Source organism: Chlorocebus sabaeus, unplaced genomic scaffold (assembly GCF_047675955.1).
Source record: "Chlorocebus sabaeus isolate Y175 unplaced genomic scaffold, mChlSab1.0.hap1 unalloc_scaffold_527, whole genome shotgun sequence".
NCBI lineage: Eukaryota > Metazoa > Chordata > Mammalia > Primates > Cercopithecidae > Chlorocebus > Chlorocebus sabaeus.
Window position 1 is genome coordinate 9,725 of NW_027327845.1, and position 71,719 is coordinate 81,443.

Sequence of the window (71,719 nt, forward strand, 5' to 3'; positions counted from 1 at the left end):
GTAGGCAGCATATAGTCGGTTTTTCTTCTTTTAAATTCATTCAACCCGTCTGTATCTTTTAATTGGGAATCTTGGGATTATTTTGCTATTGATATCACAGTCCAGACATTAAGATTTTCTCACTTAAGTTGCTTGTACACAAATTAATATGAAGAGGAAGTAGAGTTTTTCTGTTGTCCTTTTGAAGAGAGTGATGGATTATTATTTTGACTTCATGCAAGTGAGGGACTCACCATGCCTGTTGGGATTTTAGAATTTCTTTCCTGTTATTAGGAAGAGCAATGATCTGTAATGGGTTCCTGGAATCATCCAGTGATGGTCTGAATATCTTAAAAGTTTCCTTTCATGTCTCATTTTCTATTTCTCCCCTAGTAACCATGCACCCGGGGCAGGACATGGCCTTACATTTCCTTGGTTTCTTGATGATTTCTTAGGTTTAGTGTTTGACACTGTTAGGATTCTGGATAAAATCAGCCCTTCTGGGAAGTGTGTAAGTCAAACAAGGACTTTCTGGTGGCGTTATACAGGTTTCCCATGCCCCATGAGTACAGGAATAGCTCCCTGGGGAAGGAGAATGGGCACATGATGGCAGGGAGCCATTCTTGGATGGTCCCATCGTTCTGTAGAAATTGTCGTGCAGGAAGAAGAAGCACGTGGCGAATGAGCTGGTAGTGATTCTGCTGATAGTTTTGATCGTTATGATTTGCTCCTGAAAGGTGATGTGGGATGAACTGCAATATTTAGAATGCTGACATTCCTTGAAACAAAGATATAGAAAAAGGCTTATAATTGCATGATGCCTTGTAGTTTTCAGCTGCTCTCATGTGGATCCTTTTTCGTCCTTCTGAAATGCTTTCCCAGGAGAGAGCGTTGTTTTTCGTGTATAGATGAGGAGCCTGGGTTTCAAATGGTTAGGAATTCAGCACACACATTGGAATCTTTAGTTTCCTGGAACATTTTCTATTCAAGTATAGACCACATGGCCTCTAAAGGCTGGCTCATTCTTAACACCGTGATTGGGGATCCAGCCTCATACCTGGGGTGGGTGGCAGGAACTCCACAGCCATCCTGGGTGCTCTGGGGTGGGGTGGCTGAGCTGTGGCAGCCCCTCCCAGCTGAGCAGCAAGGCTGGGGAAAGCTCATTCCATTCCCCTTGGTTCTAACCAGGTAGAGGCTTACACTGCACATTTCCTTAGCTGGGAACTTTAGAACTTTACATTTAAATCTAATCTGTGATCCAGGGGGTAGACACATGGGTATTCACTGTACAATTCCTACATTTTTTGTATATTTAAAATTTTTTTTATATGTGTCATGGACGACAAAAGAAATGAGACCCCTTTGAGTTAGCTTTTCTGTATAGCATCTTCTAGAATCAGGAGGCTGGACAGGATTTAGTTCCATCAGAAATCTGAAACTTTCTGGTCAAGAGACGGCACATTAAGTTCTTGGTTGTGTGGTTTCTGGGAAAGAAATATTCTAAATGAGTTCCAGGAATCACCTCTGTGGGATTTCTACAGGAAAAATGACCACTCTTGAAGCTTCGCTGTCACTAACAAGAATAATGGTGACGGTTTCTAAGCTGTCTCCAGCCAATCTTTAGTTCTTTTATGCAGAGTGTTTTTATTCCAAGTGAAGTGCCCTTCTGTTTAATAGTGACCTCCAGTTATTACAGGGATTGCAGCTGCATTTGATGGACGTGAACCTGCTCATCTCTTGCTCCCCAGCTTCGCCTCTGGGGTGCATGGCAGGAGCTCCACAGCCATCCTGAGTGCTCTGGGGGTGGGAAGTCTCTAGGGGGAGTGGACAGTGCATGGCCGGGACGTTCCTGTCCGACGTTCCACACTGGTGTGTGGGCGTCTCTGCCCTGTTTCCTCCGTCCATGCATCTGTGGCCTGTTTTCTCCGTGTGTGCCTCTGTGGCACGTTTCCTCCGTCCATGCGTCTGTGATGTTTCTTCTGTCCGTGCGTCAGTGGCGTTTCTTTCGTCCCTGCGTCTGTGGCACTTTTCCTCCCTCCGTGTGTCTGTGGCTTTTCTTCCCTCCGTGCGTCTGTGGTGTTTCCTCCGTCCGTGCGTCTGTGGTGTTTTCTCCGTCTGTGGATCTGTGGCGTTTCCTCTGTGAGTCTGTGGCCTGTTTTCTCCATCCACGCTGAAGGCCGTCGCTTCTCTCTAGTCACCACTTACTGATCGCTCCCTGTGTGCTGAGCCTGTGTCAGGCATGTGGCGTGTGTCACCTGTGTGGCAGGGTTTTGCGTGACACACAGGGACACACGCTTGGGGAGCTGCAGTGATGGGGTCATAGCCACGCAGCTCAGCCCTCGGTCTGAGGGTCTTGGTGCCCACCCAGCTCTTCCCGAAGCAGCCTCGGGGCAGATCCCAGCTCTGCTTTCTCTCCTCGAGGTACCTCATGAAGTAAACTAAGCAAATCGAAAGTAGGAAACGGTTGTGAAATGAGGTCTGGTTTCAGGTGTGTGTGGTCATTTCTCTTTACATGTTTACTTCACATACCCCAAATGATATACTTTCCAGCTGGTATAACAATTAATTACCAGCCATTACTAGTACAAAATTCCATGAAGGATATTTGAGGAGGGCATAGTCTCAAAAACATGCTTGATTTTCACAGTTGTGATTTGCATGATAAAGCTGTCAGGACTGTGACTTTCTTTTGTTATATTATTTTTATTTTTAGACCCTTGGGAGGAAGTTATTTAGTGATTACTTATAATTGTGAAAATAATGTAATGATTACAGAATCTCATTAGAATAAATATTATATTTTCTGTTCCTTATGTCAATGAAATCATCTTAATCCAGGCCGATGTTGGCAGGAATTGTCACGTTTAAAATGGGTAAGATATTTATGTGATGTGACGACCTCCCGTATTGTCTCTGGAACATATCAGAACTTTCATCTCAATTCTCACTTGTTGACACCCCACCCTGTTTTGTAATTATTCTTGTTTGCATCAGAATTTTGAATCCATGTACCTGAGATGATACTTACGTATGCATGTATGCATGCAGGTGTGTGCATGTGTGTATGCGTGTGTATGTGCGTGTCCACGTGTCCATGTGCACGTGCATATGCATGTATGTGTGTGCATGTGTACGTGTGTATATGAGTGTACGTGTCTGTGCATATGCGTATGTATGCATGTATGTGCGTATGTGTGCATGCATGTGCGCTCATGCACACACGTGTACATGTGCATGCACGTGTGCACGTGCATACACGTGTATGTGTGTATGTGTATGCACATATGTAAACGTGTGTGTACATGTATAGGTACGTGTATGCATGTGTATGCATCTGTGTGCGCACAGATATACCTTCCCCTTTCATACAGGCTGTTTTGAGTATTGCTGTTAGGCAGTGACAACTTTCTGTTTCCTCAGTCAGAAAATGGGTAGCTCATCATTAATAAAGATGAGCATTCAACATCAAGAATAACTAAATACAAATGAAATTGTCATATTAAATAAATAAATTGCAAAACAAAGGCAATGTTCTGTACTATGTGTTCACATTGAACTTTCTTATAAAAATTGGTGTGAATGTTTCCCACTTATTGGAAATCACATGACTAGTTTAAGCTGAAACGTGGAATATTAATTCATTCTGTCTTCAGATCACTTTTGCATATTTATGATTGATCTGTTCTGCTGTTCTGGAAGCTCTGAAAACCACTCTGTCTTACTCTAGCTGGTGCCACGGTTGTGAGAATTCAGGGAAACAAGGTGTTTGCCAGTTTAAGTATTTTAGATCTCAAACTGCCTCTTTTCTGCATCATAAACCAGTCTTAAAGAAAGACATAGTGTGACTTGTAGTGGATTATATCAATTTTATTTTCTGTGGCTGAATCATCACTCTACATTGTGAATTAATGTTATTTTTCAGATCGTCTTCATAATACAGGGAGGTTCTCCAGTGTTGAGTGCAGGTTCAGGGAAAGTACTAACACTGTTACTACGGACTTCAACAGACTTGTTTTCTGAAGTGATAACCTTGGAGTCAGGCATTCAGTGTCCGCCCATCTCTTGGTTCCGAGTTCTCGGTCCCCTCCCGCTCTCCTCCCCCTGTACCCTTACTACTGTCTTACCTTCTTTTTGACTCATAGGCCCTCGGAAGATGGTGTGTTGGGTGCAGGTGCCTGCTCTGAATCTTTGATAACTTTGGGAGAGAACTTTTTCTTTGGAGCAAGACCTCTCTCAATAAACTTTCAGTAGCCTGAGTATCATCTGTTGTGTGAACTATTTGTGGAAAATGTTCAGCATTTTTCCTTGGATTTTGACTGATCTTTCTCCACCTGCCAGTTTCTTCTCAGTTTGCCATGTCTGTACCCTCACCAACCCGTTCCAGCCCTGGTTACATGTAAAGTATTTGAAGCAGAGCTCTGCAGATGAGAGAGTGTATGTCACCCCCCGAGTTCCCTTTCTGGCCTCTGAGTGTCGGTTGTGTTTTGTTCCGAGGGACGACTCTGAGGCTCCTGGCCCCTGTTTTGGAGCACCCCACACCAAAGTGGGTGTAAAATGAAAAATGGGTTTATGCTGTATTATTGTAATTCATAGAGTAGATGATAAAAATGCTTGAATCTGAACAGCAACTGAAAATGAGGACATGGTACCAGTTTGGATGTTGGACGACTTTCTTGAAAAAACTTTTCATCAAATTTAGAAACTGTGTGTGTGCTGTTTTCTATTTCATACTTAGAATATGTATAGTGTGTGTTGTATGAATGTGTTGTATGAGTGTGTTGTGTTGTATGTGAGTTGCATGGGTTGTATGTGTTGTATGTGCATATTGTGTTGAGTTGCACTTATTGTATGTTTGAGTGTTGTGTGTTGTATGAGTGTGTTGTGCATGTATTTGTGAGTTGCATGCTTTGTACGTTGTATGAGTGTTGTGTGTTGTATGTGTGTATGTGTATGTCGTATATGAGTTGCATGTATTGTGTGTGATGTATGAGTGTTGTGTGTTGTATGAGTGTGTTGTACATGTGTTTATGGGTTGCATGTGTTGTGTGTTGCATGAGTGTTGTGTGTTGTGAGTGAATTGTACATGTATTTGTGTTGAGTTGCGTGTGTTGTGTGTATGTTGTATGTGTTATATGTTGTATGAGTGTGTTGTACGTGCATGCTGTGTTGTGCGTGAGTTGCATGTGTTGTATGAGTGTATTGTATGTATATGTTGTGTTGTGAGTTGCATGTATTGTGTGTACGTTGTATGAGTGTTGTGTTGTATGAATGTGTTGTACGTGAATGTTGTGTTGAGTTGCGTGTGTTGTGTGTGTTGTACGTGCATGTTGTGTTGAACGTGAGTTGCATGTGTTGTACGTGAGCTGTTTGAGTGTGTTGTATGTGTATGTTGTGAGTTGCGTGTATTGTATGTATGTTGTATGAGTGTTGTGTGTGCATGTTGTGTTGTGAGTTATGTGTGTTGTGTGTTGTATGAGTGTTGTGTGTTGTATGAGTGTTGGAGTCCGCGTGTTTCCTAAACAAAAGAATGTACACACAAGACAACACAGGACAAGAATACATGGCTTCCACGCTCAGAGCCTCCGCCTCACTTTATTTATACTCCATAAACCCCACGTCAGCAGAAAGAACACAATGCAAAACAAACTTTCTTTACCCAGATGTAACCTTCTGCTTAGTTCCTTGTCTCTATGCTCTTCCTTATTTGTCCACCTTCTTGGCGCCTATGGGAGTTCATTAAAAGTTCAATTGGAGATACTGTCCTTGAGCCCTATCTATTCTTAGCATACTGTTTTCAAGGGCCCCTGCATATGAGTGTGTTGCATGTGCATGTTGTATGTGAGTTGTGTGTTGTGTGTGCTGTATGAGTGCATTGTACGTGTGTGTTGTGTTGTATGTAGGTTACGTGTGCTGTATGTGTGTATGAGTGTGTTGTACGCACATGTTGTGTTGTGAGTTGCATGTATTGGTTATGTGTCGTATGAGTGTGTTATAAATGCATATTGTGTTGTGAGTCGCAGATATTGGGTATGTGTTGTATAGGTTGTGTGTGTTTGTGTGCAGTGTGTGTTGTCAGTGTTGTATAACCGCATTATACATGCGTGTTGTGTTGTGTTGCATGTGAGTTGCATGTTGTCAGTGTGTGCCATGTGAGAGGCGGGGCATCCACATGACTGCTCCTCAGTGAGTCCTGCCTTGCAGCCCCTTCGAGCTTGTATCTTCCCGAGCAGCCTAGAAGCAGCAGGCTGTTTGCCTCTGCCCCTCCCCAGGAGGCCTCAGCCAGGTCCTGTGCTCAACCCCCAGCTGGGCAGTTTGCCTCTCTTGTCTCTCTCTCTTCTCTCTCATCGTCCTCCTGCGCCTCCTCCTTCTCGGGACCTGCATCCTTCCTCTGTGCTTCCTGGCAGGCCACACCTGGGACGTTGGAGTTCAGGCTGTCCTCGAAACCGTTTGCTCCTCTCTGAAGAGCGCCCCCCTTGACTGGCCGTGAGCAGCTGGAGTGGATTGCAGGGAAGGGAGGTGGGTGTTCCTGTAGAGACGCCAGGGTCTTACCTGGGGAGAAGGGAGCCTGCACTGGGCAGGCCGCCCTCCTGAGGAAGGGGATAGGGTGGGAGGAGGCTCTCGTGGACAAGGGGCTCACCTCCTGCCCTCCTTCCCTCTATCCCAGTCTGTTGTGAGGGAGGGCGGGACCCTAGGTGATTTCTATGCAGATCTTCAATTATCCACACTGTGAAACAAATACTTCTGTTCTTTTTTTTTTTTTTTTTTTTTTTTTTTGAGACGGAGTCTGGCTCTGTCACCCAGGCTGGAGTGCAGTGGCCAGATCTCTGCTCACCGCAAGCTCCTCCTCCCGGGTTTACGCCATTCTCCTGCCTCAGCCTCCGGAGTAGCTGGGACTACAGGCGCCCGCCACCTCGCCCGGCTAGTTTTTTGTACTTTTTAGTAGAGACGGGGTTTCACCGTGTTAGCCAGGATGGTCTCGATCTCCTGACCTCGTGATCCGCCCGTCTCGGCCTCCCAAAGTGCTGGGATTACAGGCTTGAGCCACCGTGCCCGGCCTAAATACTTCTGTTTTTAAGATCAGAGGAAATCTCCTTTGTTTGTCTGCCTTTTATTTTATTTTATTTTATTTTATTTTATTTTATTTTATTTTTTTTGAGAAGGAGTTGCCCAGGCTAGAGTGCGGTGGCGTGATCTCGGCTCACTGCAACCTCCACCTCCCAGGTTCAAGCAATTCTCCTGCTTCAGCCTCCTAAGTAGCTGGGATTACAGGTGCCCGCCACCACATCCGGGTAATTTTTGCATTTTTAGTAGAGATGGGGTTTCACCATGTTGACCAGGCTGGTCTCAAACTCGTGACCTCAAGTGATCCACCCGCCTTGGCCTTCCAAGGGGTTGGGATTACAGGCGTGAGCCACCGTGCCCGGTCTGTCTGCCTCTTAGTTAGAACCTGTGTATTTTATGTTTTAAATTTCACTTTTCTGGGTCAGAACAGTAGTGTTTCTTTTTCGTGGTGTTGCTATGAATGTCCTTTATGATTAGGAGACTGGGTTGGCTGCCCACTGGAGAGTGGTATCACTGGGTCACGGTCACCATCTGCCCCAGCAGCGTCCAGAGTGTTTAGAGTCTTTCCTGGACGTAGAAACCCTTTTGTCTGACGTTCAGATAAAACCAATCACCGCATTCAGTTAATCAAAGAGGTCAGAGCTGGGAACCGTTAGTGCACATCCACCTCTCCCGAGAGTGTTCACGCCTCTTCCACACGGGGCTAGGCTGCTGCTGAGCATGGTTCTGCTGGCTGTGGCTGTGGCCCCTTTCCTCAACCACAGCCATCGCAGGCCTGCCACAGTTTTTGTTCTTCTAGAAGAGAATAGGCAACACAAGAGAAGCAAGGTATGTTAGATATGAAACCATTAAAAATTATTTCCTCAAACATTGTATATATTTTTTGCCCATACCTAATTTGATAGCAATTTTAAAAAGATTAAAATGAAAAAAAAATCCCCTATATTAAGTCTTTGAAAGGCATCCAACTTAGTTTTCATACAATTATTCTCTCTTTGGAGTCATACTTTATTGGTTTCAGTAATGTGTAACAAATGCACCAGCATAAACAGATTTAGGAGCAAACAGCTGCTTCGTAATTATAGTTCAGCTCGCGGGGCCCAGCTGTAGGGGTGCAGCCTGTGCCTGCCTGTGCGCCAATAGGGCTGGTCACCTTGAGCATCTGGGAGTGTCTGGGTAAGTGAGGTCTGGGCAAGGCAGCATCCACACACCTGCATAGTTCTCACTTTGTCCACGTTATCCGACAAGGCCACAACATTATCAAGTAAGTGTTCTCCAAGCGCATATTCAGTTAGTGTTTGGAAAGTGCATAGGCACCTCATACAGCACCTTTAAGAGGAGCTAGGAGCCCAGGAATGATAGCAGGTGTGAGGCCTGTACTCTCTTTGCATAGATAAAATATGCATGTGCATATCTGAGGCCAGAAAGTTTGATTGGGGCCAGAATGTGGAAGTCCTTACCTGTGGGATACTAGGGAACCACTGTGGATTTCGGAGAGAATCGTGTCTCTGATGTGCAGCATGCCGTGGAGCCGGGGGGTGACAGGGCAGGCTCATGCAGGGCACTCGCCGTGGCCGGAGGAGGAGAGAAGGCAGCCAGTGAGCTGAGCAATTCGGTGCCTGGGTCAGGAGGGGAAGAGGGAGTACAGGAAGGCGGATGAAGCTGCGAGTCTGCACCTCGAGGTCGCCGTTGCGCTTTGCCGGAAATCAGGAGAAGCAAGTGTGGACCTGACTCAGAGATACTTAGAGACACCACTGCAAGCTGCAAGTTTGGAAATACAGGAGGAGGCTTGGGGAAAATCTGGAGCAGGGAGCATTTGGGAGCCTCTTAGGTAGAAGTGCAGGTCAAGTAGCCAGAGTGTGAGGCATGCACGTCTGGAGAGAGGAGGCCAAAGGAAAGCCCACATTTGGAAATGGAGGAAGGGTTGGAAGACCCAGAAAAGGCCCTGCTTAGAGTCCAGAGAAGAGCTGGATGGTGCAGTTCACGAAAGCCCAGAGCCGAGAGTTTCCAGGAGAGTCCCAAGTGTTGCTGAAAACCAGGGGGCAGGACTCCAGTTGGAGCCTGTGAGGGGAGCCTGGCGGCCCTGATCCCTGAGAGCAGCCAGAGCCTGGGCGTCATGGTGGAAGTGGGTGGGAAGTGCAGGAAGCAGGTGGAGATGGCCTTTCAAGGCCTGGTGCTTCACACAGGTAGCCAGCTGTGGACCGAGACACAACTGGAGAGGGGCCTGAACCCAGAGCATCTCCAGGTGGATGAGGGAGCCAGGAAGGGCAAAGGTATCCGGAAGAAAGGGGGCAGGCATGGAGCCAGGTCCCCAGGGAGGCTGCAGTCTTCTTTTTCTGTTCATGGACTGGTTGTTGGTTATTTTGAGTTCTCAAAGTCGTCCACTCGGTGTGGTCCAGAGAAAGTTCCCAGGGGTCTCAAGTCGGAGCAGGCCTTGTGCTTTTCTGAACACTGTGCGTGTTGACTCAGGGTTACCGTCAATGGCTAATTCTAGCGTGTCTTTTGTTGAAGTCTGCAGAAGAGCCTCAACCAGCACCAGCTCTTGAAGAAATTATAAAACTTGTGTTCTTCTGATTCTGGGATTTTTGCCTGAAATGCCTCGTATATTTTTGGGTAGGTGTTGTTAGCACTTGTGTTACAGCATTTGGAGCTCTGCATTTTTGTGATGTGCTAGCTGTGAGGATGTTTAAAATTAGATTCCTAGAAATCAGGTTATAGGAGCTCTCGGCCATGCTTCATGGGTTGTGTTTTGACTCCTCATAGTGGACCCCATTGCAGTGGCTATTCTTAGTATTTGTGGAACACCTGACTGGTGATGCTAGGAGAATGTGATTTGTTTTCTTTGTAAGTCTAAAGTCTAATGACCTTGTAGAGTCTTTATACCCATCTCTTATATATCAGCTTTAATATACTTGAAAATGTCCTCATTGTGCCCTTGAAAAGCAGGCTCACATTTTAAAAGTCATCCTTTTAAAATCCTTTTCTGCAGCCTGTGCCCTTTGTCTGTTTTGTTACCTTCACTGCAACATCATGAAACAGGGACAAGGGCTAGAATCTGTTTCAAACACAGAGCTTGAAACAGGAACAAGGACTAGAATCTCTGTTTCATACACAGAGCTGAACTGTGCTGAGCGACCTGCTATGCTAACGTCTGTTTCTGTCATGAGAGGGAACCCAGACCTCTTGACTTTTCCTTTTGTACATTTTCAAAAAGAATATTTTTTCCTCTCTGGGGTCCATTCCATTGTGGGATTCTCTCCTAAGGCTGTTTCTTTGCATTCCATTTTGACAAGTATGATTTAGTTTCCGAGATGATGAAAGGGCAGTGAAAAGGCCTGGGAAAGAGAAAGCAGGAAGAGAAGGAATTGTCTCATGATTTTAGTCAGAAGGAAATCACTCAGACAGAAACGCTATTCCAAGTGGGTCAGATCCCAGGAAGTGGGATTGAATAAGTGACATGGTATCGCACAACTCTGTTTTACATTCTTGCTGTTGCCAGGGGTAACGAAAAGAACGAGTATATTCATTCCGAGGTCAAATATATATCTTTGCTGACTCTGACTATAATTAGCAGAATTCGTTCAGTTCAAGTTTGAGAATACCTTTACAGAAGAGGGTCTTCGTGCCCGTGTGCCTATTTCTATTTATATGTTCACACGTATTGGAGTATAAATGTGTGTGTGCTGTGTGTGAGACCTCATTATTTGAAACAAGAAATGTGCAGTAGAGCTTATTAATTACGAGAAGGTACATTTGGGGGATAAACTACTTTGTTTAGAATTGAATAATGGGGTCTTTGAGGGATGTATATATGTATGTGTGTTTGCATTTATGTGTATGAAAGTGTGTATTGCATGTATATGTGTTGTGCATGTATGTGTGCCTTTGTGTGTAATGTACATGTGCATGCATGTGTATATGTGTGCATGTGTATTTGTGTTGCATGTATGTGTGTGCATCTGTTACATGTTTAGGCACGACTGCACATATGTGCAAGTAGACATGCATGGATGCTCGTGTGTATATAGTTATACATGTATATTTGTGCATGTTATGTCTACGCATTTACATATGTATGTGTGTCAGAATGTGTATGTATATGCATGTGTGTTTGAGTGTTGTGTGTATGCTTGTGCATGTGTGTTTGAGTGTTGTATGTGCGTGTGTGTTTGAGTGTTGTATGTGTATGCATGTGTTATGTGGTGGTATTACGTGATTATGTGAATGTGTGTGCATGTGTGAATGTATGCATTGCATGTAGGTGTGCTTGTCCATGTGTTGTGTGTGTGTGATATGTGTCTGTGCATGCATGCATGTGCACATTTGATTTGTGAATCCTCTCTGGGAGGGGCATGTTCCTGGAGACAGTGCATGGGATCCTCCGCTGTCCTCTCAGGGAGAGAGACATTGTGAAAGTTCGAGCCATTAGGTAAACATGCCTGATGTTCTATAAAATATATATTTAAATATACCACTGGGGTTAAATATATGTTAAATGGGTGCAAAGCTGTTATATTGCATTAAAAGTCATGTTAGTACTTCCTGGTTAAAGGCTTTGTGAATGATTTCCTGTACATGGGACATAATACACCACAGAGAATTACAGTGGGTCAATGGTATTTGCCAGGAGGTCTGGCTTGTGATTGGTATTTCTAGTTGCAGACATGCAGGTTGAGATTTGCTGGACTTAGAGGAGGGTCATTGACTCTGCCCACTGAATGATACCAGCGTCTCTGCTGCTTCCTTTTTCTGCCGGCTTCATCCAGAGCTGGGACAGCTGCTCTCAGACGCATTGTACTTTTCTCTCCATAAAAATCTGCAGCATTTGTTAGCAGTCCAGTAGCAGACCGAGTGGCAGGTCCAGGGGCAGGTCCAGCGTCAGGTCCAGCATCAGGTCCAGCGGTAGGTCCAGCATCAGGTCCAGGAACAGGTCCAGCGGCAGGTCCAGCGGCAGGTCCATCCAACTTTCCACATGGCCCATGTGAAAATGTACCCTCTCCCTTCCATTTTTTAAAGCAGTATCATTAGTAGAGCCTACTGCCATTTCTCCTTGAGCTCCTCACAGTGGATGGTAAGCATTTGCTTTATTAAAGCAAAGTTCTGTGCTCTTTGTGCTAAGTCTCCTCTGCCTTTCTGTGAGAGGCTAGAATTGGGATCGACCCTCAGCTGTGCCAGAGCCTTGGTACACGTCTCAGTTCTGGAATCTACTCTGTGCTTGTTGCCTTCCATCCACCGACAGCCATCTGTCTTCCTGTCACTCCTTCAACACGGAGTCCAGCAGTGTGCACACAGGTGAGCCTGTGTGAATGCTGGTTTTGTAGGATCTTATCGGGACCTTAGTCATCTTTTCACTAGGAAACCAGACACTGCAAGGGACTTAAAGAAAAGCCCAAAGAAGCCGTATCAGTAGAATCATAGAGACAGAATTCTACAACCATAGGAAATGGCATTGATTATCATGAAATGTGCATTTATGTGAGGCATAGTAAAACATCACATTTCTTACTGGGTAAGAGCTTGGAAAAGAGATTATGAAAGTATAACTGACTCTACTCTTGTATCGTGGAACATGGTAAAATGATGCAAGGTATTGTATAGAATGGAACAAACAGAATAGAATTATATAGAGTAGCGCAGAATAGAACAAATAGCATAATGTTATATAGGGTAGCATAGAATAGAAGAAACAGTGTAACATTATGTAGTGTAGTATACAATAGGACAAATAGTATTACATGGTCTAGAATAGAACAAGTAGGATAGTATTGTAGAGTATACAGTTGAACTAATGACGTAGTATTGCATAGCATAATACAATCTAGATTAGAACACACAGCATAGTATTAATATTACGTAGTGTGGTGTGGAATAGTAGAGTCGCATGGCACAGAACAGAGAGGATAGTGTTCTGTAGCACTGATGCAGGAGTTTTGCTCTTTAGCTCAGCTGGGTCCAGGTTCTTGTCTCATGACCAGGAAGAAACAGGCACGGGGACATCGAAGAGTGAGTGCAGTGGAACTTGTTAAGCTAAAAGTTAAGCTCTCAGCGAAAAGAGGGGTCCTGAGAGCAGGTTGCTGGTCGCTCCCTTCCCAGTTGACTACAAGGGCTTTTATGTAGAAGCTGATGGGGCTGGGCTCGCTGTCTAAGGGGCAAATATCTGGTGGTTCCACCCCATTCCCTCGTGTGCATGGGGACCTTTAGTCTGCTGTGAGCATGTTTAGGCGAGCCCCCCCGTGCAAGTCCCCCTATCTGCACAAAACATGGGCTGGAGGCTCTCTGGGACCCTTCCCTTACTGTCTGCCTAAAGCAAGCTGGCTAACTCCTTTCTGTATAGAAGAAAATAGAATAGAATAGAACAGATAGTACAGTATTTTATCGTATGGAATGAAGCTGTAGTATTCTATCATAGAGAATGGAATAGTATAGAATAGAACAAACAGATCGTACTAGTGTAGTATAGAATAGTAGCCTCATGCAGCACGGAGCAGTGTTGTGCTCCCTATGTACAGAGTGTAACCACCATGAGACCGTTCTTCAGTGGGGCGTCACTGGCCCTTCATATTTCTTTGGTTCTGCGGAAATGAGGAGAGGGAGTTAAGAGAGGGGGAGGAGGTTGGCTTTCTTACTTTTAAGGCGCTCATTACTTCTTGGGGATCATTTGATGGTCCCCTTTGGTAGTATTCTGTGAAGCAGTCTCTGTACTCTGTGTAGGGTGAAATGTGGGGCAGTCTGTGGACTCTGTGTAGGGTGAAATGTGAAGCAGTCTGTGGACTCTGTAGGGTGAAATGTGGAGAAGTCTGTGGACTCTGTAGGGTGAAATGTGGAGAAGTCTGTGGACTCTGTAGGGTGAAATGTAGAGCAGTCTGTGGACTCTGTGTAGGGTGACACATGAAGCAGTTGAGAAAGGATGAAGTCAGAAGTAGCTCAGCAGAGATGCACTAACTCTTACCTGGGAGACTGTGGAGCAGTCTGTGGACTCTGTGTAGGGTGAAATGAGGTGTTTTGTGTAAATTTTTGTCTCATGCCTGGCACATGGCAGAGCCTCCGTGGATCTTGCCGTCATGAACCCTCTGATAACTTCTCTACAGTGCCCTCCACACTATAAATACCACACATTGTGGGAAGTCCGGGCCTTTTCAAAGGCTGGGTTTCTTTTTAACAAAATTGGAATGCCCTGCATATTTGGAATGGCCAGATCATCCTGCACTTTTGACTTCACTTGTCCAGCTGGGTACACCTCCCTGCGTGCTGCCAAGGTTTACAGCGGAATTCCCTGACACCACTACCCTCACTGCCTGCACCTGAATCTGCTGTGGGGTCATTTCCTTATTGGACTTGTCTGGGGACCTCCTGAGGGGTGGATGGGTCAGGACTGGGTTATCTGGGGAAGGTGTTCATGGCATTCCTGTTTGCAGTCTGTGTCTCTGTTGGAAGAGATGCTTTTAGCACATCCGTTAATCCAGACGTGATTAGCAAGGGGTGTCTCTCTCAGGTAAGAGTTGGTGCATCTCTGCTGAGCTACTTCTGACTTCATCCTTTTTCAAGTCTGTTACAAAGAGAACTTTGGTTTCTCAAGATTTAAGAATTAATGTCAAAGAGCAATTTAGTGTTCTTTTTGAGTCCCCAGCCTTGCTGTGGATGATTCATGAGTCCTTGGTGGTTAGGGCCACAGCACAAGCGGTGGGCCGTCTGTTCCCCACCCTGGTGGATACTTTATCACCCAAAGAAATGTATTCTGTTAACATGTCTCAATTAGAATATTTTAGTAGGAGACAGAGTTATGGCTCTTGTTTTAATTTGTAATAGATAATTACTGTAGCAGGGGCAAGGTTGAGACTTGCAGTGTGGCTCATGGAAAACATTGATTAGAAGCACCCAAAATATATCACCAGCTTTGTTGCTGCAGCTCCAAGGGACTAGGAATGCATATGTATTTTTTCTTTTGTTATTATTTATTATTTTTATTTTTGAGACAGAGTCTTGCTCTGTCACTTAGGCTGGATTGCAGTGGCATAATCTCAACTCACTGTAACCTCTGCTTCCAGGGTTCAACAGAATCTTGTGTCTCAGCCTCCCACGTAGCTGGGATTACAGGTGCCTGCTACCGTGCCCAGCTAATTTTTGTATTTTTAGTAGAGACAGGGGTCTCACCGTGTTGGCCGCCACCCCCGGCCCGCCCCTCTGGCTTCTGGGAGCCCCATTGCCGGGGGTGCAGGCACCCCCCGCGATCGGGCTCCCAGCCGCCACCCCCGGCCCGCCCCCCTGGCTTCTGGGAGCCCCATCGCCGGGGGTGCAGGCACCCCCCGCGGTCGGGCTCCCGGCCGCCACCCCCCGGCCCGCCCTCCTGGCTTCTGGGAGCCCCATCGCCGGGGGTGCCGGCACCCCCCGCGTTCGGGCTCCTGGCCACCACACCCAGCAAGTGGAGGCAGGATGAGATCACAGGATGGTGTTAAAATTAAAATTAAAAATGAAATTTTGGGCACTCATTGTCATTGATAACATCTTATCAGGAAACAGGGTTTGAGAACAGACAACCTGTCTGACCAAAATTTATTAGGTGGGAATTTCTTCATCCTAATAAGCCTGGGAGCGCTACAGGAGGCCGGGGCTTATTTCATCCCTTCGGCTTCAACCGTAAAAGGCAGAACGCTTCCAAGGGGGTTGTTTATAGGCCTACCCTCAGAGCGCATTCTCTTTCTCAGGGATGTTCCTTGCTGAGAAAAAGAATTCAGCGATATTTCTCCTATTTGCATAAGAAAAGAGAAGAAATATGGCTCTGTTCCGTCCAGCTCACCGGTGGCCAGTTCAAGGTTATCTCCCTTGTTCCCTGAACATCGCTGTTATCCTGTTCTTTTTTCAAGATGCCCAGATTTCATATTGTTCAAACACACATGCTCCACAAACAATTTGTGCAGTTAAGGCAATCATCACAGGGTTCTGAGGTGACATATATCCTCCTCAGCTTACAAAGAAGATGATGGAATTAAGAGATTAAAGTAAAGACAGACATAAGAAATTATAAAAGTATTAACTTGGGAGAACTAATAAATGTCCATGAAATCTTCATATTTTATGTTTTTCTGCCGTGGCTTCAGCCATTCCCTGCATTCAAGGTCCCTGACTTCCCGCAACATTCTCTCTCCCTTTTCCTCTATATAAATGTGCCATGGCGATGAAGGATTGTTCATTGTCTCGATTTGACGCAGGATTCTTCGACTGGTCCAGCACACTAAAAACAAGCCGATTAAACAGAGACACATAATTCCAAAATTTACTGCAGTAGAGTTCCCAATAGACTTAATCCAAGTCGTTGGGTTTAATCCATAAAGATTTTTTGCCACTTGATCTAACGCCTCAGCTCCAGGCACAATATTTAAGTGACTTTGAGAGGCTTCAAAAATTTGTTCTTTTAATTTAGAAATGTCTAAAGTGAGATTATCTTCTCTTCTTACCATGTGATAAGTAATCTGCTGGTGGGACTGACAGTAGGTACTTCTACCAACCAATTTTGAATAGCAGGCATTAAACATCCTGGTGCTCTCCCTAGGCAAATAGGAGGATAACGTTACCCAGTGGAAATATTTATCATCATTCCTTCTTCCTCCAGTTTGGCAGGGCAACGATCATCTGTGGGACCAGGTACCCACACACTATTATTAACGTATGCTTCAATAGGATTATCCATCCATGTGACTGCCCCAATTAAGGGTGGGAAAGGCACATAGGCCCAGTAGGTATAATTAGCTGCAGCTGCTCCTGCAGGCATGGGGAGACTTACCACCGTTGATACAATCATTAGAGCTGCAAGCAGCATTTTTTTCTGGGGTTTGTGTCACCTTTGTGCTAGCTAGGCTTTTTCCAGCTAACGGTGTCAGCTTCTTTAACTGTGCCCAGGTCGGCAGCTCCGCCTTCTTGGTGCGTGGTGACTTCATCTGTTCTTCTGATATCACCACTTGGTTCATCATGCGAGTCAATGGCGCTCGATTGGGTGTTTCCGTCTCCGTGGAGGTGCTTTTCTTTGCATCTCCGATGGGTTCATTGTAGAACTTTAAATGTCTAGTGGGTATCCAAACAGGAAACTGATTTTCTCCTGGTGAAACACAAGCAAAACCTCTTCCCCAGTTATCACCTTCCCTATTTCCCATGTCTTATTTTTGTTGTCTTTCCACCAAATCAGTTTTCCTTCATGTGGATTGTTCTTTTTACCAGTAAGATGTTGTTCTGCGGAAGTAGTAGTCTGATTTCTACAAATGTTTAAAAAACTTAAAATATAGAGTGCTAGATTAAGCTGCATCTGAGGAGTGGTACACTCCTTACTGTCTCCCCCTTCTTTTTGTTTAACTGAGTTTTGAGTGTTCTATTAGGTCTTTCAACTATGGCCTGTCCTTGGGAATTACAAGGAATTCCTGTTGTATGTGTAATATTCCACTGATTTAAGAATTTTTGGAAAGCTTTAATATAATAACCTGGTCCATTGTCAGTTTTAATTATTTTTGGAACTCCCATTACAGCAAAACAAGATAATAAATATTTTTTAACATGGGAAGTACTTTCTCCTGTCTGGCAGGTTGCCCATATGAAATGTGAATAAGTATCAACTGTTACATGAACATATGATAATTTTCCGAATGAAGGTATATGTGTAACATCCATTTGCCATAATGCATTAGGACACAGACCTCTGGGATTAACTCCTGCCTCTTGAGTGGGCAGGTGTAGTACTTGACACTGGGTGGAATGTTGTACAATATCTTTTGCCTGTTTCCATGTGACATCAAATTTGTTTTTTAATCCTGCTGAAATTACATGAGTCAAAACATGAAGTTCTTGTGCTTTTATGAATGCAGAGGATACCAGTAAGTCAGCTTGTTCATTTGCTTTAGTTAAAGGTCCTGGTAAATTAGTGTGTGCTCGAATATGAATAATATAAAATGGGAAATTCCTTTTTCTTAGTTTGTTATAACAAATTGAACAACTGGTTTAACTGATCATCCATGCTATATTTAATTAGAGCTGTCTCAATATCCCTTGTAGCCTGTACTACATATGCAGAATCTGATATAATATTAACAGGTTGATTAAAATCTTGTAACACTGTAGTGACTGCAACCGACTCTGCCCTTTGAGCTGATTGATATTGAGTTTTGATTACTCGCTCTTTTGACCCTGTGTAAGCTGCTTTTCCATTGCTGGAACCATCAGTAAATACTGTCAGAGCATTTTCTAAAGGTTCATGTCTGGTAATTTTAGGTAAAATCCAAGTAGTCAATTTTAAAAACTGGAATATTTTTGTTTTTGGGTAATGATTATCAATGATTCCCACAAAATTGGCAAGGCCAATCTGCCATGCACCAGAATTGATAAAGGCTTGTCTAACTTGTTCCTTGGTTAAAGGAACAACTATTTTGTCTGGGTCATTACCACACAATTTTATTATTTGTAATCTTGCCTGACCAATTAATGTAGCTATTTGATCCAAGTACAATGTAAAAGTCTCAATTGTACTGTGAGGAAGGAATGACCACTCTACAAGATCAGTATTTTGAATGATGATGCCTGTTAGAGAATGTGTACTAGCAAAAATTAAAAGTTGAGTGGGGCTAAGGGATCTATTCTACTTATTTGCGCTGACTGAATTTTTTCTTCCACTAATTTAATTTCTTTTGTTGCCTCTGGGGTTAATATTCTTTTACTATTTAAGTCTGGCTCTCCTCTTAGGATAGAGAACAAATTTGACATGGCATAAGTAGGAATGCCTAGGCTTGGCCGAATCCAATTAATATCACCTAACAATTTTTGAAAGTCATTTAATGTTTTTAGTGTATCTTTTCTTATTTCTATTTTTTGTGGCTTCATTTTTCTATTTTCTCTCTGCATCCCTAAATAATGAAAAGGAGTAGAGGTTTGGATCTTATCAGAAGCTATTGTTAGTCCTTCACTGGAAACCTCTGCTTGCAGAAATGTGTAACAGTCAATTAATTTGTCTCTTGTTTCTGCAGCACATAAAATATCATCAATATAGTGAATAATATAACAATCTGAAAATTTACCTCTAACTGGTTGAAGGACTTGACCTACAAAAGTTTGACAAATAGTTGGAATATTAAGCAATCCCTGAGGTAATACTTTCCACTGAAACCTGGTGGCTGATCCTTTATTATTTATGGCTGGTATAGTAAAGGCAAATTTTTCACAATCTTGCTCTGCCAGAGGAATGGTAAAAAAACAATCCTTAAGATCAATTATAATTAAAGGCCAGTCTTTCGGGATCATGGCTGGAGAGGGCAATCCGGGTTGAAGAGGCTCCATGGGTTTAATTACAGCATTTACTGCTCTTAAGTCCATTAACATATGCCATTTGCCTGATTTTTTCTGAATTACAAATACAGGAGAATTCCAGGGTGAGAATGAAGGCTCAATGTGTCCCTTTTCTAATTGTTCCTTTGCTAATAAATGTAAAGCCTCCAGTTTTTGCTTAGCTGGCGGCCACTGATTTACTCATACCGGTTTTTCTGTTTTCCAAGTTAATGGAATGGGTTCAGGAGGCTCTACAGTGGCCGCCCTTAAAAATGATACCCTATTCCTTTTCTTTCTTAATTTTTCTCAGTCTCAATTGGGACTTTAATGCCATTTTCATTTTTTCCTAATCCCTTTCCTGGTATATATCCCATCTTAATCATGAGTTTTTGACTCGTGGAGCTGTATAATGGAGCGGGCATAATGATTTCTGCATCCCATTGTTGTAATAAATCTCGACCCCATAGATGAATAGGAATTGAAGTAATCATTGGCTGAACAGTACTTTCTTGATTATCTGGTCCTAAACAATGTAAAATCATGTACTTTCATACACTTCTGAAGCTGTGCCTACGCCGACAAGTCTTCTAACAGCCTTTTGTTTAGGCCAATTTTTGGCCACTAATTTAAAGCAATGCCAGAGATATCTGCTCCAGTGTCTACCAACCCTTCAAACTGTTTTCCTTGAATAATGGCCTTACACACGGGTATGCTCTCAGAGACCAGACTTACCCAATATGCAGCCTTTCCTGCCGGATCAGTGCTTCCGAACCCTCCTGTTCTTTTTATCTCACTCTTTCCAACTTTAATATAAGGTAGGAGTAATAATTGAGCAATCTTGTCTCCTGGCCTGGCACTCCAAGGAATTGAGGAACAAATAACCAATTGAATTTCGCCTTTATAGTCTGAATCAACCACACCAGTATGAATTTGAACTCCCTTTAGATTTAAACTTGATCTTCCTAAGATTAGTCCTACAGCCCCCTCAGGCAATGGGCCATATACCCCTGTGGGGATTTTTTGTGGAGGCTCCCCTGGAAGCAAAGACTGCTTGTATGGTGCATACATCTACTGCTGCACTGCCTCTTGTGGCGGGGGATAATTGCTGTATTGTGATAACTGGCTTATTCCCTGAGACACTTGTGACAGTGGGGGTTGTTGTTCCTGAAAACCCTGAGGAACAAAGGGCTGAATTTGGAATGCCCCAGTTTGTTGCGGGGCCTGAGGCTGGCCCCTCCTCTCATTTCCTGACACTGGTTGCCCATTTTTATCAAATTTAGAACGACATTGATTACCCCAATGTTTTCCCTTTTTACATCTTGGACATAGGCCAGGTGGCTCTTTATCTGTTGTTGTAGTAGCTTCAGTAGTTACATTTTGCTTACTTGAGACTAGGCAATTCTTTTTTAGATGACCAATTTGACCACAATTATAACATTTTTCCCCAAATGTTCTAACTTGTCCTCCTAAAGCAACTCCTGTGATTGCTTGAGCCATAAGCATAGCTTTATGCATAGCTCCTCCAATTCCATTGCAGGCTTTAACGTACTCTGAGATTACATCTGATCCTGCGGGAACCCTTCCTTTTAATGGCTTAATGGCTGATTGACAATCAAGATTGGTGTTTTCATATGCCATCAACTCCACTATGACCTTACGGACATTTTCATTGGTAATTGACTTTTGAGTAGCATCTTGAAGTCTTGCTACAAAATCAGGGTAGGGCTCTTTAGAGCCTTGTCTTATTGTATTAAAGGAGGGGCAGGTGGTTCCTGTGTCTTGGATTTTCTCCCAGGCCCTAAGGCAGATAGCCCTGATTTGCTCAATGGCCTCATTTGGCATTATTACTTGTTGGTCAACAGTGCTCCAATTTTGACCTATTCCTAATAGTTGATCTGCATCTATGTTAATTGGAGGATTGGCAGTCCTATTTCTTTGGACCTGTACTTGTGCCTCATCAATCCACCAAGTCTTAAATTGTAAAAACTGAAAGGGTGAGAGTGATGATTTTGCCAGAATCTCCCAATCATAAGGAATGAGTCTATGTCCATGAGCAATGGAATCAAATAATGTTCTCATGTAAGGAGAGTTGGGTCCATACTGTTGTACTCCTTCTTTCATTTCTTTTAGCATTTTTATAGAAAAAGACTGATATCTGGCTTCAGCTATGGGAGGCTCTCCCTCTTGGACCCCTTCTCCAGGTGGTCTTGCTTCTAATATTACTGGGAATTGCCATGCCTCAATATCTCCTTGTTTTCTTGCCTCATCAATAATTTTATGTACTGCACTACCCTGTGTACTAGGCGGTGCTGTAGGATTAAGTCTCATGGTGGGCGGCTGAGGATATGGCACCCTGCCCTGTGGCAGTGGAAATGTTCCTGGTTGTCCATACGGATTTTCTGGGGGCTGCCGATACTGCAGCTCGGCTGGCAACCAGTATTGATAGACTACTGGCGGCTGGGATTTATTTTCTACCGGCTGATATTGTGGACACTGTATTTGGATTGGCATTGCCATGCCAGAGACTCTTTTTCTATTTGATCTTCTTTTGGAGTTTGTACTTGTTTAACCTGCATTTGAGGTTGTAAAGTTACAGGCATCTGAGGTGCTGTAAGAGGAGTTGGCCATCGTGGTTTAGATTCTGATGGCTCTGCTAATTCTGGACTCTTTTCTTCTAATTTTAACGTTTCAGGATATACTACCTCCTGTAATTGATTATCATAAACATTTTGCATTGACTGAGCCATTACCAGCTCTGCTACACATTTACAGTGTGAACTTTCCTTTCCTTTCCAGGATTCTATCCCTGCCTCTTTTTCACAATCTACTGCACAGCTTTTAGGGACATCAGAAATTGGAACGCTATCTTCTTCTGTTTGCAATGGTTCTAAAGCTACTTTAATAATGACTCAATCATTCCATACTGTAAGTAGGATGATTTTACCTTCCCTACTTGCTTGTTTTAATTCTTTGCCAATTTTTTCCCAGTCTTTTAGATCTAAAGTTCCCTGTTCTGGAAACCATGGACAAAACTGTTCTATTGTTTGAAATAGCATAATTAGATTTTTGGTAGAGACTTTAACTCCCCCTCTTTTTAAGAGAATTTTAATAAAGCTGTGATAAGAGGCATATTTACTTTCAGTTTGCCCCATTGTTACCCTAGGTTCTTCCGAGTGCACAAGCTTATCGCAAGGCTGACTGTAGACGTACTCGGGAGTCTCTCATCGACTTGTCCTCAATGACCACGCTCTGGTGTACCTTCACCTTAGAGAAAAGCTTCCACGTTGGTCACCAGATGAAGGGGTGGCCTGCCCCTCCACACCTGTGGGTGTTTCTCGTTAGGTGGAACAAGAGACTTGAGAAAAGAAATGAGACACAGAGACAAAGTATAGAGAAAGAAAAAGTGGGCCCAGGGGACTGGCGCTCAGCTTAGAGAGGACCCACACTGGCACCGGTCTCTGAGTTCCCTTAGTATTTATTGATAATTATCTTTACCATCTTAAAGATAAGGGAGTGGCAGGACAATAGGATCATTGTAGGGAGGAAATCAGCAGTAAGACATATGAACAAAAATCTCTGTGACATGAATAAGTTTAAAGGAAAATGCTGTGCCTTGAGATGCATATGCAAACATCTCCATAAACCTTTTAGCAGCATTGTTTCAGCCTATCACATGGGGAGAAACCTTGGACAATACCTAGCTTTTCTAGGCAGAGGTCTCTGCGACTTTGGCCATGTACGTGTCCCTGGGCAGTTGAAATTAAGAGAATAGTGATGACTTTTAACCAGCAAGCTGTCTTCAGGCACTTATTTAACAAAGACACATCCTGCACAGCCCAAAATCCATTAAACCTTGAGTCGCCGCAGCACGTGTCTCTTGCACGGACAAAGTTGGGGGTAGGGTCACAGATTAACAGCATCTCAAATACAGAACAAAATGGAGTCTCTTATGTCTACTTCTTTCTATATAGACACAGTAACAAGCTGATCTCTCTTTCTTTTCCCCACAGAAGTGTTAGTTTTTTATTTGTTCAATCATTTGGAAATGTAAAATCCATTCTTGATTCGCAGGCCACGAGAGCAGGCAGGGACAGGCTGCCCCTTGCCGACCTCTGGAATGAGCTTAGAGAAGGAAATGACAGGCTGGGCCAGCGCAGCCTCCTCACAGCGAATTCGCTGCAGGAGGGTCCTTCTTAGCAACCACTTCTCATCCTTCATCTTGGCTTCACATGCAGTTCAGGTGGAGAAAGAGAGAACAGAACTGGCCTCAGCAACAAGAAGGAAGGAGACGCAGGGTCAAGCAGCCCTGTGGACTGATCACACTCAACATTCACACCAAGCGGAGCACAGGCAGGACCAGCCCAGGGGGGCCGAAGTGGAGGCTCTCTGGGGTGGGGGAACTCTGGGTGGGCAAGATTCACAACCTAAAACTCATATAGAAGTTCTACACAGCAGTAGTTACAGAAAACACACACTAAGAAAAGGCCAAAATAAAAATAGGACAGCCACCTTTGACCGCACCTTATCCCTCAGGAACCCACCTTCAAGCCCTGGCAGATGAAGACTCACTTCCTGATGCACTTCCCGGTGAATTATGTGGGCGAATGCATCCGAACTGTCCCCTACACGGACCCAGATCTTGCCAGGTAGGAGGGTGGAGGTCGGGATCTCTCAGGCCTGAGCCTTACAGAAGCAGCTTGTCAAGCCTGTTCGAGTTCACAGGGCATGTTTTAGCACAGGAAGAGTCTGCACTGACTCTGAGTGTTGGACCTGGGGCTTTGTGAGTCTACGAGCAGCCCTCTTTAAACAGCAGAGTCTTTATGAACAAAGGCCCTAACCACAAACTCCTTTCAAAATGCCCCATGTACTCCCCTCATCTCTAGGTGGAAATTGAATGAATTTAGGTTGAGACCTCTGATAAACATGGTAGATTAATCCTTCGTGAGGACAGATGCATGGAACGACAGCAAAGGTAGATCAAGACACAAAGCCACAAGGGAGAGTGGGAGGTGACCCAGGCAGCCATGGGGGCTGCAGGAGAACCTCATGAGCCAGACTGTGGGTGGGTGGGTGGGGGGTGTCTGACCCGGGGCCACAGAGGGACAGGGCAGTGGGGAGAAACCAGGTGGTCCTGCAGAGCCCTGCAGATGGCAGGGCTGGAGGCTGCCTCACAGTCCCTCTGAGGAGTTTGCCTCCCCTGTCTCCCCACCAAGTCAGAAGCTCAGGGAAGGAGGCCCGGGGTTGAGCGGCTGAAGCCACGGCCGAGAGTGAGGGTCAGGCCTGTTCCCAAAGTGGCGTGGGGCGAGGGAGTTTGCAGCCTACGAACTGGCCCTCCAGCCCTTTCTTCCAAAGTGTGGCTGCCCCTCGGCTGTGTTCATCCCATCTGTGGAAACTGGCCAGACCAGGAGGACAGACTCACAGACATACACTTTTGGGGACCTGTCAGTTGGGTGTGGATGACACAGATCTGTGCAAAAATGTTATATCCCGGAAATTCACTTCCTGTATCCTTGTCCCAGGCAGCTACCCCCATGAGGGACTAAACCAAGGAGGAGACCCCCAGGGTCTGGCTCCAACCTCGCTGGTCCCAACTGATGGTGCCCCAGCCACCCGAGTGGTAGAGAGGGGAAGGCAGGCTTAGGCCTGGGCAGTCTATCCTGATAGGAGAAGGTGCCGGGCCTCCAGGGTGTACGTGTGTCACAGTAGGACCACAGATGGGGAGGTGTGTAGCCAGGTGGGAGGAAATGTGGGGCTGCAGTGGGGGCCCAGAAAGAGCTCTTCTGTAGAAAAGAGGTGTGTGGTCAGCTGTTTTGTTCATTAATTTCCATATTTGTAGGAGATAAACAGATCTGTCTGCTGTGCCAGCAGAAGAGTGGTCTGTTTCCACCATCCAATAGGAAAATGCAGACAGAAAACGCTAAAAATGTGGAGGTTCCCCCTGGGCCAGGGGGAGTCTGGATCTTTTTTTCCTTGTTTTTTGTATTTTATAATCTTTCAACAGTGAGCATGTGTTTTTAATATACAAGTAATAGAAATTTCTCAAGGAGGAGGATGCATGGATGGATTGAAGGCCATCCCTGCTGGTGCTTGTAGAGGCTCCGTCCCCCAGGGTCTGGCTCCAACCTCGCTGGTCCCAACTGATGACGCCCCAGCCACCCGAGTGGCACTGGGTTTCTCCTGGAGGGCCCACACGAGATGGTCATGACTTCTCCCAGCACAGCCCCTGGGAACATGCCCACTCCTTCCTTGATTTCCCACCTGGCCTATTTGACTCCCTTCATCTGCTTTGGGAAATGGCCCATCTGTGGAAGTGGTGACCCGGGGCTGATCTCGCCACGGGCGCCTTTAAGGAGCCTGTGTCTTTGCTGCAGACGCTACCATCATTGTCTGCCCTGCCTTCTGTCGGAGGAGGATGTGTTCTGGAATCATCTAGAATGTGATGTCACCATTCGCAGTGGAAGGCAGATGAAATCAGCCCCGTTCCTGGAAATGTGATGTATCGGAGAGTGTGTGTTTACTTAAGGGATTCCTATAAAACTCAAAGAGTTTGACTTCAGTTTCCTTTTTTTTTTTGGTATCCTGATGTGAGACATTTAAATATTCATTTGCACATTTGCCTTTACAATAGAAATAACATCTTTCTACTTCACCAGATTTAAAAAATGCCACATATGCATTGGAACAAGTTAAGCAGTGTGGTGCTGGAAGTGTTAGATTCCCTCCCCACCACCACTGCTTTCAACCATGTAATCCAAGACAACTGCTTGAAAATTGTGCTTCCTTGTGCTTTTTAGTTTTTGTTAATTAAAAAGAAAATCTCATGCCTGTAAGCCCAGCACTTTGAAGGCAGGAGGATCACTTGAAGCCAGGTGTTTAAGACCAGCCTGGGCAACGGAACTAGACCCTGCCTCTACAGAAATTGTAAAAATAGGCGTGGTGGCACGCATCTGTAGGCCCAGCTACTCAGGAGACTGGTGGGAGGATCCCTTGAGCACAGGAGTTCAAGGCTGCAGTGAGCTGTGATTGCCCTTATGCACTCCAGCCTGGCGACAGAGCAAGATCCCGTCTCTTAAAAAACAAGACCAAAAAAATGGGACCATAATTTATGTGGCATTATTGTACAACTTGATTTTATTTTCATTTTCACTGAATCCAATAATTACTTCATTGTCTATGTTTTTTTATCAGCCATGGTGTTTTAAACTTGCATTTTTTAATCATTAATTTCAGTCTTAAAATCCTTGCATGTTTGATGACTGCTAAATTCCTACATACAGAAATTCGAGAAAAAGGTGGCGCTTACAGTGGAGGCGCAAAACTCAGCCACAGTGGGGTTTTCACCCTTTACTCTTACAGGTGAGCTTTGCTCTAGTTCACACATTGGGACACACACTGTGTTTTAGTCTCCTACTCATGATTATCAGTGTCATTTTCTTCTACTGCAGTGAACTTTAGACAAAAGTTGTTCTATGTGCTGCTTTTCACTTCTCGAGCACTTAGCCACACCCAGCAATGTCCTTTCTGGTGCAAGGATTGGGGCCAGCAGCGTAAACGGGAAGCATTCTGTCTTTAGTAAACCCTGGCTTAAGCCAGCATATTTTGGCAAAACACGGTAGTGCCTCCATCCATGGTTTTGCCTTCCACGGTTTATTACCCAGTCACCCTTGGTCTGAAAATATTAAATGGAGAATTCCAGATATAAACACTTCCAAAGTTTTAAATTGTACACCATTCTTCTAAGCAGTGGGATGAAAGCTGACACTGTCTACGGTACCTGCCTGTTGGTCACTCAGTAGCCGTCTAGGTCATCAGATACGCTGTGGGTGTCCAAGAGCTTCTGTTCACAGAACGCTTGTTTTACTTAGCATAACTTTTATTACAGTATAATTGTTGTATTTTGTTAATATCTTGCTGCACCTAATCTATAGACTTTTTCATAGGCATAGGAGAAAAACACAGTATCCATAGTGGCTGTCTGAGGTTGCAACCCTGCTCTGGGGGACCTGGGACACAGGCCCCAGGTGAGGGGCGCGATATAGCCTGAGAACATTCTTAGCTCATTTCATTTGGAGGTGCCTGATGTGGATGCAACTGTTAGCTTTCATAAACATAACACCGTTATTCTAAAATAATAAATTCTTGATTGTGTATGGCTTTGCTGCCCAAGAGAACCTGTATTCTGACACTTTTTAAGAAGGAGTTGGCCAGGCATGGTGGCAAGTGCCTGTGGTCCTAGCTACAGGAGGCTAAGGCGGGAGGATCCCTTGAGCCTAGGGAGGTTGAAGCTGCAGTCAGCAGATTGTGCCACCACACGCCAGCCTGGGCGAATGAGAGCCTGGCTCGTGGATGCAGAGATAGATTAGGTAGGTAGGTAGGTAAGCAGGCACGTAGGTAGAGAAGTCGGTAGCCGTTGCCACCCTGCTGAGTTCTCCCATTTGCTGTGCTGGAAGCCACTCTTCTAGACAAGGATGGGGAAGCAGCTCACAACCCCTCTGCAGCTCTGAGTCAGGGTGGAGGGAGGGCTGGGCTCTTTCCATTTACACAAAGGGAAGTCTGGATCAGCCCCCTCAGACTGATTCCTGTACTGCCCTGGGTGTGTCCTTAAGGGAGATTAAAGGAAAACCTTTGTTTGCTTGATTTTTCCATGTGAGTCTTCTGTAATTTCCTCGTAATCTTGACCTGCCCCCACCCTCCACATCTTTCCTCTCCTGATGTCACAGAGAGGTGGATTTAAATCATCTGGGGAGGACTTTATGCAGACAGACCCTGTCTAAGAGGGAGAACGTGTTGAAAGTCTTATGTGATCGGATTTAAACTTCCACTGAGAGTAATTGAGCAATTTGTCAGGGGGCTGTTTGGACTAGATCAGATGTAAAATAGAGCTGTTAACCCATAGAAGATGTTGAACTGTTAAGTCACAGGTTTGTCATAAACTTGTCCTTTGGTAAAATGCTTGCCTATTTATTTCTCTGGGTTTCCTAGGGACCCAAAAACAATAGAGACACTCCAATCTTTTGGGAAGGTTTACTGGGCAAAATCTGGAAAATTCACGCAGCAAGACATTGACGAAGGCAAACTTTGTCTTCTCAACCGTAGATGCTCCTGTCGCTCCTTCATACAAAGGTATTGTGAATGTAACAGTGAGAATCTCAGTCCACAGCCTCGCAGATGACATTGCTGTTTTCCGAGTTCCCTCATGCACAGGCAGGAGCACCAGCTTCTGGCGCCTCTGTCCTTGCCTGTGATACGATTTCCACGTCTGACACCCTAAATATTGGCCTTGGAAACACGCTTCCCGACATCTGGGCGAGAAGAGTGCATCCTGTCATTTCAGTTTTACTGACCTGAGGCCCAGTGGGGCCAACCCACGGCAGTGACTGGGCTCATTCGTGTGGAAGGATGACGTGACCACGGCCCAGGCCTGGCCACATTACACTGTAGAGCCACTTTTGCTCACAGCATTATCAGCCTCACGCGGTCCTGAATGCATCCACGCTGCAGAAGCAGGCCTTGGTAAGAGTCAGCGTGGCTCGTGGGAGCTAGAGGTCAGGGTGTGATCTCTGGGCTGTTAGACATGACCCTGTGGTTGAAACACGTATGTGAAGTAACAGTGAGATGCACCTGTACCCTCTGGGACACGAGGGCATAGCCCACTGTGCGAGCTCCTGGGTGGCAGCCCCCCTGTGCCTGTGGTTTGTCTTCTAGGAATGGACCACTTCTTGTACGGCCTCTCGGATGAGATGAAGCAGGCCCACAGGGAGCAGCTCTTCACCATCAGCCACAAGAAGCTCCTGGCCATGAGTGATAGGTGAGTGGGGAGTGGGGAGCGGGGAGTGGGGGAGACAGCATCCGGGATTGGAGACCTTAACGGCACTGAAGTAGAAGCCAGTACTCACTGACCTCGCCTGCCTTCCTCTCAGGTACCTCGGCACTGGGAAGAGCACGCATGGCCTGGCCATACTCAGACCCGAGAATCCCAAAATCGCCAAGGACCCATCCTGGATCATCAGGTGAGCGGCCCTGGTGCCCCCAACTGTGCAGGAGCCCCTGAGACAATAGGCCTCTAGAGCTGAATATGAAAAGTCAGAAATGCTACTGCTTTTCCAAGAATATTATATCATTCTTAAAGTGTTGCCAACTGACTGGCAAGTCAATCTTAAGAGCGACCAGGAAGATGTCCATTGAAATAGTCATACACGAAATGCCAAAGATGCACCACGTAGAATTTTCACTTTCTACTGACTGAAAGGCTTGTTTTACCTCATTAGTTCTAGAATATTTAAGAATCTAAAAATAAAGGGCAACTCTGATTTAACCTCTGCTTGAGTCATTATCTTAAGTAGCATTTAGGGCTTTTACTAAAAAACAGAAGTAAAATGAAAAGGTACACAAAGGTGTCCCGTGTCTGCCTGTGCTGATTCATGAAACTCGATTACACCGAGGCCCTGTGGGAGCGTCCTCCTAACAGACGGAAGTTCAACGGGGCGGCCGGATGGAAGCAGTCCTGAGAAGCAGGTGGGCTGGGGTGAGTAAGCGCTCGCTTCGTCTTCACAGAGCCAGAAAGGAGAGCCGCCACGCCAGCTCTTCTTGGCCGTTGGACTCTGATTTCCCAAACAGCTTGTTTTTGGGGTCTCCTCTCCCTCCACACAGCTCTCCACCGCCGTTTCTGAGGCACAGCTGTGGTCTCCTGCAACCTAGAGCTAAGAGGCAGAAACGCTGTCCCTACAGGATGTGGGCCCACGAGGGCAGCAGGGCCGTCACACCAGCACCCATGTCTACTCTGGCAAGAGTCATCAGAGAATTCCAAATTAGGTCCCAGCAAGGACCGTGGCTTGGACTGGACGAGAAACTGGCTATCAGATTTTTCAAACCCCCACCTTGGTGGTTTTAACATGCAGCTAGGATTGCAATCAAGAGGCCGAGTAGGTAAGATTCATGTGTTCTCTTTTACTTTCTAAGGAGAGCAGGAGCCTGGGGTCAAGGCCCAGGGTCCTGGCCTGCTGCTGTGGTTGGAAACTGACACATGGCAATAAACATGGCATTCCCCTTGGCCTGTGTAAACTACTGGCTTTGTTCTCCTTTTATGACTTGTGCATAGTTCAGTGATCCCTACTAAAAATATTTTTATAATCTTTGCCCACAAAAGTGCTGAGAAAACCATTAGTAGCCACCCATAGATTGAGGTTTTAATCTCCTACTTAAAAAACTAAAACGGAGGACTGTTGGAGTTGTAGGCAAACGTTTAATACACACATCTGAAAGCATGAGACACAGTCCAGACAGCACGCACTGGAGCTGGTGGGGCACACGGTCGGTGACAGGTGCTTGCTTGTTAGGTATTAATGTCAATAAATACTTTCAGAAAGTGCTGATAAATAACTTAAGTGTTACAAAAACAGATGGTCCACGGTGAGTCCAGGTTGCAGGTACATGCAGGCAGGACTGGGTCAGACGCTCCAGGGCTGGGCTGCACGTGCTCTAGCTGGCCTGAGTCCGACACATCATAGTTGTCCATGTACTTGGCCAGGATCTTCATGAGGGGCTGCAGCTTGAGCCACCACTGTTCTTTGGGAATCCTGTGCCTGTGGAGGGATGGGGGGACAGCAGTGAGGCTGGGAGATGCCACGGCCAGCACAGTGAGCCGTCTTGCCAGAAACACGGGGTTTGTAGGGTCGGCTGAATCAACTAGATAATAAAGCCAATTTCAGGGTCAAATGAAACCATTGCTTTTATATTTCTAAAAATTCTTCCCAAAGACCTAGTGGTGGTTTCTTATTGTTGTTCTTTTGAGACAGAGTCTCGCTCTGTCCCCAGGCTGGAGAGCAGAGGTGCGGTCTCAGCTCACTGCAACCTCTGCCTCCCAGGTTCAGGCGATTTCTCCTGTCTCAGCCTCCTGAGTAGCTGGGACTACAGGTGTACACCACCACACCTGGCTAATTTTTGTATTTTTAGTAGAGATGGGGTTTCACCATGTGGGCCAGGCTGGTCTTGATCTCTTGACCTTGTGATCCACCCACCTAGGCCTCCCAAAGTGCTGGGATTATAGGTGTGAGCCGCCATGCCTGGCCAAGACCTAGTATTTTTTAACTGAGCTTCAGAAAATCTAGTTCCTCAAACCCCTGAATGAGTTGCCGAAAGCAACAGCAATGGCCATTCTCCTGTCCTGTACTCACGTTGGCTGGGTTTGCTAAGGCAATAAGACCCCAACTTACTCAAAATCCGTTTGCTTCTTCAGCTCTGCCACAGGTTGAAAAATAAGGTTTCTTTTGCTTATTCCCAGCACACAAACGGAATCATCGGTGGTAAATTTTTTTCCTATAAAAGATTTTAAAAAAGATTAACACCACCCTGTCACATGGGCAGGTGGGAGAGCAGAATCATGGGGCGAGATGAGAAGTGAGATTCCTGGCAACCATCCTGAACCTGGCCTGGAAGCCTGGGGGAGGCTGAGAATGGCCAAGAACGGCCGAGAACAGCTGAGAACAACTGCACAGTGTGGCCAGCGCCTGGCCTGGGCAGCTCTGCTCTTGTGGGATCGCCCTGATGGCTTCCTGGAAAGCAGCTTTTGTTTTTCCTCTCAGTGGAGAGAATTTTTCACTAAATAGTGGAATAGGGAAATTACCTTAAGAAATTGATGCCCACGAATACACACACAGAGGAGTGAGAAACATCCATAGCTAAATTAGCAAAAGAAAATCGATGTAGAAAGAATCAGTCAGTTCTTCAAAAAGACAAACCAATTGAAACTGTTCACATCACTGTTTTTTGTAGACTGTCATTCTTCTACGTTGCACATTGGCAGTGATAATGGTTTGCCCTAAAAAAGCACACACCTGGTATGACTGAAGAAAGCTGAGGGGGGTGGGGGCAAGAAAGATGCTGGCACAAACAGCCACTCAGGAATGAGTGGGGACCAGCCACATTGGAACAATTAACAATTGTATTATACAAAATGTCATGTTTTTTAAAACTTTTCAGTTTATCTAAAGATTTGTTAGAATATGTAACTTACAAAACTGATTTAAGGAAAAACATGCATAGTTCTACAAACATGAACAATTCATTCAGCAGCCAAATCTTCCTCAAAACTGGAAGTTCTGACAGATGGAGTTGCAAGGAGGTTGTCCTAACATACATCCAAAAAATAGAAGGCCCCACTTAAACTGTGAGGGAAACTGCGGGCTGATGCTCAAGATCTCCAGAGCAAAAAGCCTGCACAAAAGAACTTCAGGTTGAATCTAGCAGTGATAAAAGAGAACATGTTACCCACGCCCAAGCTGACCTTATCCCAGGAATCCAAGGTTGGTTAAATAGCAACGCTCAGAGACCAGCAGGAGTTAGAACATCACACGCAGCTCAGTACTGGACTGAAGAAGGAACCAGTATACCCTACTTCTCCCCGATAGGACAGCATTTTCACCAAGGCAGACGGCCTCCCTCCGCGGACCCCTTACCTCTGCCCCAGGCCTCCTTGAGTTTCGCAGTGATCCACTCCATAGCTCTGGCAGAGATTTTGGTTCCAAAGTTTCTATCAAATGGAGAGGGTGCCCCACCCTGTTGGTGGTTAGAGTCATATGAAATATCAGTTATACAGTAACACTTTGTTGTTAAATAGAAATGACGATTTCTATTTCACAGAATTCACGTTTTTATTTCTAGGTCTTTATGGATAGCTGGAACAGAAAAAAACACAATCTCTGTTTCCTGTAGCCTGAACTCAGCCTGTTAAGCAAAAGTGTCAAGTGTTCCCCCTGCCCAGTAAGAGGAGGATTTTAATAAATGGAATGAGTCAACTAACAATCTCCAATATTTTAAAATCTTCAATCAGGATTTCATAAACTCATCTGGGGTGGGGATGGGTCGCAGCTTTAAGAATCTGATAAACGTTGTGGATTCTTTAACAAAATCACACATATGCCTCCTATTTCATCATCATTTCAGGGGATTCATCAGCTCTCTGGAATAAATTCACGGGCTCTGGTTTAAAAGTATAAAGAATAGGAGGTTGTGAGGAAGGAGTGTGTGTGAGTTAGGAATGCTGGACCGCTGTGTCCCAGGCTCAGCTCATGACATGTGTGTGCCTGCATGCAGCTCATTCCAGGTCATTCTGATTTGGGGTGAGTGTCAAGTATATTACATGTCTGATAATCCATTTTAAATCTTAGGAAGCTCCAGTTTTTAACTCGATGAAGTGTTTAATTTGAATAAACATTTCCAAGTAGTGGGGTTGTCACTGTTTTCATGAAAGCTGACAGTTCCCTTAAAATCCCCATTACTCAAACCTCACCAACAAAAGAATCCTAAAGCTGGTGATGTTTGGCATGACTTAAAAGTTTAGATGATTTGGCTGGGCATGGTGGGGATCACGCCTGTAATCCCACCACTTTGGGAGGCTGAGGTGGGCGAATCACCTGAGGTCAGGAGTTTGAGACCAGCCTGGCCAACGCAGTGAAACTCCATCTCTACTGAAAATACAAAAATTAGTTGTGCATGGTGGTGGACACCTGTACTCCCATCTACTCAGAAGGCTGAGGCAGGACAATCTCTTGAACCTGGAAGAGGTGGAGGTTGCAGTGAGCCAAGATTGCGCCACTGCACTCCAGCCTGGGTAACAGAGCAAGACTCTGTCTCAAAAAAAAAAAAAAAAAATGTCTCCCAGCTAACTGGGTGTATGCATATACTGCAGATCGTTTTGTTGTATAGTGACAACACACGCGACACATAATGTGACACAACAAACTGACACAGGATGTCGATTTCACCTAAGCCCAGCTAACAGGGAGTGATGAAATCTCGTGCTGTGTTGCTCTTTCCCACCCAGAACGCAAATCATCCCTGTGCCCTAAGTCTCCATGCTGTCTGTGCCTCCTGTCCCTGAGTCACTCAGTAGCCGCCTTGGTTATCAGATGGTTATCAGTACCCACCCCCTCATGTATACAGGGGGCGGGTACTATCCCCAGGTTCAGGCACCCACTGGAGACTTGGGACACATTCCCTGAGGCTAAGAGGGATGACTATTTCCTTCTTCCTTCATAAACATCAGGTGCTAATTAGAGAAATGATTTTAAGATATCTAAAAGAGTAAGACTATAAAGCAAAAATTTTAGTTGTCTAAATGCGGGCAAGTCTGTAGAGCAACACACCACGACTCTGTTCTGCAACTGCTCAGCGTATAGTGCACTCCAGCGGCAAAGAAATTACCACTCATCCAGCCCAAAGTCACAGAGCAGAATCTAAGAACCGCAGTGTTACGGTGACCATAAGATCAGCCCTGGTCTCTCACTCACCTGAGCACAAGGCCCCTCTGGATAGTAGTCTTCATTTTCTGCGTCAGGCGCTCCACATTGGACTGGAAAAGAGCATTTTGTTAATCAGACAATAAACTTCTGCTAAGCACCTACTGTGTGCCAGGTCCTGCAGGGCGGGAAGTGCCAACCACACGTGGTGGTGAGCGTGGCCAAGGAGGCTGCAAGCTCTCACAGCTTGGGTCTCGGGGAGCCTCCCCAGGCAGCGAGAGCACGTCTGCAGCAATGAATGCTGAGCACAGGGCACTGATGTGAGCAGCCCTCACAGCGGCCACTAGAAACGCCTTCCGGAATCAACAGGGTCCCTCTGAAGATGATAATTCCGTGACTGGCCTAGTGCTCATTCATGGCTCTATTGCTCCTTATTTTCATGACGATGTTCTCTCGGCGCTCTCAGAGGAAAAGAGCGACCTGTGGCCTTTCAATGGAATCTCCTATGACGGCCTGATGAACCGTGTCTGATCAGAGAATTTTGTAAACTCTCATCGACACACAGATTTCTTAAGGAACAGATTGTCTTAGAAAAGGGTAACATCCTATATCAGATCATCTTGGGAGGATTACAAGAGGGAAGTAATTCTCTAATGACTCATCCTAAGAAAATGGAGATTTTTACATCTAATCAATCTGTCACTGGGCACGGTGGCAGAATTTCACAAAGTAGGAGCCTGGGCGCAGTCGCTCACGCCTGTAATCCCAGCTCTTTAGGAGGCCAAGGCGGGTAGATTGCCTGAGGTCAAGAGTTTGAGACCAGCCTGGCCAACATGGTGAAACCCCGTCTCTACTAAAAATACAAAAATTAGCCGGGCATGGTGGCAGGTGCTGTAGTCCCACCTACTTGGGAGGCTGAGGCAGGAGAATCACTTGAAGCCAGGAGGCTGAAGTTGCAGTGAGCTGAGATTGTGCCACTGCACTCCAGCCTGGGTGACAGAGCAAGCGTCCATCTCAACAACAACAACAAAAAATCATAATTTCTCTTCTGAAGCTCTTGCCAGGTTGAATGCTGGTGAGGCAGGATCTTTGGACAGATTTCTGAAATACGGTCATGAGTCACATAACAGGGGGATATGTTCTGAGAAATGCATTGCTAGGTGACTTGAGCCTTGTGCAAACATCCTACAGTGAACTCTCACAAACCCAGGAGGCAGGGCCTGCCACATATCTGTTGTTCCTGACTACAAACCTAAATGTCTGAGACTGTTGAATACTGCAGGCAATTGTGTATCTAAACATGTCTAGATGTAGAAAAGCACAGTTAAAAATATATATATATGTATATAACATATGTTTTTTAATATATATAATCTTTCTATAAAAGATAAATAACAGTGCACCTGTTTGGGGCAGCTCCAATATCATCTTATGGGACCCACCGCTGACAGAAACATCATGATGAAGTGAATGACTCCACAAGTATTTAATATGACATAGTGAAGAAATTCGTGATTCACATGTCACATAATTAGTGACAACGCCAAGGCCCTTTTTACTTGATCTACTTGGCCCAGAAACAAGTAACATCCTAACCTTTTAAAAGACAATGGTGCCGGGTACAGTGGCTCACGCCTGTAATCCCAGCACTTTGGAAGGCCAAGATGGGCAGATCACGAGGTCAGGAGTTCGAGACCAGCCTGACCAAGAAGGTGAAACCCCATCTCTATTAAAAATACAAAAATTATCTGGGCATGGTGGCACGTGCCTGTAATCCCAACTACTCGGGAGTCTGAGGCAGGAGAATTGTTGGAACCTGGGAATCGGAGGTTGTAGCGAGCCGGGATCATGCCACTGCATTCCAACCTGGGTTGCAGAGCAATATATAACATTATATATTTATTTATATAACTAACTAAAGACAATTGTTCAAGTTGCATTTTATCTGCCAAGGCCTGTCATCCTGCATGGAGTTTAGTAACTGAACACTGCAGGGTCCAGGCCTGGATTCTGCTGTGCCATCCAAGCAGGGGCAGACCCCGGGCTCGGTGACACTCTTCCCTAAAAGAGCCACAGATGCCAAAAAACCACGGCCGTGTGTGTGTCAGTTTAGAGGCAGACGCAGCATCAGAGGCCTCAAGATTTAAAAGAAGCTGCAGCAAGCTTCAGAGCCAGTTGCAGACGTGGGTGGTGATTGTTAGCGGAGGCGCTCAAATCGTTTGTGACAGAAGTGAGAAAACATTAACTACACAACAGACTACATCAAAAAAACAAGCTCGTGTTTCACACAAGAGACTAGAAGGTGTCCTCAACCAGGCACGTCCGCCTTCACCTGACACATGGGAGAGGCATCTGGGCAATGCGAAGGGCATCAAGCATGGCGTGTTCTGTAGTACCTGTCTCCATGCCCCCTCGAAAAGCAAACCACCCTAGATACGATGTTTCACTCCACAGCACCGAGTGGATCCAAAGGGGACGGTCCCCCTAGGCCAGCCCCCGTCACATACCTGCAGATCCCTGCTGTCGAAGGGCTCTTCGAAAATGTATGCGGCATCGGCTCCGGCCGTGAGCCCCCCATGTTGGCCAGGTAGCCACGGTAGCCGCCCATGGACTTGATGAACACGCGCCGCTTGGTTCCGCTGGCGGACTGCTTGATGTGGTCGCAGGTCTGGTCACAGAGATCAGTCACTCCAGCCCAGGGCCAGGGTGCACCCACCATCCCAGAGCTCCCCGACGAGTAAGTGCAGCAAGGGCCCCCACCGCGCCTGAGCATGCGGTCCCAGCATCGCAGAGGTGAAGGGTGTACAGCAGCCGGGATGTGCCCTTGGAGTGGGTGTGAACATGCCCCCAACCCCCCCACCCCACCGTGGCAGCCACCTGGAGATGACCTCAATGACCTGTGGTGGGGGCCTGGCCATCTGCCGCTCCCTTCTCCCAGGACCCATAAGAGGAGACTGAAAAGACGACCCCACAAGCCAGCTCACTCCACGCTGCTCTCTGTCCCTGCTGAAGCAGCTTTCACCAGACACGGACACCGTTAGGTGTGAGCTGAGAAGTTAGGGGGCTCTCACCTACCAGCTTAGTCCATGGGAACAGCTGTGATCTTCTATTTTCTTCCATTAAAGCTCCCTGTGATTTTAGATCTGTGGCCATCTTCCATTCATCAGTGAATGTTACGTTTATAGAAACTCTACTCAAAGGCAGACGGTGGTTCTTAGACCCAGGTGCCTGGGGAGTCTTTCGGATGCATAGGCATCAGGTCCCCAAGTGAAATGTCTGCCATCCGCCCTCCACGAGGACCCAAGCTCAGTGGGGAGAAAAGCAGCAGAGAAATGCATCGGCCACCTTCCCACCCACACACGAGTCCGGGCTGCAGCGCCCTCTCCTGGGACTCTGCAAAACCTCTGCCTGGGCCTCAGCTCCCATCCCGGCACCCTCCAATCTGTTCACACAGACTGGAGACCCATCTATAAAAAACATAAATCTGATCCAGTCATTCAAAACCCTTTGGCTCACTTCAAGTACACGTCAAGACTTTCTCGGGAATCCCTGGCCCCGCCTGTTTCTGATACCAGGTCCCGCTCTAGATCCAGCAACCTCAGGTCCTCCTGGGGCCTCTGGATATGCTGGCTGCTGTGTGCATTCAGGTACAGTGGTGGGCGGGAGAGCAGCCCCCAAAAGAATCCCGGTCCTAATGCCTGGAACCTGAGAACGTTCCCTCATGCGGTGATAAAGGAATCCTGAGGACTATCCAGGTGCGCCCTAAGTGCCACCACTTGCATCAGCAGATGAGGGGTGTAGAGGCCCTGGAGCAGGATGCTGCACACCTACATGGGAGGAGGCGGCACCAGGGAACAAGGCGGGCAAGGCCCGCAGCTCTGGGCACCTGAATGGGCCACGAGGGACTCTCCTGGAGCAAACACTGGCCTCAGTCCATGGCTCCTGCCTTCCAGAACTGTGTGACAGTGAGTATTATTTTCCAGCCCCAGGTGTGTGGTCAGGGTCACAGCAGCCACGGAACACACACAGGCACCTTCCTCAGCTCTGACCAGGAGGGAAATGTCATTTTCTCACGAAAATGCCGCCTGGTTTCTAATGGCAAAGTTCGTCTGTCAGGGGTTCTCGGGGCACCCCATGTCCTCTCTTCATAGAAATCACCCTGGAGTCTCTCCCTGCAGTTAGCTCGTGGTTATTTGACTTGCAGTCCTCACTAGGCTACAAATTCCATGAGGGCAGGAACTGTGGGCTGGACTTCCACCACTGCACCATCAGCAGGACCCGGCCAAGCACCCACAGCAGGCGCTCAAGAAATGCTTGTCTCTGAATGACATAAGCACAGTATTCTCCAGCCAGCCAGCCATCCTGGTCAAGGGCTGATCCTGCAGGATTCCCTAACCGGCCTCCATGGGACTCAGCCAAGAGTAAAAGCATGAAGTGGGGGTGTGGACTTGAGACTGGGGGCCACATGAGAGTCTGTGCACCAAAGTTTAACACCCACTGGGAAATTTTCACTTGAGATCTTCGGATGAAATTTTAAAACACACTTTGTTGAATAAACACAGGCTTCATTAAACCATTCCAACCTATACTTCGTTTCTTTGGCAGATTCTTTTCCTCCCAAAATAATTGGTTGATGTGTTCAAAAGTGAACACGGGCTCTAGTTAGCGGGCCACTTTGCATTGTGTAGAAGCCGAGATGGGGAGAGAAACAGGCAATGGGAAGAATTCCCATCTTTGTGCTTAGGAAGGACAGAGGACAGAAGCCCGTCAAGGGTCCAAAGAGCCCACAACTGCCTTCTTGAAGGGCCAGTGCAGAATTCTGAGGGTGTCACTGTTCCACCTGTACTGGGTTCTCTCTCTAATTGCGATCTAAGACTTAGGATGTCGTAAGGCTTTAAGACTTGCCCTTTGTCTTAGAGAATCCCGGGCATGGGAAGGAAAATGTGGGTGGGGCATCAGGACCCCCAGAGCCACAAAGCCTTATGGGTTATTTTTCCAACTGAATCTCCCCCGCAGCCCACCCTGAGGTGGGGAATTACTGTCACTCATTCAAAGAATGACATCAACCACTTAATGACAAAAGAATTCTGCAGGTAAGCAGCTCTCCCAAGAGGCTGATTTGTGCCCGAGCGTGTCTGAGTTCTAGTCCCACCAGGCTGCTGCTGTGGGTGCGTGGAACAGCGCAGCGCTGACACCTGAGCCACGCCCCCGATCGTGTGCTCCTCTGAGTGTAAACACAGTGACAGCTGGGACGGAAGAGTCCGCCTTTACTGGAGCTCAGATACAGCTTTCCTGAACTCTCTCATTACCTAGATGGTGTCTTAAACCTGAATTAGCTTCTAAAAATAGCAAGTCCCTCCGGCGGTGCCTCAGGCAATTAGTCAAAGTAGTACTGACAAGAAGAAGGCTGATCCCAAGCATGGCCCTGCCTGCCTGCAGTGTTTCAAGCCTGGACATCTAGAAACTGCTAAAGGAGAGCAAAGCCAGCGATGGCCGGACCCTAACGACATTCAGTGAACAGGAGTCAAGCGCGGGGCCCAAGGAAGTCCATGGAACGAGCCGTTGCCAACCTCTGCAAAGCCAGTAGAGCACCAGGGAACACGACAGGGAGAAGCCCAGGAGAGAGATGGCCCTCAGCTCGAGTGGGAGGCACAGGAGGCTGCAGTTGACCTCACGGCCCCTCCGCTCCCTTCCCTGCACTGGAACTCAGTTCTGAAGGAAGAACCCGGAACAGAACTGCTGTTTTCCGAGGTTCTGTGCCAAGCTGAACTAAGGAGTCTCCAACAGGGCTGGGAGTTTTCATGCAAACTCTGGAGCTGGTTTGGACGTGAACATCTAAGGTAAAGGCCAGCGGCTGCTCTCCAGGAGGCACCAGGCGGCCAAGTCACTGATGTAACCCCATGTGCCAAGGGGGCCACTGTCCCATTTGCAGATGAGGACCCTCTCTGGGTCAGCTTATCAGGGACCGGAGGGGGCCACCATGAGGGTGTCAGCACCACGCCCATGACTGGCAGAATCCACTCCTTCCAAAGCACATATTGGTGAAACTGCCTGCCCAGGAGGGCATGATCTCGGCTCTCTTCAGAACCTCTCGTCTCACCAGGAAGGCTGTGGTTCCAGGCAGTGGCCCCCAGTGGGCACGCCTCTGTCCCAGAGCTCGTACGTACCAGGCACTCAAACCCCTTCCTGCAGGCTCCCACAGCTGACCCTGCGGCCTCGCTACTCAACGCAGGCGGGAGAGGCAGTCTCCAGAGAAATGGTGCTCACCACTCCCCTAGTCTAGCAGGGATAGAAACACGACCCCAAGGACTGGATATATCCTCTCACTTTTAATCAATAAAGACAGGTTCTTCCTAAGGCAGAGAAGCTAAAAAATTTACCCTGTTCTGGCCAGTGTGACTGACATAAAGCCAAGCTAGAAAAGGGTGAGGGGGAAATCTGGCTCATTCTTAACACAGAAGAAACACACTGCTAAAATAAATGAAAGAAAGCAACGGGAGGAAATGATGTTTCTTGCATTTGAAACATCAACTTGCTTTGTTCAAGAGGTTTAAGACACACGTAAGCCATGCTCCACACACACGGCCGGCCGTTTCTGAAGTCAGTGTTTCTGGAACAAAACCCTTGGCCTGCCCAGTGAACATTCACACTGAGCACACTGTCGCGAGGCTGCTTGGCCAGCCAGCAGGGGGCAGGAGAGAGCCGCAGGTGCCATGTGGGGTCCCTGCAAACTGGCCTCACTCCCTCAGTCAAGGGCCTTGCCTCTTGCCAATCCAGGGGCTTCCTCCAAGGGGAAGCGGCCTCTTCAGCTGCCACCGCACTGACTTCAGAAGGCTTAGCCAATGGGACAATAGATTCAACAGAGTTCCATGTTGTTAAGGGAAACTTCTGTTACCAGGCAACCTTAGTATCATATTCAATGTAAAATAACCAACAAGATCGTTTCCAAACAAACATGCTAGTAGTGCCTTATCCTTCAATGCTGCTTAAACACGGAGAAGAATGAGGAAAAAAGAGCATGGCACTTACTTCTTAAAAAATAACACCTCTTCCAGGTTCCTTTTACCCATATCATAAAGACTTACAACTGGATTCCCTACAGGAAGGTGGAGTGGGGGTGGATCCCCACGCTGACCCAGCCTCCCCCCAGGTCAGTCACCCGCCCCTCACCGCGGGGTTCACAGCTCTCCAGACACTGTCTCCTCAACAAAGAAAGGTGGCATCTCTGAGATCTCTTCACAGGGAGCACCCAAACGGGAGCTAGAGAGACAGACACACCCACAACTGCTGTAAAATCCAGAAACGCAATACATATTTAAGGACTTCATTATTAGTTATTTAAAACTTGAAGAACAAAGTGAGCCTGCTTTTAACCTCTCTGCCACAATAACATCGTGTACGTCTGTCTTTTACCGTTTGTTCCTTCTCCAGCTGCTGCCGCCTGGCTGGCCGCCTGCAGAAGAGCCGCCTCCGGTACTCCTGCGAGGCCCTCGGTAAAAGCGTGAGCACCACGATCACATCTCAGGACGCTGCACACTTTAGGGTCGCCCACAGACCGCCATTGCCAATGCCTGGAAGGCACTGAACGGGCCCTCCTGCTCTTTGTAAATGTCACCTCTTGTAAGCTATGTTGTGTTGAAAATTTTTAACTGCAGTCCACACATACTTCTTTGTTTCTGTCTTGCTTTTATCCTAGAGGCATATTATTATGGAAAATTAAGTTTGCAAGTGTGAAGGGTTTTCTGAAAATCGACTTCTAATCCTGGAAGGACCAAAAAAAAAAAAACTGCCAGATGTGGTGCTCACGCCTGTAATGTCAGCAGTTTGGGAGGCCGAGGCAGGCAGATCGCTTGAGCCCAGGAGTTTGAGACCAGCCTGGAAAACATGGCAAAACCCTGTCTCTACTAAAATTACAAAAAAAAAAAAAAAAAAAAAAAAAGGATTAGCTGGGCGTGGTGACATGTGTCTATTCCCAGCTACTCAGGAAGCTGAGATGGGAGGATCACCTGAGCCCAGGAGGTAAAGGCTGTAGTCAGCCAAGGTTTGCGTCACTGCACTCCAGTTTGGGCGACAGAGTGAGACCACTTCTCAAAAAAAAGCAAAAACTGTATAAATCAGTACAGAAGGGAACTGGCTGGGCACGGTGGTGCACGCCTGTAATCTCAGCATTTTGGGAGGTCGAGGTGGGCAGATCACAGCTGAGGTCAGGAGTTTGAGACCAACCTGGCCAATATGGCAAAACCCCATCTCTAATAAAAACACAAAAATTAGCCGGGCATGGTAGTGGGTGCCTGTAATCTTAGCTACTCAGGAGGCTGAGACAGGAGAATCACTTCAACCCTGGAAGCAGAAGTTGCGATGGGCCGAGATTGCACCACTGCATGCCAGCCTGGGCAACAAGAGCAAGAGTCTACTTCCAAAAATAAAAATAAAATAAAAATAAAATAAAAATACAAAAAAGAGAGCTAATGCTTTTCATTTAAGGGAAGGGAGAAGAACATTCAGTATTTACACATCTCACGCACACATCTGCAGTGGTGCCCTGAAGTATTCAAAGATACACATTCCTACAAACATAGCTCAAAACCACTCACCAAGTTACATGCTAAAAGCACATGCATTGGAAGAATGCTACATTATATTTTTTAAGCATCTGTATCCAATATTTTAGCATACTGTCAATTTTCTCTTCAGGTGCTGTATGCCTAAATTATTACATCTTTAGTCATTCATTTTAGAATTTATGACTTGCTTTAGACAAAAGAAATATATTTGAACATAAGCTACTAACTTAATGACTTAGGGGAAAAATTACTAAATTAACTTAGAAGTTAAACTTTGCAAACTGAATTTGTTGGACCTCATGTAAGCTAGATCATCAGTTTTTTAAATTGTTGTGTGTTTCCCTTGAGGATGGAAGTCTCTTTTCTCTCATGCACTGTGCACACCACTGCAGCCCGCGTCTCTCGTCCACTGCACCACAGTGCGACCTGCAATTCACACTGTACCACGCCTTCCACACTTTACCTGAAAGTCACTAAGTATAACCAAGGAGGAAATGAAAAGCAGATAAATGACCTCCACCCCCAAATCTAGCATACAAATGTTAAACATTCATCCAAGTAAAACCAAAAACCCCTGTTAGTTCACGATTGTAACTGGTAGAGTTATGTGCATGGCAATTGAAAGTCTCAAGAAAAAGTTTATACAAAAAGACATCTGCAAACATCGACAGTGCAGAGAGGACTTCACTCTGCATCCAGCCTGTCCTGGAAGCCACGGCCAAATGCCAGGTTGTATAGATCCGAAAAGCAGAAAAAAAAACACAAGTGTTGAAATGTGTACAGTCTTAGCAATGTACAACTTCGATGTAGGATGTGCAGAAACCTTGAATTTCCAATCAGAAAACAGGAACATGAGCAAGTTCCCCAGCAGCGCCCACCTTCTGCCTACGCCACGTTTAACAGGAATGCTGGCCACCTCCGGGGGGAGAGGCTTCCTGGTCACATTCGCTCTGGCAGCCGCACAGCTGGCCCTGCCACAAACACCTGTCTAATACTGAAGAACCACCCGCTCCCTGGGCTTTGCTCACTCTAGCCGAGAGAGTGTATTTACAGAGTATATTATCAACTGAGTCCTCGTTCAATGCGTCAAGGTTGTTGAAGGCAGGGCAACCCCATTCCTGGCCCAATTAAGTGAACTGAGCAGAGCAAATGGCCCCAGTTGGATGGCACTCAGTCACGACAGCAGCGGCCACTATTCACAGGGCACTGGCTTCGTGCCTGGAACAGTTCCAAGCATCTTCTTTCTGTCCGAGGAATGTGCACTGCAACCCTGTGGGGCTATTTGCAACGTCCACCAGAGTTCTGAGGCAGCCAAGTCCAGGCTGTCTGTGGGCCTCCCCGTGTGGCCGTTCACATCCCCTGCAGACCAGACCTCACTGCAGGGACCGCAGGGACCGTGGGTTCCAGGGCTGCCTTGAGGCACATGCCCCCTTCGCCACCTCTTCCTGGCCCCTGACACCAACCCTTACCACTGCTGCCAACACTTTATTTTCTCATGGCTCCTGAGGGGCCTGTTCTTTCTGCCCTTCCCTGCTCTTGGCTTGGAGGACGCCCACATCAACGCCAACGCTCACCTATCCCTACTCCCGCGTCCGGCTTGGAGGACGCCCACATCAATGCCAACGCTCACCTATCCCTACTCCCGCGTCCGGCTTGGAGGGTGCCCACATCAACGCCAACACTCACGTAATCACCACCCCTTCCATGGGACTTCATGCCTAGGAGTCTCAGTATCAGAAAGTCAGATTCCTGTGCTTGTTGGAGAATTTCTTCCCATCATGGAAGTGAAGGAGATACAATTCTAGGTGCCTGCAATAACCTCATTTCCACAGCTAAGCAACTTCAGTAGTAGCACACAACAAAAAAGTTTTTTTTTTTTTAACTTATTTTATACAAGCTAAATATAATTTAATTTTTACATCCACGTTCTCATCAGCTCCCACCTGGTGAGCAGGCGAATAGTAATTTTCAAAGAAACAAATTGTTCTATAATTTCAACGCTTAGCATTATCACTATTAAGCAAGAATTATCCCAAAAATACACGATCGTGTTCTCACATTCAAAAATTGATTGTCACACAGTGAAATAGCACTTACTGCAAAGGAATGTTTCTTTTCAGGTTTCTGTTCTGGGGAAAAAAAAAAAGATTTCTGGCAAAGAGATAAACATTAATTATGTAACTATCCAAAATGCGTCCGAGAAAAATAATGTCATCCAATTAGTTCTTTAAAGTGTTACAAATGCAGCTCAGTTTTAATAGTAATTCATCCATAATTATCAAAAGAATCTTTAAAAATCTTAATACTGAAAGAATAACCATAAATGGATACAAAACACAAAGCAGAAGAGTTAACATTTGGGGTAGGTTTTGGCCCATATTTTTAACATATGCATAGTTACTTACTTAGCTGAAGTATATCCCTCTCCTCCTAGGCTCTTCAAGCCTGATTTTCAAACATAGACTGGCTTTTGGTTCATGAAGACAGCTTTAGAAGATGTCAGGATTGGGCCGGGCGCAGTGGCTCAAGCCTGCAATCTCAGAATTTTAGGAGGCCAAGGTGGGCCGATCACTTGAGGTAAGGAGTTCGAGACCAGCCTGGCCAATATGGCAAAATCCTGCCTATATTAAACATTTTTGTAATTAACCAAGCGTGGTGGCACACACCTATAATCCCAGCTACTCAGGAGGCTGAGGCAGAGAGAACTGCTTGAACCTAGGAAGCGGAGGTAGCAGTGAGCCAAGATGGCACCACTGCACTGCAGCCTGGGCGACAAAGTGAGACTGTCTCAAACAAGATCTTAGCCCTTAGAAAAGGCTGTGAGCATCCCTGGCCCCAGCCAACCCAAGCAATCACATGGTAATGGTTATCATCTGATTTTGACACAATAAAGTTCTATTATCCTCTCTAAACACAATGGTAAACTGTTGCCATCAGCCCACAGAAACTCCCAGCACCCAGTAACACTGGACTAACAAGATTAATGGGCCACATACGCAGGGTTCAGCTGCAGAAAGTGATGGCACCAAGAATGGTGTGTGCTCAAACCAGTCCCCACCCAACCAAGCCCCTTCTCCTTTTCCCCACTGGATTCATCAAATCAAATCTCGCTGTCCTTGGCAAACATACCATTAATTTATTTGCTGCCCAGAACAAAAGCACACTTCCAGTTAACATGACACCCCCGCTATGATAGAACAGCCTTAATTCAGATATGACATGGAGGAACAGAGGGAGGAGGGGTCGAGGGCCGTTCTGGAATCCACAGCTGTTTTCTGGGGAAGGCCTCTGTCCCACCCAAGCCTGACACTCGTGCCACACTGTCCCCCGTGGTGTCTGAAAGCTCCATGAAGACAGGGTCACTCTGAGCCCTTCAGACCCACAATGCCAAAGAGGAGCAGGTGTTCAGGAAAAGTCTCCTGCTAGTGCTGAAGACAAGAATAATTCCTCGTGGTGCCCGAATGTCAGGAGAAAACAAGGTACCATGTGGACGCCTTCCAGGTGAATTTTGGAATGACTCTACCGAATGCCACTCATCCTTTTTCAGAACAAAACCAATACCAGAAAACATGTGTCGCCAGCAGAGAGATGGTCCCTTTGACGGCTCACACACACACCTACGTTACACTGAATTTGTCTCAAAAGCCACCCTCTCTGTGCTAATGTAAAAAGTCTCCTTTATTAACCAGTAGCCTTTCCCATCTGGTGCTTTTTAACAAGCAAGACAGTCCTGTAACACTCAGGCAGTCTAAAACGTCAAATGGAAGCCTAGAATCCTCTTCCATGCATCTTCACTGCAAAGTATTTTGACTTGAGCCAAATCGTGCTATTCCTACACCTCGATAGGCAACTCAGAGCTTCCTATTAAGGAGATGCAGCATGATTTCTGCTAGGCACAGAAACTGGTGGGGTGGGCATGGGGTTGAGGGAACATTATATAGAAAGCACACCCCGATAATCATCTGCATGAGAGCCACACTGGCCAGCAAGCCCCGGTCGGCTCAGTCCCTGCACAGTCACAGGTGTGAGGCCTACACAGGGCAGACACCTGGCACTGCTGAACCCCCAAGGTCGTGGCCTCTGCCCCTTCTCTGCTGCCCATCAGTTCCAAGCTTCTGGCAACAACGCCCGCTGCCCCCACTGCCTGATCGACTCTTCGTGAAGAGCAAATGTTGCCAGGATAGCTTATGAGTACATGTGCCAGGAAAGCAGCTCCGACTGACATTGAAACCCCGTTCTCGCACCCCTGGCAGCTCCCTTGTCCCCGATGTGGACATGCTTACAGGCTCTGTCTCGCAGAGAGCCGAATGCAGACTCAATGTTGAGTCAGAAATACACAAAGAGAGTGATGGTTAGGAACTGCCTGCCTGTCCCCCAAAACACAGGTTGAAATCCTCACCCTCAATGCGATGCTGTCAGGTGGTCTTTGGGAGGTGATGAGTTCCCAAGGCTGGAGCCCCATGAATGGGGTTTGTGCCTCAGAAAGGAGCCCAGCAAATCCGTCACCCTCCCACTGTGTCTGGGTCAGAGAGAAGGTGTGCATGAACCAGGAAGTGGCCCGCACCAGAACCCACCTGTGTGGCACCCTGATCCCGCCTTCCAGCCTCTAGAACTGTGAGAAATTCCTGTTGTTCATAAGCCACTCAGTCAATGGTGTTTCGTTACAGCAGCCTGAGCTGCCTGAGATGACAATGCTTCACCGTTCTACGGAGACGGCTACTCCCCTCTCCCAGAAAGAGGGGTTTAATTAAAATCCCTGTCTCTCCTCGCCGCCACCACAGATCTCATTCCCCCACCCAGTAAGCCAGCAGTCGCTAGGATTAAAGGAAAAGGAGGATCGTTTTAGACCAGCCCCTCCATGTCGGTCTGAAGCCTTTGACTTTGCCCACTTGCACGCTGGCCGTGTCACCAGGTTCCCCATGCCAGCTCTGCAACTGCACCGGGTCCCAGGCTCTGCACAGACTTCTCCAGTTGCCCATCCAGCACACCCATTTCCCCTTCTCCTTTGCAGATTGTCCTTCAATATCCAACCACCCTCTCTGCAACCCAAGGCCTTTTGATCCAGCCGTGCACTGGAGTCCTTGGCTCAGGTAACCCAGGCCCAAGCCGTTGGCACCTACGATCTACTGGTTGTGGGGTCTGCACAGCCACTAGCTGCCCCAGCCACACCAGGGCCTGGGAGGGGAGGCAGAGGAAGCTCTGAAGTTGCCAATAGTCACGCGGGGACAGGGGTCCTTGGGATGAGGAGGATGTCATGGAAAGAAATTCAGAGAAAGAGCCCGAGGGCTGGACGGGTCATGCCCGAAGCCTGCACTGCTGAATTTTCCAGGTTTCTGAACTCAATCGCTGACCCACATAGCACACGTTTCCTGAGTGCTGACCCTGTGTGGCATTGGATACGGCAATAAAGCAGGACCCCCACCTCCCCCCGTCCCCCACATACATGGGGCCTCCGTCCTGGCAGGAAGTCAGGCCTGGGCACCCAGCTGGCACAGCGAGCCTGGGAATGGGGCCATTTCAGATGGACAATGGGTGCAGCCTTGCCACAGCCCAGCAGTCACCTGCACTGCCACAGCCAGGCTGAGTCTGGATCAACCGCACAGAAACCTGACCCTCTCAAGGGCACGCCTGCGCTCATTAGGGAGAGACACTGTGTCCTGCTTATCTCCAACACTATCTCTGCATGTCTAGTTACAAACGGATGACACAGTCTCGGAAGCACATATCCCAGGCCTCCCCCTGCTCCTCTCCTTGGTGCCATTGACGGGAAGGGGCCGGCATGGCCGTGAGGTCGCATACCCACAGCCACCCTGCCGCTGAGAGGTGGCCCTTTGATGGTTACTTCTGCCAAAGAACCCGCTCCATCTTGGAGCACGTCATGGCGGGCGGGAAGCTCCGTCCGGAGAAACAGCGATGCTTCTCCCCAGGGCCAACGGAGGGCACCCCCCACCCTGCATTCAGCAGCTTACTTACATTCTGGAAAACATCTGAATGAATGGGGAACACTAAAATGAAAAGAAAATTTAGAAGGCTGTGTGAAGTCTCAGCGAGTCCAAAGGTTTCTGAACCAAGACTGCTGGGGTCGACGAGCTTACAGGGAAAGTTTCCACACGGGCCTTCAACAGGCAACACTCAGCAGAGAGCGCCACGCTCTGGGCAGAACCTCAGACACCACAAAGTCACATCAGAGCCAACAGCAACTGAAATACAGCTCTAACCCTAACCCTTCCACAAGTTTAAATTCAGCTGAGGAAACCACATGAGACTCCTAAAAATAGGAAACAGTATCTGAGTTCTAAAAAAAAAAAAAAAGGCCTAGACAAACACGCACACCCCTGTAATGCAGAGTCAAACTTTCAAAACCACACATTCACATGCAGTGAAACTGTTGGCAACTATAGTAATGCCAGAAGATCCCTTTTCCATTTAGCTCTTTTTAAACAAGGCATATGAGGGGCAATCAGCTTTTCCAATAGTAAGAGATGGCATTTTCCAGACTAATCCAACTTCACCTAGAATTTAAAACCACGGAATTCACATGTGCTAAAGGAATAAGGATATAAAATCGTGCTTTTCGGATATGCTACAATGTAAGTTTTAAAAGGCATATCATCAAATGCACTTAAATTTCAAACTCCTGCAGTTGCCCAAAACCCAAGCGTAAAAATGCGTGCTTATGGTCACGAAACGGAGTCAAGCACAGCAAGGAAACTAAAGCAGGAGTTACCCTCCCAGGCTGGCGCCCTGCTCAGAGGTATGTAACAGTCTAATAACTGAGTCCAAGGGTGGAAGGAAACCACTGACCAGCACTTCACATGCTGGGAAGCAGGCAGGGCCGTGTGGGCACCCAGCTTTGATTTGCTGTTTCAGATCCGCATCACCCGCTCTCCTGCTGGAGGCAGCACCTTGGACTCCTGCAAAGGCCGGCGTTCAGATGCTGTCGGACCCTGATGGAGAGGGGCGGATTCCAAACCCACCAATAAAAAAAAGAATAAAAATGAAACCTCTAAAACCAATGCCTTATTTTAGGGCTTTCTAAGATCTTCAGTCCAAAAAAAGTAGTAGCTTACATTTTAGAGTGTCTGAAGAAACATTTTTTTAGCCCATTTTTAAACTAATTATAGTTACTATTTATTAAAAGCCTGGCCAGCAATCTGACCAACACGCTTTTTCACATGACCCTCGCAGGGTAACAGTGCCAGGCTTCCTCAGAAGCAGTGTTGCTATTACTGGCTCACCTGGTGCATGTGCCACTGACCCACCAGAGGCTCCACCAAACCCTGAAGCATTACAGTTGCCTTTCTGCTCACGTAGCACGTCACAAACAAACAGCACCGACACGCCGCACACTGATAGTTTGACAGTTCACTTAGACTTTGACGCTTACACATTCAGATAGCAAAACATGCCGGTGCTGAGGAGACAGGTGTCAGCACCTTCTCCTGCCCTCTCCTGAGGCGAGGGCCCATAGACCCTGGCACACAGAAGCCCAGGCTTTCTTCATAGCAACCCCTGGCCGAGATTTCTTGAGTCTCTGGCATGGAGGCTGTGTTTTCAAAGACAACGGCAGCACCTCAGAGGGTCCCAGTGGGGTGCAGCTGTGGCCATGGGCACCACACAGAGCAGCGTCTGTGGCTGCTGTGATGCCAGAGACATTTCATCCACAGCACGTACTGCCTCCTAACCAAGGCTTGGACAACAGAAATCCCATTCCATAAACCATCAATGGCTGAGGAAGCCATCTCAGAACTGACGTTCCAGTGGCTCAAATCTTTTGAGATGCACTGACTTATTCAGAAAGGGATAACAATTCTTTGTAATTGGAAAGAAGCTAAATGTTAAGACTCACTTGGTTGCACAGAGCCCAAATCAGCATCATCTGAGAATCTGGAATTCCATGTATCCAGGGCCCCATCTCAGAGCCGCCAAATCAAACCCAACTCTCGTGGAAGGAGGACAGGCACCATTTGGGGGGGGGGTTGTTTTGTTCTGTTTTTTGAGACAGCCTATCACTCTGTTGCCCAGATTGGAGTACAGTGGCACGATTTGAGCTCACTGCAACCTCCACCTCCCAGATTCAAGCAGTTCTCCTGCCTCAGCCTCCTGAATAGCTAGGATTACAGGTGCACACCACCATACCCAGCTAATTTTTATGTTTTTAGTAGAGATGGGGTTTCACCATGTTGGTTAGGCTGGTCTCGAACTCCTGGGTCTTGTGATCTACCCTACTCGGCCTCCCAAAGACAGGCACCTGTTTTAACAGTCACTCCTGCTCCCAGCCACAACACGACTGAAAGTCGGCAGATAATTAACTGAGCTGTTGATTCTCTGAATCAGAAAAGACTTCCTAAATCTGAATACTTCTGCCAAACATACATTCTCTCCTCTGCTTACAAGCCGTGAGCATGATATAGAGAAGTTTTGTTTTGTTTTTCTGTGACAGTCTTGCTGTCATCCAGGCTGGAATGCAGTGGTATGATCTCTCCTCACTGCAACCTCCACCTCTCAGGTTCAAGGGATTCCTCCTGCCTCAGCCTTCAGAGTAGCTGGGACTACAGGTGGGCACCAGTTCACCCCGCTAATTTTTAGTTGAGACAGGGTCTTACCACATTGGCCAACTGGTCCCCAACTCCTGACCTCAGGTGATCCGTCCACCCCGGCCTCCCAAAGCGCTGGGGTTACAGGCATGAGCCACCATGCCTGGCTGAGAAGTTTTGACAGAGACTGAGGGGAGGCTCCTGTCTCATCCTGTGACTTCCACGTCCCACCCAGCTTCCCACACCAACTACGATACTCGAAGCTTCACAGTAAGGGGGCAGCTGCATCCCTGCAGTTCTCTGCACTAACGCCACAGCTGCTTGAGCTGCCACAGCCCTGGAGCTGCCACTCAGCCTTATGGTGTTGGCACAAGCACAGCAGAAACTACCGAGCCCCTAAGAGGGAGGAGTGGGGGCCCAGGGGGGTGAACCAGGAGGGAGGAGTGGGGGCCCAGGGGAGTGAACCAGGGGTGAGGAGGGAGGAGTGCGGTCCAGGGGAGTGAACCGGAGGGAGGAGGGAGCAGTGCGGTCCAGGGAGTGAACCAGGAGGGAGGAATGTGGTCCGGGGGATGAAAAAGGAAGGAGGAGTGCAGTCCAGGGGAGGAGGGAGGAGGGAGGAGTGAGGCCCAGGAGAGTGAACCAGTGAGGGAGGACTGTGGTCCAGGGGAGTGAACAAGGGGGCTCTAGGGGTAGCAAGTTCACACACCTCAAATACCTCCCAGATCCATCCCCGCGCAGGGAGGGAACGGAAGCCACGCAGCACCTGCAGCGCTTTTTCCTCGCAAATGAGGAGTGAGGATACCGACTCATGCATGAAATCAGAGCTAAAGTTCTACTGTGGTGGGGAGATGCTGTTCAACAAGTTTCATAGACACAAATGGGAGCAAAAAGAAACCAATCATACAAGATCAGTGGATGGAAAGGGATCAGAAATTTAAGCCTGTAACAAGCTTTCAGAAAGAAACTTCACTTGATCTGCAAGATGGTTGTGGCTCTGCCTGATCATTTCTGAAAATGTCTAACCCGTGATGTGCCATCTCAGAGCCGTTCAAGAGGAGTAATAAAATCAAAACACCAAGGCACGCTCCATATTTTAGATGGCCTGCAACAGTACGGAAATGAACAGCGGTGCCAGAGCTTTCAAGTTTGTTTGAAGTAAATTCCAGCATGAGGGCACCATCTTCCTAGCTGTAGCAATGAGGTGGGCTCCTCTCACCGCATGGGAGAACAGTTTTCAGGTAAGGTGCTGCCAAGGGTCTGCAAACCGTGATCCCCGAACCAGCCTTGGCCAGAGAACCAGAAGTGATTTTTACACTTTGAAGTTTTAACAAAAGAAAAATATGCAGAGACTTCTGTGGCCCACAAAGCATAACACGTTGCCTACCCTGCCCTTTACAGGAGCTTCTAAGCTGTGTTGTCAGTTACAAAGTGTTTCTATAAAATAATGTCACTGAAGCTCAAGCATGCCAGGAAAAGTCACACTTGTGAACAACCCTCAATGGAGATGCACCATCCTGTGTTTCAGATTTTAGTTTTGTAAAAGCCAAAATAAGGGAGGTAATTCAGCTAAGTATTATAGTAACACAATTTGAGATACATAATGATGTATGACAACAGAATAATTGGCATTCCTGTGAGACAATAAACTAGCTCAAAGTCAAACACAAAGTAACAAACCAAAGCGTATTTTGGCCTCTCAAAGTGATCAGTGAAATTGGGAATAACATTCAGTTAAAATGATACTTCAAAAAAAGAAAAAAAGCAAAAATGAAATAAATACCACTACACCATCACTCCTTAAATTTATTTAACTACTGCTGCAAAATAAAGTGGAAAGACTTCTTACTGCAGGGTAATAACCGGCCATTGTCACGATGACATAGACCACTGTGCCAGCTCAGGCCCTCCTGCCCACAAAGGCAGGGGGATGAGGAGAAACGATAGCCAGAAAGAAAGGGACAGGGCAACCTTGGCCTACTCAGCAATTGTAACCTCCCGCCTTTCTTCTGGACTTAAAATTTTAGAGCCATCTGGGTTTATCTTCCTATGTCCATAAATCAGCAAGTTCTCGAAGCCAGAAAGCTACAATGCTTCTGGCAGCCAACTCCTCTCGGCCTTCCCCAATGTTTTAGGGTCCCATCAGCTCAACCCTGGATAGTATCAATGGCCTCAGAGCTCCAGCCAACCTTGCACTCCACAGACAGATGTATGCCAAGAGCTACTCGAGGCTGCCACTGCCATGACCAAAGGTTTTCAGAGGCAGTCACAAGCACTGCACAAATCTATGTGGCTTCACCAGGCACAAAGCAGCTCCAGCATTCCATCCAGCCTGCCACTGCACCATAGCTGTGAGTCTACGATGTGTCAGGAAGGGAAGGAAGTCACCATGTAGATCATCTTATTTAAGCTTCAGTGTCACAAGGTAGATTTTGTTGTGCCCATTTTATGGATCAGGAAACAGTTTTAAAGAGGCCAAGCACAGGGCCCTTCTGACACAGAAGCAAGCCCCGCAGAGGCCTGGGCATGACCCCCGCCCCACGCTCCCTGGCTCCTGAAGTCTACTCCTCCCCCATGGGAGCCTGATCCTGGGTCTGCCTGAATTGCTGCCATTCCTATGATGCAACCCACATCTGTCCACCTCCTCCTTTATCTGTTTCCCACAGCCCCAGAGACAGGTACTCTTCCATCCAGCCAGTCAGACGTCACACTTCAGCACCCGCACCTGACACCACTTCAGCCAAAAGCTTTTCTTAAACTTCCCCCAACACCTGCTGGTCACACAGGTCTGCACCTATCACCTTTCTCACACGAATTCTCACGTATTCCTGTGTAGCACCATCCAAATGATCATAGTCTGTTGAGAGGGGTAAGCTCTGTAGATAAGTCCACATCCTACTTTGCTCTCAAGCACACAGTGTTGCATGAGACAACCGATTAACAGCAAATTCATTTCAACACATTTCCATTTGAAGAAATGTAGAGCATAGAACTCTGGTCATAATTAAAAACGTGTTTCATTCGTCATTAAAATTCCATGTACTGCTGCAACAGCAACACCCTCTCATTGCCAGGCTCTGCTCAACGGACATCATTCTCACAGCGCACGGACTCCCATCAGAGCCCTGGCAGCAAGAGCCCCACAGGCTTCCCAGTGCCTTGGGCTGCGGCTTCCACGCTGGGCTGACACTGGCCTAACAACATGACAGCCACACGACAGGAGTAGTCCCCCAACAAATACAGAATCAGAAGCTGGCCGACTGCTCTGTAGAATGGAGACATGTTAATAATCCTTGACATCTGCATTGAAAGGCTGCTCAGCTAAACTGGGAAAAAGCCACAAAATAGAAAGAACCCATGGGGAGGAGCACTTCTCTCTCCAACCTGACAGCAAACGGTGGCTGTGCAGACGACCTCTTCGGGATAACCGTCGACTGTATCTCAGGTCAGCAACAGCTCTGCTAAAGGCCAAAAAATCAGCTCCCCCCCGGCCCTCACTTCCTAAGGGTTAGCCCTCCCAGGCCGCCTTTCCTGGAAGATCAGCTTTGACACACCCACGAGGGTCAGGAACTGGCTCTGGGGCTCATTTCCCAGGCTCCTGCCCACCGCCCTCTCTCTTCCTCCTCCCTCCATCTCCCCTTTCACTTCCCTTCTCGCCTTTCCTCCCCCTCCCTCATTTCCTTTCAGCCATCACCTTTCTTCACTGCACCTCCCCATCCAATTCAGCTGACACATTCTCAGGTCAGTAGAGGGTTTTTTTTCCACTCTGTTTTTATTGTAATGATCTTTCTTAATGAACAGAAACCTGTTTTGGACCATGTGGATGCCACCTCATGATCAACTGCTGCCCCGCGGCTCCATGCCCACTCAGTGTCCTCACGGCGCAGGTGCCCAGCAGTATGGCTGTGACCAGGGGTAGCAACATGGGACATGGGAGAGGTATCCCAGCCAAGAGGCCCTGCAAAGCCTCCCCAGCAAACCGGAGCAAGGCCCAGGGTGGTAGGGAGAGCGCCGTGCTCATGATTTAGGCAGTTCAGCTTCCACAAACTGTTCATCAACTGCAAATTACTTTGTTTCCATGGTTACAAAAGAACCATAAGCATTCTGAAATATGTTCTTTGTTTCATGTTTGCAAAATCTAAGCAACATTATAATAAAAATCACTGAATTCTGCCCGAGGCTCTAGGGTGTTTTCCTCTCTGAAAGAAGCCCCTTCTGGGACTCTAGGGGTGTTTTCCTCTCTGAAAGGAGCCCCATCTGGGACTTGGGATTGAGTGACAGCCTTCAATCACGGTTATCCTGGTGGTAACAGGGAAATCCTCAGCCTGCCAGGATCTGGGGCCCTCAACAGCCTCACGGCTCTACATGCCAGTGTTCTAAGGATCACACATGTGCAGATAGCGAAGCTTGCTACACACATGCCAGGTGCTAACAAGCCCCAAACGTCTCACTCATACTTGCTAACCACATCTCTTCTCTCAGCCTCCACGGCGTTTCACACTCTGCCTTTACATAGAGATGAACCATGCATCCTGAGCGCCACAAAATGTACTTAGAGGTTTTCTTTTAAAGTTATTTTTCAAGATTTCTAAGTTGCAATACTTAAAAGCTTCTGGAAAAAGAAAGGAGAGAGGTATCTGGAAGATTTATACTAAATGATTTTAATGTCTTTTTGATAAAGTTAAATAAGGTCAGCCTTGAAGTAATGGGTTCCACTACTATGAGGCTGTGAATGAAATCCATCACACCACGAGACAATTGAATAAACAGCAAGGCTGCACACATAGGACGCAGGGAGTGAGCCAGCCTGACTAGTTGTCAGGTTCTGGGTCAGTTCTACCCAGTTCTTCCCTGGTCCCAGTGGAGATGAAAACCTGCCGTTTAGAAGCCTTCAATCCCCCAAATTTCAAAATCTAAACCTCTCCAACTGAGGCCTGAGTCCAAAAATCCACTGACATCATAGCATGCATTACGCCAGCTGTCCCAGATGGTATTTGGCATCAACGATGGATATCCTGGAAGACAATTTTTCAGAGAGGTGGTTTTGAAATAAAACTGTTCGACCTCAGGTCAGGCATTGGATTCTCATGAAGAGCACTTCCAGGATCCCTCACAGGCAGTTTACAATAGGGTCTCAGGGCCTAAGAGAACACGCCGCTAATGAGAGGATCCCAGAGACTAGGAGAACACATGCGGCTTATGACGGGTCCCAGCGGCAAGAAACACACGAGACTAAAGAGAGGGTCCCAAGAGCCTAGGAGAACACTCGGCTTACGAGAAGGTCCCAGCGCCTAGGAGAATCTAAATGCTGCCGCTGATCCAAGAGGAGGCAGAGCTCAGGCGGTCATGCTCACTTCGCCCGCCACTCACCTCCGGCTATGACCCCGGTCCCTAACAGACCATGGACCAGCACCAGTCTGCAGTCCAGGACTAAGCCCTACTGGCCAGCACACACACACCAGCCCAGGTGGAGACACTACTCGTGACCCTGGCTGGGCAGGAAGGAAGCCTGAGGGCCATTTCCTGACCAGGATGCCACACCCCCGACCCAAATACAGAGGTTCCCCATAAAAACCCACTGTACACTCACCAGAAAACAGAGCCACACCTGGGCAACACAACAAGACCCCCCCCATCCCTGCAACAAAGAAAAGAAAATTAGCCAGGCATGCTGGTGCGCGCCCCAGGTCCCAGCTGCTCGGGTGACTGAGGGGGGAGGATCGCCTGAGCCAGGGATCACGCCACCGCATGCCAGCCTGGGTGACAGAGCAAGACCCTGTCTCGGTAAATATAAACAAACTAAAAACCAACAGAAACTGGGTGCATGTAGGGTGGAAGAAACGCCGCAGGAGACTAGCGAACGGCACCACAGGGTTTCTATCAGGAAGAACAGCACGTCTCCCAACCAAGTGCTCCCGCCCTCATGAGACCCTGTGCTTGGGAAGCACCAGCGAGGCCACGTGGCTGGCCTCTTCCTGCTTTAAATCAAGTGGAACCAGACGCTGTGATGACACACAGGGACTATGACAAACCCTGGAGGTTCTAACTGAGAAAACAATGACATGTGTGAGTTCCTATGACAACGTCTCAAAACAATGGAAGGAGGGTACCGTTTGCAGATAAGACAACTTCTGAAGTCTATTCAAGTGTTACCTCTTGGGAAAATAGGGAAGACTCATTTTCTCCATAGACAGCGCACACACAGCACTTTGCCACACATAATACAAGGCGGTTTATGGCAGTGGCCGCATATTTTCACATGTATCACCTTTTGGGCATCTTCTAGGTTTGCTAGAGCCGGCGGCTACTTTTATTCCCCACAAAACACACAGAAATGCATGAGCATTATCTCCTCTCATGGAGCATCTACACTAATAGGAAGAAGAATGTCGTGCTCCAAGTGTACCTGCAAACACGGTTTTCTTCTGAAAACCCAAGTGCATGCAAAGCAAACACGGCATATCACTAAAGCGCACAGGAGAGCAGAGCACCTCTGAGTAGAAAGCATGTAAAGGATAGCTAGTTGGGAACATTATTTTAAAACGTTTCTATGGATATGAGTTATCCCAGGGAGCCCGTTTGGTACCTGCATTCAAAGGCAATTCATTATTCGACATCCAACCTTTAACAGAAGGTTCACAGTAAGATCCCCGGAAACGGCATTCCCCTGGTGACTTTTCAATGCTCAGATTTCAGTATCGATACAGCTTGGTAAGCAGTCAGGAGAGGGGCGGCTCAGAGGCTGAAAGCACACAGGTCAGGGCCCTCCTGTGTCCGACAGCCTCACCTGGGCCTCGCTTTCTGCACTGCCCAGGGCTGCTCATGAGATTGTGCCGAAACGGATCTGTGCACGCCAAACAGCTCTCAGCAGGGGCTCAACAGCCAGAAGCCGTTCCACCACACCGTCATCCCCCTTCTAACCAGAGAACACCCGATACAGAAACAGGAGAAACAGGTATTAAGTGAGTTGGCAAAGCCAAAATCCACCCGGATCTACCACTCCAAAACAAACATACACCACACTGCCCAATATTGATGGGAGCCAAAAACATGGAAGTCCTGAGAGCCCACACTGACCACAGCCAGACACCACTTCTGCAAGAACCAAGCACGCGCCTAGAGATCGCCCGTGATGACCCAGGAGAGCAGCTTGGAGCAGAGACAAACGTGAAGGAGAGGCACAGGGGCCAGGGTGCTGGGTGTGCCCATCTGTGTGACCTCACTGAGATTGCTGACCTCTGGCCCTTGGTGTCCGTCCTGTGGAGGAGGTAGCCCCCAAATCCCTGCCTCCCTTCAGCGCTGACGGAGGCTGCCCTGAAGCCTCCCCAGGGCTGAGACCGCTTCGAAATCCTGTCAACTGCACACCCACATAAGCACACAAATAAACAAAGTGTCAAGTACGCAGACAGGAAAAGAAAAGTATGCCAATCCTCCCCTATCCAACAGGCATTGAAAAAGGAACAGGAAAACTGTGGTAGTCTTGAAACCACCACCAGCTATCACGTCCTGTTGAGATGTTTTAGCCAATCAGGAACATCTCTTTACCAAGCACCTGTGTGTTTAGGAAGTCCGTTGACAGATTCCAAACAACCTCGGAGCCTGCGACCTGACCCCCATTCTACGCGCATCACCTCTCCGGCGGAACAAGCCCTGGACACCATTCAGATGGCGAGGAACAGGAACAAGGGTAGCTTGCCCTCACCACCACCAAACAAGCTCGACCCCGAGGAGCCCGGAGAACAGCGACGTTTGCTTAGACGCTTTCCCACTGACCTTGTCAGAGCGAACGTTCCCATCCCACGCCACCCAGTGTTTGACTCTCCCTGGGATGCCAGCAGCCGCCAACCCTCACAACTCACAAGCTGGAAACAGAGGCCAAGCTGACAGGAGGGAGGCCTCTCTCCATCCCCTACTGAATTCGCTCAGGACACGGAGGTTCCCAAACACACACGGCCCCGGGTATTCCACACCTGGAGAACATTCTAACAACAGACGCTGCAAAGACGTTCCCCTAAAGAGAAACTCAGTTTCTAACTTCCCTTAGGGAAAAATAGGAGGCCCAGAACTTTCCAGAAAATCAAGCCTGGGAGGAAGCCCCTCACCTCTGGCACTTCCTAAACCTGCCTTCCCGCAGGTGCTCAGGGATGTCCCCGCGCCAGCCCCGTCCACCCAGGACGGCAGCAGGGCTCAGGCAGCCAGCACCTGGGCAGCAGGCGAAGCAACCCCAGGGTGAAAACGTCATCCCAGGCACCACTTCCCGGAGCCCCTCAGCAAGAAAAACAGAGGCGGGACCAGAACCGAGGGCTGACTCGAGGCTGGGGAGCCACAGACCCGCACAGCTCAATCATCGGACACGCTCTGCTGTGGACAGAGGAGCCCAGCCCAGGGAGAGGCCAGCACAGAGATCCTCGTGCCGGCTCCACGGGCCAGCGTCCCCCAGGGCTGCAAGTTTGCGATCACAGCTTCAGAATCGGGTTCCAGAATCTTCCGGAATCAAAGACACACCCAACTGTAAAGCTGCCAGGACAGCAGGGCCCAGGAGCAGGCTCAGGGGAGGAGCAGGTAGAAACCCCACACACAGCACACACGTGTGCATGCTTACTCCACACATGCCACCCCTTCACCCGATACTATACACGCAAACGCCTCTATGCACTCCATACACACCCTCAAATACACTCACCAAATGTGATGCGTGTACACACTCCACACACCCTCCAACATACACGACACACGCATGAACACGCTCACTCCACACACACCTGCTAAATACACTCACCACACACGCACAAACGTGACACACGTGCACACTCATTCCAGACCTCACGCCCCTCACCAAGTACACAGGGGCACACATCCCCAAGTCCAGCACCTGCAGACTCCACAAGCTTTGGTTTCCCCCACTGTTTCTCTCATCACATGAGATCCACACACACACGTGTCATTTACTGACATCTAACACCCGGGGAGGCCCTTAGACAGAACTGCAGTCACAAGTCGGCTTCATTCAGGCATTCATCACCAGCCCCCGGAAGCCACCTCTCCTGTCCCCACGGGGAGGGGGGGCCGAGACCGCAGGCGTCGCTGGGCTTACAGATCCCCAGGTTGGCAACCCAGCGAAATCAGGAGGGCTCGGCCACGGCCCTGGAGGGAGACGGGTACTGGCTCAGGTATGCGGCACACGGGTCCTCATTTCCATGCGGCGTCACCTACGACAGCGTCGGGTGAAAGCCAGTGGGGCTTGGCATTCCTGGGATAGACGGTCCTGGAATTACAAGGGAAGCTTTTTCACTTCTCCCCTCTGAACACATGAGGTCCATGGTCCCCGCTCACATCTAACCCTGGGAATCGGAATCGGTGACTCCTTGTCCACCTGAGGACCACCCAAGAGGATCCACACACCTGCTGCAACAGCAGCACTGCACCTGGTCCGCAGGGTAGCAAAGCAAATCCCACCTTTTGACGAAAACTGGATTACCCCGACACTGGCAGCCTGCAGTGTGTATATATCGTCAGGCCCCCACATCTGCGGCGCCACCTGCAAGAGGAACACAAACCCTTAGTCCCGGGTTCTCACGATGGCCTGTGAGGTGGATGCTGGCACCTTCTCTCCTCCCAGTGGAGAGGAGAGAAGGCCAGGGCCAGAGCTGGCGTGTCAGGAGGGTCAGGGTTCAAAAACCCCATCATCCACCTCACACAGCAGCCCTGACCGTTCAAGTGACTTCTATCATCAGCCTGAAAATGGACCACAGTTACCAGTAATTCTGAGTGCTGTTCCTTCTGACGTCAGACATTTCGCTAGAAAGATTTTGCCAAATCTGCTTTCAAAATCCTATGCTATGAAATGTCTAACGAAAATCTGAGCTGTGAAATAAAGCACACATTTCAATGAATCCCAAAATGACTATCCCGAAGGAAGTTGTAACTTGAAGTGAAAAATACCCTCTAAAAGACATCAGCCAGAATTACCTGCCATCATTACTGATCCCATATGATTAATGAATTCTACAGCATCCTCTCAGATATAAACTTAAAACCATGAGCTGAATGCACATGTTAGCACAACCAAAGTTCTGCTTTCATAAGCAGCACAGGCGTCTCTGGAGAGGATTTTAATTGGGACTACAATGCGCACGGTGGTGGTAAGAGGTTTCATGCCGGCTGTTCTCCAAGGTGCAACACAGAAACACCACTAACCTCGAAGACACCTTTGTAACGAGATGATGAGAGACGATGTGGACAGAATACTGGAAATATTTGAAAAGGAGAAACAATGCAAGGAAAGAATCTTATCAGTTACCCTTTAACACCCTTAGAAAAACCCGATTTCTCTTTTGGGGTGATTAAAGAAGAAAACGACATTTCTGGATTTTTCTTTTTCTTGTCTTTTTTTTTTACATTTTCCTTTCTGAGACAGGGTCTTGGCTCTGTCACCAAGACTGGAGTACAGTGGAGCAATCACAGCTCACCGTAGCCTTAAGTGTTCTTCCCACCTCGGACTCCAGAGTAGCAGGGACCACAGGCACGCACCACCATACTCAGCTAATTTTTCTGTTGTGAGAGAGATGGGGTGTCTTGCTCTGTTGTCCAGGCTGCTCTTGAACTCCTTGGCCTCACAAAGTGCTGCGATTACATTACAGGCATAAGCCAGCGTGCCCAACCAACCTTTTTCTTAATTCTATAACAATTACGCCGCATTCAGAGGAAGGATAACTATTAGTGAGAAGAGACTTGGCGAAGCAATATGTTGATACGAAAACAAAATGGTAACAATTCCTCCTTGTGACATTTGAGTTTGAAACTGTTAACATACCAAGCAAAAATGATAGCTCAAATCAGGTTTTACAAAGAAGTCCAATAGATGATGATTCCAATTGTATGTTTGTTTCTAGATCTGAGAAAGTCAGTCATAGCCAACTTCTACAGTTTTGTTGCCATAGACCCAAGATTAAATCACAATGTGCGTGCGAACGTGCCCCAGGGTGCGGCAGGGAACCCCACGCCCACCAAGCACGCATATGCAGAAATATTTTGCCCAAATCTATTTTCCAACATAGAATTAAAGAGGTCCCAGATATACTTCTCTCTCTCCCCACCAAGTATGTGAGGTCAAGTTTATCCTAGTATTCGATAAAAAGGCTCATGTGAAAAAGGGAACAGCAACGCTCAGGCGACCCACGCAGGCCCCGGCAGACGCTCTATAGCAGAAGGGACGCGGCACCGGCAGGGCTGTGGGTGCACCTGCACCCTCGCTAACCTCATGGTGCAAGCACCCGAGGCTCTACAGATTCCACTCCCAGAGTTAGTGGGAAACTCCATCCTAGCACCGGGATGCTCTGCGTTGCTAGATGTACCTGCTTTAAGATATGCATGAACTGTCCTTACTCTACACACGAGACTCACTAGGAGATACTTTCAGATTTATCGGAAAAGAGACATTCCAGCAAATGCATTTCTGTAAGATTCTCTACCTCTTTTCACTGGGGGGGGTGGGGGAGGGGGGAGGGGGGAGGGGGAAAAGGTAACTTGCCTCCAAGGGTTGGAGACAAAGCCGTTACTGCAAGACAAGAGTGCTGCGCACCCCGGGAACCGCTGCGCCACGAGGCACGAGGCACGAGGCACGGCCGTGCACCCCGGACGCAGGAGTAGCACACGAGGCTAGCACAGGTTGACGCCAGCCCTCTCCAGAAGCAGGCCTGTCCCTTCCTCCTCCCCCTCAGCCCCCAGCTCCCTCCAGGCCTCAGTGGCTGCTGACAGGGCAGAGGCCACAACTAGAGGAGGCTCTCAACTCCACCAGGGACAGGAGCCCCGGACGCTGGGGACTCCGCTGCTGCCCTCCGCGCCCACCTCCCTCTGCTCCGCCCTATCTCAGGAGCCAGGCGTGGCCACTTTGACCCTCTCCTTCCCTTCTGTGACTCCTACAAAAACCAGTCCAGCGAGTCCAGGCTGCCTCGCACGCCACGGATGCCCGGCACAGGCCACATGTCCTCATCCAAGCTCCTGGGGCAAGAAGGCTCTTGCAGTATTTCGCTTTCTGGTTGAGCATCCCCAGCCTGAAATCCAAAGTGCTCCGAAGAGCATTTCCTGCGAGTGTCATATGAGGGAGAGCTCGGAATGTTTCAGGTTTCAGAGCATTTTGGAGTAGGGACGCTCAGCCTGAATTTGAACGTCTTTTCAAGGAGGCCACACACTGAAGCCCCCGATGTCCGCCCCACACAATCCCAGCACACCCTCTGAAGTCCCCAGCAACAAGATTTTCTTTCTTCAAAAAAAATAAAAAATAAATAAATAAATAAAAAACCCCAAGTCACATAAACTCACACGCAACCACTGAAGGGGGTTGTGGACACCTGCACAGACTGGATGAAATGGAACTGTCACATCTTTACCAGGGTAATTTCAAGTCATTCCTCAAAACACACACCTGTTTTACTGAGCTGCATTTTAAGGTGAACACACACAAATCATTTCGGGGAAACAAATGTCACTTTGGGCCGTGTGTGGTTTCTTGACTCCTGGGAATAACTCAGCGTTCACACCCTCACTTCTGGATAAGGGAGAAGATGCAAAGAAATCTGTTAAAACAAAGACATGGAAACAAGTTTAAGAAGGGTTTGAAAGGTTCCTCCTGTCCCCCTGGAGGGGAGAGGAGGACGCCTGGAAGGCTTACGGGGGACAGGAGCACAGCCTCCTCGGTGTGCCATGGACGTCGCCTCGCTGAGGGGAGAGGACGATGCCTGGAAGGCTCACGGGGGTGGGAGCACAGCCTCCTCAGTGCTTTCTACACTCAGCAGCTTCAGAGATTCCCGTAGAAGCAGAACGCGTGAGAACCGAGTCCGGAACACACCCCAAGGAAAGGGGATGAGGGGTCAACAAAAGCATTCGCTCATTACCAAGGAGCACGGGCATGACGCCGCTTCAAAGAACGTGTGAAAAAGTCACTCACGGGTGTTTCAGAAAATAAGGGTAGCGTGAGATTGCTCGATCAGTTCAAACAGGCTGCCATCCCCCAGGCCATGAAGCCCCTGAGATGAGCCTCTCACAGTGAACAGAAGTCACTCGCACCTCTGCCAGAGAAAGTCCTACAAGCCGACACGTGACCTCACGAAACCTGGCCTACAGCCCGTCGACCACAGTGAGTCTGACACGGTACATCCCTCCAGATGGTTAAGGACCCCAGCCTTCTCGGCACCAGGGATGGGTATCGCGGAAGACAATTTTTCTGAGGGGTGGTTTTGAAATGCAACTGTTCCACCTCAGGTCAGGCATTGGATCCTCATAAGGAGCACCTCCGAGATCCCTTCACATGCCGTTTACAATAGGGTCCCAGCGCCTAGGAAAATCTAAATGCTGCCGCTGATCCAAGAGGAGGCAGAGCTCAGGCGGTCATGCTCACTTCGCCCGCCACTCACCTCCGGCTATGACCCCGGTCCCTAACAGACCATGGACCAGCACGTGCCAGTCTGCAGTCCAGGACTAAGCCCTACTGGCCAGCACACACACACCAGCCCAGGTGGAGACACTACTCGTGACCCTGGCTGGGCAGGAAGGAAGCCTGAGGGCCATTTCCTGACCAGGATGCCACACCCCCGACCCAAATACAGAGGTTCCCCATAAAAACCCACTGTACACTCACCAGAAAACAGAGCCACACCTGGGCAACACAACAAGACCCCCCCATCCCTGCAACAAAGAAAAGAAAAATTAGCCAGGCATGCTGGTGCGCGCCCCAGGTCCCAGCTGCTCGGGTGACTGAGGGGGGAGGATCGCCTGAGCCAGGGATCACGCCACCGCATGCCAGCCTGGGTGACAGAGCAAGACCCTGTCTCGGAAAATATAAATAAACTAAAAACCAACAGAAACTGGGTGCATGTAGGGTGGAAGAAACGCCGCAGGAGACTAGCGAACGGCACCACAGGGTTTCTATCAGGAAGAACAGCACGTCTCCCAACCAAGTGCTCCCGCCCTCATGAGACCCTGTGCTTGGGAAGCACCAGCGAGGCCACGTGGCTGGCCTCTTCCTGCTTTAAATCAAGTGGAACCAGACGCTGTGATGACACACAGGGACTATGACAAACCCTGGAGGTTCTAACTGAGAAAACAATGACATGTGTGAGTTCCTATGACAACGTCTCAAAACAATGGAAGGAGGGTACCGTTTGCAGATAAGACAACTTCTGAAGTCTATTCAAGTGTTACCTCTTGGGAAAATAGGGAAGACTCATTTTCTCTATAGACAGCGCACACACAGCACTTTGCCACACATAATACAAGGCGGTTTATGGCAGTGGCCGCATATTTTCACGTGTATCACCTTTTGGGCATCTTCTAGGTTTGCTAGAGCCGGCGGCTACTTTTATTCCCCACAAAACACACAGAAATGCATGAGCATTATCTCCTCTCATGGAGCATCTACACTAATAGGAAGAAGAATGTCGTGCTCCAAGTGTACCTGCAAACACGGTTTTCTTCTGAAAACCCAAGTGCATGCAAAGCAAACACGGCATATCACTAAAGCGCACAGGAGAGCAGAGCACCTCTGAGTAGAAAGCATGTAAAGGATAGCTAGTTGGGAACATTATTTTAAAACGTTTCTATGGATATGAGTTATCCCAGGGAGCCCGTTTGGTACCTGCATTCAAAGGCAATTCATTATTCGACATCCAACCTTTAACAGAAGGTTCACAGTAAGATCCCCGGAAACGGCATTCCCCTGGTGACTTTTCAATGCTCAGATTTCAGTATCGATACAGCTTGGTAAGCAGTCAGGAGAGGGGCGGCTCAGAGGCTGAAAGCACACAGGTCAGGGCCCTCCTGTGTCCGACAGCCTCACCTGGGCCTCGCTTTCTGCACTGCCCAGGGCTGCTCATGAGATTGTGCCGAAACGGATCTGTGCACGCCAAACAGCTCTCAGCAGGGGCTCAACAGCCAGAAGCCGTTCCACCACACCGTCATCCCCCTTCTAACCAGAGAACACCCGATACAGAAACAGGAGAAACAGGTATTAAGTGAGTTGGCAAAGCCAAAATCCACCCGGATCTACCACTCCAAAACAAACATACACCACACTGCCCAATATTGATGGGAGCCAAAAACATGGAAGTCCTGAGAGCCCACACTGACCACAGCCAGACACCACTTCTGCAAGAACCAAGCACGCGCCTAGAGATCGCCCGTGATGACCCAGGAGAGCAGCTTGGAGCAGAGACAAACGTGAAGGAGAGGCACAGGGGCCAGGGTGCTGGGTGTGCCCGTCTGTGTGACCTCACTGAGATTGCTGACCTCTGGCCCTTGGTGTCCGTCCTGTGGAGGAGGTAGCCCCCAAATCCCTGCCTCCCTTCAGCGCTGACGGAGGCTGCCCTGAAGCCTCCCCAGGGCTGAGACCGCTTCGAAATCCTGTCAACTGCACACCCACATAAGCACACAAATAAACAAAGTGTCAAGTACGCAGACAGGAAAAGAAAAGTATGCCAATCCTCCCCTATCCAACAGGCATTGAAAAAGGAACAGGAAAATTGTGGTAGTCTTGAAACCACCACCAGCTATCACGTCCTGTTGAGATGTTTTAGCCAATCAGGAACATCTCTTTACCAAGCACCTGTGTGTTTAGGAAGTCCGTTGACAGATTCCAAACAACCTCGGAGCCTGCGACCTGACCCCCATTCTACGCGCATCACCTCTCCGGCGGAACAAGCCCTGGACACCATTCAGATGGTGAGGAACAGGAACAAGGGTAGCTTGCCCTCACCACCACCAAACAAGCTCGACCCCGAGGAGCCCGGAGAACAGCGACGTTTGCTTAGACGCTTTCCCACTGACCTTGTCAGAGCGAACGTTCCCATCCCACGCCACCCAGTGTTTGACTCTCCCTGGGATGCCAGCAGCCGCCAACCCTCACAACTCACAAGCTGGAAACAGAGGCCAAGCTGACAGGAGGGAGGCCTCTCTCCATCCCCTACTGAATTCGCTCAGGACACGGAGGTTCCCAAACACACACGGCCCCGGGTATTCCACACCTGGAGAACATTCTAACAACAGACGCTGCAAAGACGTTCCCCTAAAGAGAAACTCAGTTTCTAACTTCCCTTAGGGAAAAATAGGAGGCCCAGAACTTTCCAGAAAATCAAGCCTGGGAGGAAGCCCCTCACCTCTGGCACTTCCTAAACCTGCCTTCCCGCAGGTGCTCAGGGATGTCCCCGCGCCAGCCCCGTCCACCCAGGACGGCAGCAGGGCTCAGGCAGCCAGCACCTGGGCAGCAGGCGAAGCAACCCCAGGGTGAAAACGTCATCCCAGGCACCACTTCCCGGAGCCCCTCAGCAAGAAAAACAGAGGCGGGACCAGAACCGAGGGCTGACTCGAGGCTGGGGAGCCACAGACCCGCACAGCTCAATCATCGGACACGCTCTGCTGTGGACAGAGGAGCCCAGCCCAGGGAGAGGCCAGCACAGAGATCCTCGTGCCGGCTCCACGGGCCAGCATCCCCCAGGGCTGCAAGTTTGCGATCACAGCTTCAGAATCGGGTTCCAGAATCTTCCGGAATCAAAGACACACCCAACTGTAAAGCTGCCAGGACAGCAGGGCCCAGGAGCAGGCTCAGGGGAGGAGCAGGTAGAAACCCCACACACAGCACACACGTGTGCATGCTTACTCCACACATGCCACCCCTTCACCCGATACTATACACGCAAACGCCTCTATGCACTCCATACACACCCTCAAATACACTCACCAAATGTGATGCGTGTACACACTCCACACACCCTCCAACATACACGACACACGCATGAACACGCTCACTCCACACACACCTGCTAAATACACTCACCACACACGCACAAACGTGACACACGTGCACACTCATTCCAGACCTCACGCCCCTCACCAAGTACACAGGGGCACACATCCCCAAGTCCAGCACCTGCAGACTCCACAAGCTTTGGTTTCCCCCACTGTTTCTCTCATCACATGAGATCCACACACACACGTGTCATTTACTGACATCTAACACCCGGGGAGGCCCTTAGACAGAACTGCAGTCACAAGTCGGCTTCATTCAGGCATTCATCACCAGCCCCCGGAAGCCACCTCTCCTGTCCCCACGGGGAGGGGGGGCCGAGACCGCAGGCGTCGCTGGGCTTACAGATCCCCAGGCTGGCAACCCAGCGAAATCAGGAGGGCTCGGCCACGGCCCTGGAGGGAGACGGGTACTGGCTCAGGTATGCGGCACACGGGTCCTCATTTCCATGCGGCGTCACCTACGACAGCGTCGGGTGAAAGCCAGTGGGGCTTGGCATTCCTGGGATAGACGGTCCTGGAATTACAAGGGAAGCTTTTTCACTTCTCCCCTCTGAACACATGAGGTCCATGGTCCCCGCTCACATCCAACCCTGGGAATCGGAATCGGTGACTCCTTGTCCACCTGAGGACCACCCAAGAGGATCCACACACCTGCTGCAACAGCAGCACTGCACCTGGTCCGCAGGGTAGCAAAGCAAATCCCACCTTTTGACGAAAACTGGATTACCCCGACACTGGCAGCCTGCAGTGTGTATATATCGTCAGGCCCCCACATCTGCGGCGCCACCTGCAAGAGGAACACAAACCCTTAGTCCCGGGTTCTCACGATGGCCTGTGAGGTGGATGCTGGCACCTTCTCTCCTCCCAGTGGAGAGGAGAGAAGGCCAGGGCCAGAGCTGGCGTGTCAGGAGGGTCAGGGTTCAAAAACCCCATCATCCACCTCACACAGCAGCCCTGACCGTTCAAGTGACTTCTATCATCAGCCTGAAAATGGACCACAGTTACCAGTAATTCTGAGTGCTGTTCCTTCTGACGTCAGACATTTCGCTAGAAAGATTTTGCCAAATCTGCTTTCAAAATCCTATGCTATGAAATGTCTAACGAAAATCTGAGCTGTGAAATAAAGCACACATTTCAATGAATCCCAAAATGACTATCCCGAAGGAAGTTGTAACTTGAAGTGAAAAATACCCTCTAAAAGACATCAGCCAGAATTACCTGCCATCATTACTGATCCCATATGATTAATGAATTCTACAGCATCCTCTCAGATATAAACTTAAAACCATGAGCTGAATGCACATGTTAGCACAACCAAAGTTCTGCTTTCATAAGCAGCACAGGCGTCTCTGGAGAGGATTTTAATTGGGACTACAATGCGCACGGTGGTGGTAAGAGGTTTCATGCCGGCTGTTCTCCAAGGTGCAACACAGAAACACCACTAACCTCGAAGACACCTTTGTAACGAGATGATGAGAGACGATGTGGACAGAATACTGGAAATATTTGAAAAGGAGAAACAATGCAAGGAAAGAATCTTATCAGTTACCCTTTAACACCCTTAGAAAAACCCGATTTCTCTTTTGGGGTGATTAAAGAAGAAAACGACATTTCTGGATTTTTCTTTTTCTTGTCTTTTTTTTTTACATTTTCCTTTCTGAGACAGGGTCTTGGCTCTGTCACCAAGACTGGAGTACAGTGGAGCAATCACAGCTCACCGTAGCCTTAAGTGTTCTTCCCACCTCGGACTCCAGAGTAGCAGGGACCACAGGCACGCACCACCATACTCAGCTAATTTTTCTGTTGTGAGAGAGATGGGGTGTCTTGCTCTGTTGTCCAGGCTGCTCTTGAACTCCTTGGCCTCACAAAGTGCTGCGATTACATTACAGGCATAAGCCAGCGTGCCCAACCAACCTTTTTCTTAATTCTATAACAATTACGCCGCATTCAGAGGAAGGATAACTATTAGTGAGAAGAGACTTGGCGAAGCAATATGTTGATACGAAAACAAAATGGTAACAATTCCTCCTTGTGACATTTGAGTTTGAAACTGTTAACATACCAAGCAAAAATGATAGCTCAAATCAGGTTTTACAAAGAAGTCCAATAGATGATGATTCCAATTGTATGTTTGTTTCTAGATCTGAGAAAGTCAGTCATAGCCAACTTCTACAGTTTTGTTGCCATAGACCCAAGATTAAATCACAATGTGCGTGCGAACGTGCCCCAGGGTGCGGCAGGGAACCCCACGCCCACCAAGCACGCATATGCAGAAATATTTTGCCCAAATCTATTTTCCAACATAGAATTAAAGAGGTCCCAGATATACTTCTCTCTCTCCCCACCAAGTATGTGAGGTCAAGTTTATCCTAGTATTCGATAAAAAGGCTCATGTGAAAAAGGGAACAGCAACGCTCAGGCGACCCACGCAGGCCCCGGCAGACGCTCTATAGCAGAAGGGACGCGGCACCGGCAGGGCTGTGGGTGCACCTGCACCCTCGCTAACCTCATGGTGCAAGCACCCGAGGCTCTACAGATTCCACTCCCAGAGTTAGTGGGAAACTCCATCCTAGCACCGGGATGCTCTGCGTTGCTAGATGTACCTGCTTTAAGATATGCATGAACTGTCCTTACTCTACACACGAGACTCACTAGGAGATACTTTCAGATTTATCGGAAAAGAGACATTCCAGCAAATGCATTTCTGTAAGATTCTCTACCACTTTTCACTGGGGGGGGTGGGGGAGGGGGGGAGGGGGGAGGGGGAAAAGGTAACTTGCCTCCAAGGGTTGGAGACAAAGCCGTTACTGCAAGACAAGAGTGCTGCGCACCCCGGGAACCGCTGCGCCACGAGGCACGAGGCACGAGGCACGGCCGTGCACCCCGGACGCAGGAGTAGCACACGAGGCTAGCACAGGTTGACGCCAGCCCTCTCCAGAAGCAGGCCTGTCCCTTCCTCCTCCCCCTCAGCCCCCAGCTCCCTCCAGGCCTCAGTGGCTGCTGACAGGGCAGAGGCCACAACTAGAGGAGGCTCTCAACTCCACCAGGGACAGGAGCCCCGGACGCTGGGGACTCCGCTGCTGCCCTCCGCGCCCACCTCCCTCTGCTCCGCCCTATCTCAGGAGCCAGGCGTGGCCACTTTGACCCTCTCCTTCCCTTCTGTGACTCCTACAAAAACCAGTCCAGCGAGTCCAGGCTGCCTCGCACGCCACGGATGCCCGGCACAGGCCACATGTCCTCATCCAAGCTC

The 71,719-nt window shown here is 48.1% G+C and overlaps 1 protein-coding gene and 1 pseudogene across 21 annotated transcripts; one reads left to right on the plus strand and one right to left on the minus strand.

Moving 5' to 3' along the window:
- Positions 1 to 15,428: 15,428 nt before the first annotated feature.
- LOC140711296 (presequence protease, mitochondrial-like) lies at positions 15,429 to 42,393 on the plus strand. Of its 21 annotated transcripts, none has more exons than XM_073014246.1 (8): positions 15,446 to 23,984; positions 26,616 to 26,694; positions 28,321 to 28,851; positions 29,044 to 29,146; positions 29,259 to 29,348; positions 29,781 to 29,863; positions 30,067 to 30,264; positions 42,006 to 42,103. In XM_073014246.1, exons 4-8 carry the CDS (start codon positions 29,046 to 29,048, stop codon positions 42,077 to 42,079), a joined length of 546 nt encoding a protein of 181 aa, XP_072870347.1. In that variant the 5' UTR covers positions 15,446 to 23,984; positions 26,616 to 26,694; positions 28,321 to 28,851; positions 29,044 to 29,045; the 3' UTR covers positions 42,080 to 42,103. The 21 variants fall into 21 exon arrangements, 18 of the variants coding, with proteins under 18 accessions (XP_072870354.1, XP_072870355.1, XP_072870338.1 ...); XM_073014248.1 differs by having other exon boundaries at positions 28,435 to 28,851; XM_073014249.1 differs by having other exon boundaries at positions 28,673 to 28,851.
- Positions 30,561 to 42,006, minus strand: LOC119621354 (ATP-dependent 6-phosphofructokinase, platelet type-like; annotated as a pseudogene).
- Positions 42,394 to 71,719: the final 29,326 nt, after the last annotated feature.

Excerpts from the sequence above, each read along its gene's own strand:
- LOC140711296 (XM_073014237.1), top strand. The coding sequence starts at position 23,933 with ATGTGGGCGAATGCATCCGAACTGTCCCCTACACGGACCCAGATCTTG. Across the intron at positions 29,147-29,258 it reads CTCCTGGCCATGAGTGATAG|GTACCTCGGCACTGGGAAGA; the intron begins GTGAGTGGGGAG and ends CCTTCCTCTCAG. Across the intron at positions 29,349-29,780 it reads GACCCATCCTGGATCATCAG|GCCCTGTGGGAGCGTCCTCC; the intron begins GTGAGCGGCCCT and ends GATTACACCGAG.